This window comes from Conger conger, chromosome 6, assembly GCF_963514075.1.
Source record: "Conger conger chromosome 6, fConCon1.1, whole genome shotgun sequence".
In the NCBI taxonomy this organism is placed as follows: Eukaryota; Metazoa; Chordata; class Actinopteri; order Anguilliformes; family Congridae; genus Conger; species Conger conger.
In genome coordinates this window covers 43,740,548-43,801,495 of record NC_083765.1, presented here as the reverse complement: position 1 = coordinate 43,801,495, position 60,948 = coordinate 43,740,548, and the positions used below count along the sequence as shown (strand labels likewise).

At 45.5% G+C, this 60,948-nt stretch overlaps 2 protein-coding genes across 2 annotated transcripts in view; both read left to right on the top strand.

Moving 5' to 3' along the window:
• The first annotated feature begins 1,596 nt into the window (after positions 1-1,596).
• On the top strand, positions 1,597-40,889 carry cngb1a (cyclic nucleotide gated channel subunit beta 1a). Its single transcript, XM_061246937.1, has 37 exons — positions 1,597-1,726; positions 3,117-3,217; positions 3,397-3,433; positions 4,099-4,153; positions 4,326-4,416; positions 4,740-4,774; positions 6,297-6,329; positions 7,075-7,177; positions 8,667-8,691; positions 9,828-9,912; positions 11,371-11,486; positions 11,816-11,873; positions 13,270-13,342; positions 13,837-13,921; positions 16,999-18,157; positions 18,322-18,432; positions 23,136-23,262; positions 23,386-23,416; positions 25,086-25,497; positions 25,610-25,731; positions 26,504-26,663; positions 28,906-29,008; positions 29,688-29,832; positions 30,371-30,574; positions 31,436-31,644; positions 32,696-32,746; positions 33,412-33,498; positions 34,100-34,164; positions 34,584-34,706; positions 34,813-34,954; positions 35,724-35,883; positions 36,481-36,578; positions 36,940-37,023; positions 37,413-37,531; positions 38,192-38,338; positions 39,517-39,700; positions 40,680-40,889. The coding sequence occupies exons 2-37, from the start codon at positions 3,125-3,127 to the stop codon at positions 40,887-40,889; spliced, it is 5,142 nt and encodes a 1,713-aa protein (XP_061102921.1). The 5' UTR covers positions 1,597-1,726; positions 3,117-3,124.
• An 11,656-nt stretch (positions 40,890-52,545) lies between these two features.
• kifc3 (kinesin family member C3) overlaps positions 52,546-60,948 on the top strand; it is a 31,509-nt gene continuing 23,106 nt past the window's right edge. Inside the window, exon 1 of the mRNA XM_061246936.1 lies at positions 52,546-53,379. Within this exon, the coding sequence (XP_061102920.1) occupies positions 53,146-53,379 (234 nt within the window). The 5' untranslated portion in view covers positions 52,546-53,145. The remainder of the gene's footprint in view (positions 53,380-60,948) is intronic.

Genomic DNA, 60,948 nt, shown 5'->3' with positions numbered 1-60,948 from the left:
GGAGGGGAAGGTGAGAGCATGTTTTCTGTCCCAGAGCCTCCCACCAGGCCGCTCCTGGCACCTGTGACTCGAGCCGAGTCAAAGGTCACCGCACACACAGGGGGACTTCAAACGAGTCCCGTAACCACAACGACCCATGTTGCTTCCATGTGTCAGCACAGTGCTGTGTGGTTATCTACCTTAAAGTGTGTGTGAGACTCTGCATGGGAGCATTTAAGAGGTGTTTGTGACCCTCATAGGTCATAGCTCCACCTATGGGTCCATAGGGTTGGGTTGGGCTGGGCTGGATATCATCTGGACATGGGTTACTGGAAGAAAAAGATGAACTTGTTTTTTTCGTTTTCGCTATTTCACGGCTGAAACAGTGGGGAAGGAAGAAAATAGATTTGAGCTAGTTTCATTTCTGTTTTATGACTGTCATACTACAGATGTTCCTATGCAACACCATCAACACAGCGTTCCCAGAAAGCATAGAGACCAGTATGAAAAAAAGAGGAAATTCATTCAATGCAATTTATAGAAAGCTAGTATTCCTTTAAGGGGATCTTATTATAAAAATAAACAAATAAATAAGTCCATTAACTTACTTCTTTAAGAACCTTTAAGATATAAAGCTGCTATAGACCGCTCTAAATCTAGAGTCCCATTGTTTCATTGACTGGAGAGGCATGGATCATATCAGTAACTACATGGAATAGCCACCAACAGCTCATTATATTATTATTCAAACCCAGAGTGAATAGAACATACAGTAGCTTGAGCTGGTCAAACCATGTTGAACAGGGAACGGGTCACCCAGCTACCAGCTGTTTCAAAACCTAGCTGGAGGCCTGCATTATTTGCGGCCTGCACTTCAGATCTGAGCATCAGCTGGTCAGTATCAGAAAGGGCCCAGCCCTTGGAGCCAGGCTCACAGGAGAGTGAACCTGTCAGGTTAATCTGAGCCACTCCTCCCCAGTGCTGTCCTTCAGATGCTAATCCCGTTAGCCAGGATTTAGCGCTGTCTAATCTGTGCAGGTAGCTGCTTTTTCCACAGCGTGAATTGGGACCCTACCTCTGGAATGCCGAACTACTGCTGAGCGTGCAGGTAAACGCCAACAGATTTTCCATTTCCCACCCGTCAGAGCCAGCTTTACCCGTATAACCTTCGTAAAATTCTGTTAGACGTGTGGGCGTTTTATACCTCGGTGTACAGAAATATGACTGTGCTCGTTGAGAGGTAGAGACAGAGGAAACAAAATGACAGATGGGGATTGTGGTTTGGGACCGGGGGGGCGGATTGGTGCAGGTGGATTGAAGATGAGGTTTTGAGAGGTGACGGGTGCCTTAAAATGTTTCTGCCAAGGGTGAAAGTTAAAATGGCCTGGAGAATAGGTATTGGAATCTGTCCAAAAGGGGTTGAGAACCATCTTGCAATTAGAGAATGTGGAAAGTGTGCTGATACAGCTGTGTGAAAGGAGAGAGTGAGTGAGAGAAAGAGAGACAGAGAAAGCAGGAGAAGGAAAGACGGTGAAATCCTTCTGCGTATTGCCGTTATGTTTATTGCCATTCACTGCGTCAGAGTTCCTTGGTGAGGGGTCAGCGGCAGGGGAACTGCACTGTAAAATTTCTAGTTTTAAATCAACCTGGATAGAGTATATTTTACTCTGTCAGAAGGTACATCGTCGTTTCATTTTAGCTCTGTCGGTGCTTAAGCTTAACCCTGAACAGTTCACTGTGCGCGAAGGTGAGAATTCTGAATGCTGAGCCTGTTTTCTGTTCGATGCACTCCACTGTGGACTTAATCCCTTTAAAACATTCCTATTTTCTGTCTGAGGAACTGCCGGAGGAAGGGAGGCATACGCTCTAAATCCCACATGGTTTTTACAGCTTAATTTATCTTCATGTTGAATTATTTAAAAGGTTTTTTTGAAAAGTATATGAAGCAGCACCTTTTGGAAAGTTTTGAAAAATGTCTGTACTCGGTGCGTCGGCTTCTCGAGCCTGGCCCACACCACCTGACGCAGGTTGCCAGGGAGGATGTTTCCACGGTGACCATGGAAGTGTTTGTTTTGACCACAGGGCTGACACATTTGGCTTCGTCAAACTGCTAGCTGACCAGTTTCCAAGCCAGGACCAAAAGCCAGGGTGTGACCCTAATAATAACTTAACACAAATGCTAACGGCACTAAAGGCTCAAGTACTATTTTAATGGAGTTATAAAACACTGGTGCTAGACAGGGCCGCGGATTCTCTTTTGTCTGGTTTATGAATTTCGCCCACCGGTGTGTGGGCTGGGGGTTTTAGTGCTCTGACGTGCAGGTGACAGGAGGGGAGTTTCACTGGTTCTGGTTCTTTACTGCGAACAGCTCAAAAGCTTTTCAACAGCTCTCCCCTCTTCTGCTGTTCAGTTTTGCAATGAAATAATTTGGCTCTCTTGCCAAAAAGGTGCTGTGGGTGTTTTTTTTTTACTATTCTTGGCCTGTTTGTTTGTTCCCCCTGCCTGGCAGAATTACATGGGGATACTGGGGTGATGACCCATGTATTTTCAGCAAGCAAAACTGTTCTGGCAAGATTAAGGTCAAAGTCTTTAACCCACTAAATGCAAGGGATTGACTAGCAAGGATCAACCCCCCCCCCCACATTTTTTAAACAAAACACTTAATTTATGCTGCTGTCAAGTGCACCTTGTCTTAAGAAACAGGAAAAACACTTCATTAAATTCTGTCTGTATAAAATTAGGATTTGAAATGAACTAAATGAATATTCCAATTAGAACCTTTGAGACCTACATTTTGTTTGAATTTACACTGAAAACATGAAAACATGCACTGAGTGCTTTGGGCCAGAAATGGCCTTGTGGGGCAACGTGGATAAATGTGGCTTTCATATTGCTCCAAACCAGAAGATTTATTTCCTCCTGTTATCATCTCCCTTTCTGGCTTTCAACAGACAAGATACCCATCAGCCCACAGGAATGCAGCAGTGACGGGAGAGGTCAATCATTAAGAGCAGAGACACCTGTACTGCACTGGTTTTCTCAGTCTGGTGTTATTGTTTATGATATTCTGTGGTTAGCCTAGCTTCATCTGGTTGCCGTGGTGACCCCCCCCCCCCCCCCCCTCCTGTGCACCCAGCCTCGAGGATGTTTAGCTGGGTGGTGAAAGTGGTACCCCAGCCCCCTGAACCCCCAGCAAAACTCGGAGAGGAGAAACCCAACGCCCCACCTCCTGCACCAGTAAGTGTGTGCGTGTGTATGTGTATGTGTGTGTGTGCGTGTGTTCGTGCGTGTATGAATGTGAAAACGTACAGACATGCCATTGTGTGTGCGTATGCAATGTGATGTTACCATATTAATGCCTTAATTTTTTTTCTGCCATTAAACTCCAACTGCACCTTGTTTTTGCTCCTCTGCAGGTAACAGTGACAGTAAAACAGGAAGTTAAGAAAGAAGGTGAGGATTTTATGAACATAAAAATGTCCTCCATGGCAATACTTCACAGGCACTGCATTCCCAGCCAACACATAGCAGTAAAGCAGTTCTGTGCAGCTGTAGCGATGAGGCAATGCTGTTGTAATGTTCTGGTAATGTTACATGCCAGCTGGGAAGTGCATGCAGTGTAATATTAGAAGTTGACCAGTCTGGCCCTTCTCCTCTGACCAACAATGCATTTCTGCCCTGTTTTTTTGTTTTGTTTTTCGTACAATTCTCTAGAGACTGTTGTGCGTGAAAATCCCAGGAGATCAGCAGTTTCTGAGATACTCAATCCACCCTATCTGGCACTAACAATCATTCTACAGTCAAAGTCAAAGATCACATTTCTCATGTGGTCTGAGCAACAGCTGAACCTTTTGACCACATCTGCATGCTTTTATGCATTTAGTTGCCACATGATTGGCTTATTAAATATTTGCATTCACAAACTGGTATACAGGTCTACCTAATAAAGTGCTCAGTGTTTGTACATGATCATCAGTGGGCCACACAGTCACACTGCCACAAGGCTGAAGAGGGTTCTGTGCTGTTGGTGTGGGGAAATAGGGTGAGCGGGCGGTGAAGTAAGCCACTGATGATGTCATCACCTTGTTCCTTCCTGTTTTTGTGTTTCCTAATGACAGAACCCAAGGCCAATTTAGAGAAGCCAAAGAAAGATGAAAAAAACTCAGAAGCAGGGTAAGGGACTGTGTGTGTGTGTGTGTGTGTGTGTGTGTGTGTGTGTGTGTGTGTGTGTTTCCCTAGTTTCACCCTTTAATTCTGTCATTATTAAAAACTTTAAGCTTGGGGAGATTTTGAAATGTCACTGTTCTGACAGTTTCCTGCCTCCCCCCCTCAGGAACCAGACTAGCGTGCTCACCTGGATCTCCCATGGCTTCGTCAATGCCCTGCCCCAGCCAGTAGGCACCCCAAATCTCGAAAGGGCCAACCCTGAACCAGAGGTACTCACAGTGTGACGAATATCACAGAGACACCCTAATATTTTACAATCCAGCCCTAAAATGACAGCATTTTACTTAATTATATTTCCACGGATCATGTGCTCTTCCATTAGGAAAATGTTCAGTTTAACTATATTTAACAGACACTAAGATATTCAAATTATAATTTATAATTAGAAATTTATAATTTTTCATTCATGGTTATGCATCTGGTCAAAATGCAGTATCAGCAGGTGATTCCGCTCCTGAACAAACCTGAACTTTGACCTTTGTGTATCAGACATTCAGTGATTCTGTACAACTTCCTGTTTCCTTCCCCCTAGAAAACCCCACCGGAAGAGAATGCCGTGGACACCAGGTAGCGTCAACACCATAGACATAGATCCCCTAGGTCAGGCTCTGCCTTTCCCTCTGATTGGTAGATGCAGGTCTCCCCTTATGTGCTGTCCAATGGACAGACACCAATGGAACAACATGCTCTAAAATGACTCACTACATCAAAGCAGCTCTTTATTAAATAGTGAAAGAGAGAATTTTGTGTAATCCAACCATCTACCTGGCATAAAAGGGACAGTCAGCTTGAGTCACACTTGGGTCTAATAATTTATTTGAAATATTTGAACCGTTTAGACACCACAAATCCTTAAGTCTGCCGACCATTTTAAAATAAATGTCACATTTTTATCTTTAATATGGTTGTGTCTTTTCGTGAGTAATGCTTTGGGGAAAATTATTATGGATGCGAGGGAGTGTTTTTACAGGAATGTAAAGCGTTAAAGAACTTCAGATAGACATTTGACCCAGGTCAGCCGTGAGTGGGTTGTTCTGTCTATTAACTTTAAAATCTCCACAACCTGGTCATCATGATAACATAGATGACTTAATCTTCCTGAGTTCTTGTGCCTTGAACATATGGTGCATGCAGGATGGTCAACAACATCCTTCTAGCCCTAAATAGTGCTCAGAGCCAGTCTTTGTGTGGTTTGAATTTAAGGATGGTAGTGATGATCTCACAACAAAGACATGCACCACACAACAGCTTTGGGTTTTTTTCCCAAAATCCCCCTTTTTGCTGAGGGGGAGTAGCTACGCTCAGGGCAGCTGCACTTTTCATGTTGATTGACATTTCATGGGCTGGTAAAAGTCTGTGGACTGTCAAGCTCAGCAGCTTATCTTTAGATATACAGGTAGGCTCACCGGAAGCAGCTAAATTGGTCTTCAAGAGTGACTCTTTCACTCTAATGAACAAGCTACAATTAGTCAATGCATCTCAGCCCTGGATGTTTCAGTCATGATAAGGGTCAGACCCCTCTCGGAACATAAGGGTTCAGTAGTGGTCAAGGTCGTTTTGCCCTTGGTTTGACTTCAGGGATTGGTTAAGTTTAATGCACCCAGCCCCATGAATTCTAATGCTGATGTGACAGTCACTACTGCTGATTGAAAGTAATGACTTGGAATTAAAATTTTTTTTAAAGAAATTCGAAAAAGAACCTACTAATTGTGTTGAAACATTGTGTATATAGTTCAATCAATGTGAGCATTGAAGAATAGTGCGCAGGGTTTTCTTTCTTTTTACACTTGAATTTCCTGACAACTCCAGCACCTACAAAACGACTGGAACGTCCGTATGCTTTTTATACCTTGGCCCTGAACATTCTAATGTCTGATGTAACACTGTTGGTAATTGAAAGCAATTGAGTTCTGGAACACTGACTTGGAATTTTGTCAGAAACATTCCAGAAAGGCTACTCTTCAAAGGGTTGGTGTGTGTTGTGTTATTTGTGTGGAGGGGTGTCCTCTCGGTTGATAGATGTGTGTTGTGTTATTTGTGTGGAGGGGCGTGCTCTCGGCTGATAGATGTGCGTTGTGTTATTTCTCAGTCGTGTGACGGACAGCTGTACGCCCGTGGAAGAGTGAGTAGACACGTAGCACTCATAGGCTTTTTGGCTTATCCTTAAGCTCTTCTGGGCCAAAGAGGCACTTTGTAGTGCCAAACAAAGGCTGCAAGCTTCTCCAAATGCAGAGACAATAACTCCTAGTCACTGTTAGTAACACTTGCACTATTCTTATATGTGCTTTATAGGAATGCATTAGGGTATCGATAGGGTGCTCTTCATATAGTCCTTAAAGCAGAAACACAGGACAGGATTTGTGCTGGTACAACATATGATTTGCCTTTCAAAAGACATCAGGGCAAGATCATAACACTTGCTGACAATAGCTACAGTGATAACAACAATAATGTGAATATAATTATTTTTATCAAATCAAATGTGCACATTGGCACATTGGGCACTTGTAGAAAGAGGGGCAGGTGCTTGTCCACACCAGCCATTTTTTGGACATTGGTGACCCCAGGCCTCCACAAACATCCATCCACAAGGCCTTTGTACCACACTAACCATCCACCATGATTTTTCCTTGAAAAATATGTAAAGTTGGAAATTCTAATGAACAAAACAATGTTACATCCGACCTATTTACCAAGTAGAGCCTATCAACTATTGAAATTAGTGCTGCTTGCCGCTACTGACACTGCAAGAGGGTTTTTGCTTAGCTTTGCGTCTGCTGCCCTCTAGTGCTTTTAAAACTGAACTGAGTCTAGAAATGCGACAGGCCTGGCAGACTCTCGATTAATTTCATTGGTCGTCCCCTCAGGCAAGGACCGGGCGTCGTTGGCTGGATCGCGCAGGGATTGGCTAAGGTAGTTCCGCACCTTGAGTCCCCCAAGGATCCTCCTGATGTCGAAGAAACCACTGAGGTGAGAGATCGATGACATCACTCATGTCTTATGCAGTATAATGAAATTACATTATTTGTCATGCTGTGTGCGTGTTCATTTGTTCATTGGGCATGTTCTGCCCTTTTATGTTAGGTAGATGGTAAATGTATCCTAAGAATACACTTACATAAATTAATCTGCGGTGTGACTACTAGTCTTGCTTCTAGAACTTATTTGGTAGCTCGCCAAAGTTGCCTTAGCGTTACGTTTTTCATGATATTATACATTGCTATATTTATTTAAAGTAATAGAATTGAATGCTGAAAATAATTATTCTTAAATTAAAATCACAGCAGTCCAGTCTCCTGAAGTAAAATATTGAAGTCACTCATTCTAAAAGTTTGAATAACAACCTTTAGTTTTAAAGAAAACATCAGTGAGAAAGGTAGTTGTACAGGTTTGAAATAAGCTGTTTAGGGAATAAATAGAAACAGTAATAATCATCAGCGTAGCAGTAATTCTGAGCTATTGAGGCCATATCGGTGCTTTACATGAGCTGCAACTGCTCTGTAATTCTAGCTGGCTTTAGGACTTCTCCATCTGTCCCCATCTGCTCCCATCCATTGTCTGCTTACGCTAAAGCCTTCTCCACTATCACATTTTCTGCATGTGGCTATCTGAATTTTGCTTGCTTAATGCGTACCACGTTACCCGGCGCTTCCATTTAACGACAGCTAGTGCCTGCGGAATGAGTAGCCTATACGGCAATGCAAACTCATTCAGAAATAAATAAAGGTTATTTTAAAAAGACCTAATTTATTTCCTGATTTTTGTAATGCAGTTGGGAGTTTAATTCCATTCTCGTTTAGATTCCAGAGGTCCGCAAGGACACGGAGTCTAAGACTGAGGCCAGTGCACCTGTAAGTACGGAGGTGTTAAGCAAAAAGGCGCTAACGTTTACAGACACCGGGTCGGGAATTAACACCCCCCTTCCACCCTGTTCTGTTTGTTAGCGCCAGCCCCCTTACCAAAATACGTCCCGCAGGACAAGCAAATAAACGAACGCTGTCAGGACGTTTTTGTATGGGGGGGCCTTTTATTGTCATTAACCCTCAAAAAGGAGCCAAAAGTCAAACATTTTATGTGCACAGAAAATAACAAATGTTTCTCTTGAAAATAACAAACAATAATTAGGAATAAACAATAGATTGCTATCTGGAGAAGACGTAGTTTGAGATCAGATACCCCAAAGGTAATGGACCAGACGCCAGGGTAAGGAACAGTACATCAGAGAGAAAATCAACACTCAGTAATAGTTTTGTTCAGCATCAATCATGGACACAGACGATTAGCACTGTTTGTTTGCATGTTGAGCAATCAGGCTACAATGATGGTAACACAAGCCTGTAACTTAAAGGCGAACATTACTTTTAGCAGTATTAGCAGTACATTTAGCTGTCACTTAAAGCAGTTTATTCTGAAGAGCCACAGTTTGTTGACTTCCTGATATTTTGATTTGCTTCCCCAGGTATTTGAGGCAAAAGAAATACCAGGTAGGTTTTTCCTTTGCACATTGTGTACAAGTGCACCAAATTACACTGCATGACTGTTTTCCTGGGCAGTTTATAGCACCTATTGGTATTGTTCAACATCCTGGCACTGACTTACAATTGGTAAATTGGCTTTTAGTAGTTTCTGATTATTGCTAATTTTGATTATTGATTACTGAAAGTAGAACACTTGGCCATGGGCGTCACACAGGCAGTTGACACATGAAACACCCATGTGCTTGTGGACAGTATCCTCCTCAGAGCCAGCAAGTCATTTCTGTTCCCTGTAGGAGACATGAGTATCTGGTCTGGATATCAAGAACCATATATTTAACTACGCTGAAACCTGCACTAAAAGCGCTTTCAATAAAAATGAAATAAATAATATCATATATTATCAATGCAATTCGAGTCATTTCATTCAAGACACTTGTATTATGTAAAAATGATCTGTGTCCACAATATTCAGTTTTTTTCCCCCTCTTTTTAAATACCACTGAAATTGAATTGACTTGACCAATCAGAGACTGTAGTCTGTGTGGGTTCTCTGTGTTCTAAGCATGCCTGAGGCACACACAGTTATCATATCTAGTGTTACAGCATGCACACATAACTCAGAGTGTACTGTACTACCCTTAGAGTGGGGATACAGAAAGTTTTTCTGCATCAGGATTTCAAACTGACGTAATGTTCTGTGTGTCTGACTGTGTGTTATCGGTGGACATGAATCATTTGCACAGTGAATTCCCTGATGGCTACAGTGTGGCTCGGAACAGCAGACCAGATGTTCGTTCAACAAGAGGAACATTAGCTTGCATTGGTGACAGAGTGGCCTTTTTCAGATTTGAATCTGAATTGGAATCGCAGGATGTATAATCTAATTATTGACATTCAGGGGAATTATAGCTTACATTTTTAGAACGGGAATGCATCATTCATTTTGGCAAGTATGCGTTGGCCAATCCTTGGTGAAAATGCTCTCCTTTCAAAATTTGCTTCTCTCTTAATTAAATCGACGTCGTCGCAGAATAGAAAATGTAATTATAAATCTCTCAACAGTAACTGTTAGAGGGGAGGAAGCAGGAAGCACAGGCTGTCTGATTGGCCCTTCACTCACTGCCTTGCCTTGTGCCCCTCAGATGCAGAGCCCCTCCCCCACATCCCCGTGGTGGAGGTGGTGTCAGAGGTGGAGCCTCCAGCAGAGGACAGCAGCTTCCCCCCCAGGTATGCCCACACACACGCACGCACGCACGCACGCACACACACACACACACACACGGGGGTGGCCTGTAGCATGGTGGTTAAGGTAAATGACTGGGACACGCAAGGTTGGTGGTACACAATAAGATCCGCATAGCCGTTGGGCCCTTGAGCAAGGCCCTTAACTCTGCACTGCTCCCGGGGAGGATTGTCTCCTGCTTAGTCTACTCAACTGTACATCACTCTGGATAAGAGCGTCTGCCAAATGCCAATAATGTACTGTAATGTAACACACATACACTGCACTGCTTTTACGAAAACCTTCCTAAATAACCCAAAAAGTACCTTTCAGCACAGGTGCTACAATGCACCTTTCTGTCTTTGTATAAAGGGCCATCTGGCCCTCTGGCCCTCTATAAAATACATGGTTTTATTATGTGAAACTGTTATGTTTTAGTGTGTTGTTGTAAAGCACTTTGAACTTATGGCATGAACCTATGGCATGAAAACACAGTTTATCATTTTTATCGCTGTGAAGATAAGATTACACATACAATTACATAGTATTTTGCTATGATACATTTTGGAGTTAGTCACTGGCCATATATTTACTTAGGGTGTGTACTCTTGAGAAATCCTTTATCAAAGTATCTGTAGTCTGGTCTGTGTCTGCATATTATGAATGAAACTATATGTCACCCCACCCCCCCAACTCCACAGACTGTATCCTGTATCTGTGATACTAAACATCTGAGGAGTATCCATCTAGCTGTTTACCTGTATGTATGTGGAAATTGAGGGCGGTGTACAGTTTATTTATCTCAGGTTAGGGTGATAAGAGGATTGCTATCACCAGCGAAGAGGGAGAGATTTCAGAGGTACAAACACAAGATCCTGTCGGAGAGTAGTTGCCAACTATGGGAAAAAGTTAGATAGTTATAAAGTGAAACGTTTGTGTTGCAATGCAGACACTTTGCCAACTTTCCAGGCACCTTTGCCCAAAAGGTCTATAAATGAGGCTGGTGGTGGTCAGGAGGTTAAGGTTTTAAAGGTTTGCAGTGAGAAAGTGCCATTTTAATGAATTTAGGACAGTTCCAATAGACCCTCAGAAATATAACACCATAGGAGTAATCACTTTATACTCATCAGCTATTGAAATTGATATTAATAGAATATTATATTTTCCTGGGTCCACACCTGGACATACATATGTGTGCATAACGTACACCAGGGATCATTGGGGCCCTCAAGTCCAAATTCAGTCTTGGTTTTTGTTTCTCCCAGGTAATTAACTGAACAATTAGTGCAACTGATTGGCCAGACTGTCTTCACACCTGACTCCCAGGTAAAAGGAGGGTGTAAAACCAGCAGTTCTCTGTGATTTGATGATCCCTTGTGTATACACATATGTTATGCACGTATGTGAGTGGTTGCGTCTGTCTGTCTGTCCACCTCTCTGACCCTGTCTGTCTGGTTTTGCAGGGTGCTCAGTTGGCTGAAGCAGGGCTTAGAGAAGGTGGTGCCCCAGCCCCCAGAGGTCCCATCCCAGTCCAGCTCAGAGACCCCAGCCAACAAGCCCGAGCCCCCAGTGCAGAAAGGTCTGTAACTAACCCCTCCTCAAACCCCACACTCTGACCCAAACTTTAATCGTTGCCATGATCTTGGAAACTCCCCAAGATATAGATCAGGACTGGGGCACAAACTTGTGTCAGTTCCTAAGGTTAAATCTAGGTGCTCCCCACCCAGCTGGGCCTGTGTGTAGTTCTCTGGCTGAGGTGGTTCTAACTTTGTGTGGTTCTGCAGCTGAGTCCAACATGGATGCTCTTGTGTGTGTGTGTGTGTGTGTGTGTGTGTCTGTGTGTGTGTATGTGTGTGTGTGCTTTATCAGAGTATGTACATACAATATATGTGTCTCTGTCTTTCACAGTTGCCTCGCCTCCACCTGAACCACCAAAACCAGCAGAGACGGAACCCAAGGCCACACTGTAAGACTCGGCAACTTTGTGGGTGCACTTTGTGTTTTCACACCACGACAAAACCCCATGTGCATGTATCAACAATGTCCTCTTCTAAACACAAATATTTCCCCTTTTTTCTGTGAATTAATTCCTTAAGTCTTCAAACCTGCTTTCACTCAAAGCCAGGGGGTGCTGTTGGACATCTTCCTGAAACCTAGAAGAATTTTTTAACAGGCCAGCACTACACTTTACCAGTCAGAGGAACACAAATTAAACAATATCTATCTGAGCATCAAATGATATACGTGAATACCCTTTAACCTCATCTGATATGGAGGTGACACAGGTCAGGTTAAGTTAAGTGATCGTCTCTTTGGTTGTGTTTCGCATTGCCATCATAGCCTGGATGCACAGCCCAAGTACGTGCCGAAGTTCTGTGTAGAGCCTGAAAGCGCACGCTCCCTGTAGCGCTGTACCTGCCTGCCCGCTACTACTTCCTGTTTCATTTGCCCCTCACAATGAGGGCCACACGGCAGGAAGTGGGCCACATTAGGCTATATTTGAGCTTTGAATTTAGCTACACCCTGGCTCTGTTAACCTGCTTTACTATAGGCTAATTTAAGACAATGGAAATTGCCCAATAAAACCGGAAAAGCCTTTACGTTTTAGACTGGTTTATACTTTGGATTAGCATAGGTATGAACACCAGGTCTTGCTCCAGGTTCTTCCTGAACATGAGCCTGAACTAGCCCAGTAAGCTAATATATTGTGATTTGTCTGACAATGGTCTGACCGGCTTAGGTTGTTAGAAACTGAAGCTGTGATACTGATTGATAACACAAAGGCATGCTATTTCAAGTCATTCATCGCTGCTGTTAAGCTACAGTGCAAAAGCCTGGATTTAGAGCTAATGCATGCTCAAGTATAGCAGAACATGCATGGATTAGCACTGCTTAGTGAGAATGGATGAGGCTGGGGTTTGGGCAGGTGGGAACCTGTCATTCTTGGGGGAATTTGCTCTGTACTCTCATGACTTGACATGCTAACTGTTCATGAAGACTATGTGTAAAGGGTAGGTCTCCGTGCTGAAAAAAGCAGCTAAAGCTAGGTTTTGAAACCTCTGGTAGCTCGCTGACCACTTCAGACCTGCTCCCAGCTAGACATGGTTTCGCTGGTTGACCAGTTCAGACCAGCTCCCAGCTCAACATGGCTTTGCTGGTTGACCTGTTCAGACCAGCTCCCAGCTAGACATGGTTTCGCTGGTTGACCACCTCATACCCAGCTAGACCAGTTTAGGGCCAGCTGGACCAGCTCAATTTTGAAGCTATGGTCTAGCTGGCATAGCTGGATTTTACAGCAGGGTTGTGTATGAAGGCTCTGTTTGAATACTGTCTGAAGTGTCTCTCTCTGTGGTTCTGTGCAGCGTGGTGGGCTGGATTGTCCAGGGGCTGGGAAGAATGATGCCGCAGCCAGCCTCAAAGGCCAAAGAGGGCGGGGTAAGTGAAGCCAGATCCACACAGACGGGCTAATGTCGCTTCGCTAAGCCTCACGTGACTCAAGCTATTCAGTCCCTTTATATTTCACTACATTTCAAAATGAATGTTTTGGCTGCAATAGCTGCTACTGCATTCACAGATATCAGTGATACCCATTAGATATGACTTTAGTGCAATTACCATAAATGCTGTATAAATTTGTACTGGATATATTCAGTCACAGTCAGGGGCCTTGATTTTGGATAGTTTTTGCATGATATGGGGAATAACCATAATCATTTTTTGAGCAAGATTTTGTAAGGAATATAATGCATACAGTTAATATGCAGGTAGGATTATGCTATACTGATATATGCAAATATGCCACTCTAATATGCAAGTCTAAAAGTGCATTATTGAGCTGAATGGCCTGGTCTTGTCATTATGTTTTACTAAAGAACAGTAATGTTTATAAATATGTCTGATTTATCCCATTTCCGTTTACTGCTGACCAGGAGTGCGCTGTCCCTGTGCAAAATGGTAAGTTAGATACTCATTCTCCTCTGACATATTATCACTGTCACAAACAGAGACGGGGAAATAAATGAGCGGTAAGCTCTTACCGGGCACTGTGGCCCTCCGGTGTAATTTAAGTACAGTACAAAGTACAGTAACTAGCTCTCCAAACTACCGAGTGCCCAGAAACAGAACAGGGAAATCATAGACCTCTGGCTGCACACAAAGCAGTCATTGTGTGAATGAAAACTCCATCAGCTCCTAAAACCGACAAGCAGGATAAATCTGAGCCTTACATCCTGCCCCAACAGGAAGCCTGCTATGCTGTAAGTCAGCTGCGATTTTACATCCACGTGCACGCAAACCTGCAGTACATCACTCTTCCAGGGGGTGGTGCTGTAGGTCAGTGTCAGACCCTGGTTAAGGCAGACTTGTTCAGACTGTGACTAGCCTGTCCTGCACATGGGTTGGCACCACTGTGAGGCTGTGATGTTGACACTGGGCACACCCTGTCGCTGTGAAGCTAACTCAGCTCCTCTTCTCCTTCTGTTTCAGGGGGGAGGACAGTGCGAGCCCCTTAAACAAAAGGAGAATGAAGACTGAGGAAGATTCTCACACACACACACACACACACACACTCACACTCACACACTCGCTGACCGACAGAAAGACAGATGCCTACACAACTATGCAAGCAGACAGACTGACACAAACAGACAGACAAGCAAGAGGTTGGAGAACGACAGATAACAACAGGTGCATTCCGAAGAACTATATAGTTATTTAGCTGTGGCTTTTATCCAAAGTAACTTACAGTTAGACTAAGCAAAGGCCATTCCCCCCGGGAACATGGTGGGGTTAGGGCCTGTCTCCAGGGCCCAACAGAAACACTGATCTCATTGTGGCTGCACTGGGGCTTGAACTACCATCCTTCCAGTTCCCAGTCATGCACCTTAGCCACTATGATTGACAGGCATATAAACAGACAAGTGGTCATGAAAGGTGGTGGAGGAATATGAACAGTCTGGAAGACAGACAGGCAAGACAAACATATCTTTCAATCGACAGACAAACATACAGATATAGCAGTCAGGCTGCAGCTTTCTGCTTTCGCATACCCACAGTGCATCACAGTGTCCTCTCTGCGTGGACAGCTCACTTCCTGTAAGCTGTAGCTTTTAACATTATGAACCAGCAGTAATACCCAATGTAAAGGGACAGTGAGGTTGTTATTGGTAACAGTTCATTGGCTGGCTCTGTTACCCTCCCTCCCTGTTTTGCAGGAGCAAAAACGTGGTGATGGAGTTTTTTGTTTTTCTCAGTGCTTTTAACCTCTTAAGGTGCACAGTAAGAACACAAATTTGTGATTGGATTGTTCTGAACTGAACATTCTCATGCTGATGTGGCAGTTACTATTGATTACTACTGACAATATTTTTTTTCAAAACTCTTCAAAGGGTTAAAACCGGCCTTCTATGGTTTCACTCCAGACATTCTGTTTCTGATCTGTTTCTGACCACTCTTGAATCAAAGAGCTGCTCCAGAGCTTCAAACTGTAAATATGAGAATCAAGCAGATCTGGGTTAAATCATTAATCACTTTAATCGATTTGGAAGCTGTAAAATTGCCAGTGATTACTGACCATTTTAATTGGCTATTCAGTTTGGTGGGCAACAAGAGCCTGCCAGAATGCTATCAATTTTTACCAGCATTCAAAGAGTTAAATAATTAAGAATGCTTAACCCATGTTTGATTTGTAAACTTGCTTTTTTTTATTTGCCCTTGTGTTCATTGGATACACATTAATTCACCCTGCGTTCTGTCAGAGATACTCAATCTCATGCAGAAAGGGCCAGTGTGGGTACAGGCATTTGATTCCACTAATCAAGGTCCTTTGCAAAGACTGCAGCTAATGTGTAACTGCATGGAATGAAAGCCTGCACCCACATGGGCCATTTCTGGTAAGACTGAGTATCCCTGCTCTGTGTCGTGGATCATCAAATCTGGCCCTCAAATCCAAATCCTGCCCTGGTTTTCTTTTCTCTTGGCTAATTAACTGAACAAATTTTGCTACTGATTGGCCAGACTGTCGTCACACCTGACTCCCAGGTCAAGGGAGGGTGGAAAGCAGCAGTTTGGGGACCGTGATTTGATGATCCCTGCTCTATATATTATTGTTGTTTTTGTGCTCCAGGCTATTACTCGCACTGTCCAGACAGCTAACATATTAACAGACAGAATTAAATATATAATTCGGTGCAATATGATAAATAATAAAGAATTTAACCAAAAAGCTTGCTTCATTGTTATGTTGTGTGCTATGGGGACTCCTTACTGTTGTAATGTTTGATGGTGAGTTTAAGGACAAACTCACATTCATATTCCAGAACATTCTGAAAGTAAAAACAGACGTGAACGTGTAACTGCTGACGAGCAGGTCAATTATTATATTTCCAGCTCTGGCTTTTGTAATAATTCCTTTGTAATTACATATTTTCCATGTCTTAAAACTATCCATGATGATGATTGAATGAGCAAGAGGTTGATTTCTGCTGCGATTAAACCAATAGCCAATTAATTGAAAATGTAGGTCTCATATTTGAATTGAATTATCATAATTATCAAATTATCAAAGCCACATATTCTACACTCACAATCACTGAGCCTTAAAATATTACTTTGAAACAAAGCCCTTCAAACACATTAAAAATAAAAAAAGGATTCAGCACAATTGTGCATTTGCATACATATGCAGTCTGACTGAAAAATAAGCACATCATTTACATGATAACCTTTGATCTTTAGAAAATCCTGACAGCATTGTGGCTCACATACACACCAGGTACAGCAGTATTATTCGTGAGCAAACAGCACTCAAATTCTGCAGCCTCAGTCCAGCCTTGTGCTCCAGGGTTTCACATAAAGGCGTCCATCTTGGGTGTTGTCAGCCAGTCAGTCAAAGCTTTATTGTCATATGCACAGAGTACAATAACATTCTTACTTGCGCATTTTCCCACAGACTTAAATAGAAACAACAATAAAACAATGACAATAATACAATTGTAATAAAAATACAACAATAAAAAAAGATCTGGGTGTTGCGAGCCCGGAGTTGACCGTGTCGGATCTGAGCTGTGGACCCTGGCTGTCCCCCCTCCTAGTCTGTACCGTGCAGGAGCCTGTGGCCATGGTTCTGGAGGATGTGGACTCAGACTGGGAGAACGAGGATCGGCCGGAGGAGCCAGACCAGGTTGAGCAGCCAGAGCGCCTAGGGCAGGCAGAGCAACAGAGGCAGCCTGGACAGCCCGAGCAGCCCAAACAGCTAGAGAAAATCATAGAAGAAGAACAAGCAGAGCAGTCAGAAGAGCGAGAACAGCAAGAACAGTCAGAACAGTCTGAGCAGACAGAGGAACCAGAACAGGTAGAACAGCCAGAGAAATTAGAACAGCTAGAGGAACCGGAACAGTTAGAACAGCCAGAGCAGTTACAAAGGCCAGAGGAACCAGAACAGTTAGAACAGCCAGAGCAGTTAGAAAGGCCAGAGGAACCAGAACAGTTAGAACAGCCAGAACAGATAGAGCAAATCAAGGAAGAAGAACAGCGAGAGCAGCAAGAACAGTCGGTGCAGACAGAGCAGTTAGAAGAACCAGAGCAGCAAGAACAGTCAGTGCAGACAGAGCAGTTAGAACAGCCAGAGCAGCAAGAACAGTCAGTGCAGACAGAGCAGTTAGAACAGCCAGAGCAGCAAGAACAGTCGGTGCAGACAGAGCAGTTAGAACAAACCAAGGAAGAAGAACAGCCAGAGCAGCAAGAACAAACCAAAGAAGAAGAACAGCTAGAGCAGCAAGAACAGTCCATGCAGACAGAGCAGTTAGAACAGCCAGAGCAGCAAGAACAGTCGGTGCAGACAGAGCAGTTAGAACAAACCAAGGAAGAAGAACAGCCAGAGCAGCAAGAACAAACCAAAGAAGAAGAACAGCTAGAGCAGCAAGAACAGTCCATGCAGACAGAGCAGTTAGAACAACCAGAGGAGCAAGAACAGTCAGTACAACCAGAGCAGTCAGAACACACCAAGGAAGAACAGCCAGAGCAGCAAGAACAGCCGGCGCAGGCAGAGCAGCTGGAAACACTGAACGCGACACGTCAGGACCCGTCAGTGGTGTTGGAGGACAGAGAGACGCAGACTGAATCCCCAAACGGGGCCCGCTCCCTGCCCCAGGTGCTGGAGGATGCGGAGACGCAGACCGAGAGGCGCACACCACTGAGGGACAGGATGGAGAAGGAAGCTGGGGTGGTCACCTTAGAAACACTGGAAGAGATGTGAGCCAAAAGACGTCACTTTTGTTTACGTTATCCTTCTTTCGATGTTTGACTTCAGGGTGTGTTTGTGTACACAAATAAGGCCCTTACTTTTCTGTGTGACTCTCTGACTGGCAACTTGGTCACTCTTTTGACCTTTAACCTCTGAACCCCCCTCCCCCCAGACTCAGGGAGGAGCGGAAGGAGTCGGCGAAACTGGCGGAGGGGGTGGCGCTACAAGCCGCGGAGATGGCGATTCGGCAGTTGGGGCAGGACCAGGCAGCCTCCAGGGAACAGTGAGTCATCCCTCTCAGCCGCAGGAGTAATGACCACCTCCGTACCATACCTCCTTGCTCCCAAATGAACTCAACTGACACCACTCCTAAACACTCACATCATCACATCCTGTCCTTAGGTTTTATAGCAGAGTAGAATGCACGCAGTTCTATTCAAACCACTAATAGAGCGCTGTCAGTATCTGGTCCTGGAGGGCCACATTGTCTGCTGGTTTTTGGTTTGTTTCTGCACTTAAAGAGATTACATTTAGTCATTGATTAGCTAAAGAGTCCACACACCTTGCTTCCAGGGCTTTTAGTCGGTGCAGGTCGAAAAGGAAGCCCTGCAAAAAACTTTGTATAAACACTGCTGGCTCCAGCACTTGAGTTTGACAAACCTGCTTAATTTTTTCTGATTGCTCGACCAAACTGTGTTCACCAGAAACACAAACAAATTGGGAGTCAAAGTTAAGGACACATATTGATTGAATCCCAGTCATTGATTTCCTGGATAGGTTACAGTTATGCGCCTCACTGAAGTTAAAGGGTGGGGACCACGGTGGTCCTATGGGACTTGGGTTGATTGGTCCCAGAGCGATGATGAAATCCTGTCCAGGCCACAAATTCCTCTCTCTCACTGTTTACGTGGCGAACAGCTCTAAGTGGGATCCAGAGAGGCGAAAGCACAGCACATAAATACAGGTTGTGGAGGAGGGAGAGTATGGTGCCTCAGAGGTGCATTGTGGGTAACAACCTCCTACAACCAGCCTGTGAAAGTGACCTCCAGTAAACAGCTTGCAGTTTGTTCTGGTAAAGATTGCCCGGTATCCAGGAGGAGGAGAATAAATGAAGACCCAGTGTAACCCTGCTTTCTTGTGGTGTCAGATTTACGGTTTCCCATCGGAAAGGTCCACATGAACACTTTACTATATTGGATCATAATTTCGGGGGAAATTTCCATCAAAACAAGAAACACAAACACAATTGGGAAGTCCCGATTACAGAAGAAATATATAATAACAACAAAACAATAATACAAGTTACAAAAAAGAAAATAATAAATAAGTAACATAAAAAAGTACGGAAGTCAGGATTCTCGATGCAACACAAATTGGCCAAGTTGTGACTGTGATTCCCTGTGGTATATTTGGATTCTTAACCCCCTTAAATAGCCAAAAATTGCTTCCAATAACTAGTCAGTTGATTGCTAGAATGTAAACAGCCCAACGCTAATGCGCAGCCACACATAATCTCACTTTAAATTGTCCAACCCTAAAGCACATAAACACCAATGAGTCTGATGGCTGAGTTGTGATATATATTCGACTCAGAGAAAACTAACGGCCTGACATCACTCAAAAGCAGGGTAAGTCCTGTCCGCACCCTCACGTCCTGTTTTTCCTCCCCCTCCCAAAGGTTTTTCTGGGACTCTTCCGTTTTCTTTGCCAGCTCCATAAATTGCCAGATGTCCTGATTTAAATGCATTCCATTTGCAGGCCTGTCGTTTCACTGTGCTGTATTACATAATGCACACACAGCTGGATTTACAAAACCCACCACATACAGCACACACTGGCACAACCAGTGTAACAGGACAACCAAATGTTTATACCAATCTGGGGTGTGTCCAGAGGATTTGTACAACTCCCTGCTGTTAAATCAGACAGATACTAGTTCTGAAACTGCATGCATAGCAGGGAAGCCCTTGTTGGAGAAACATGTTGCTTACATTTATATTGGTGACATTTATTTTTCCACAAATGGTCTTAATCTACAAAAGTCTATGGGCCAGTTTCAGACAAAGATTAAACTTAGTCCTGTACTAATTTGAATTTTGTATAGAGAATGTGCCTTCAAAATGTAATCAAAATGAAGGCATGTTTCTTGTCTTCTTGTTCATTACGCTGGTTAGCGATGTTGGAGATCACTGGGAATAAGATGTAAGATTTAACATGGCATGCAAATGGCTGCCTGAATTCTCTGAGCTGTTTGGAATATCTGTCTGTTCTCAGTAGTCAGATCTTCACGTGAGTCCCTAGAAGGCGTTTAGCCTCACTGACTTTTCACCACAGAAATGATCACTGGGTTTAATGATCACAGCTGTATGACCAGCTTGGCTATGCTGGTTGACCAGCTCATACCCAGCTAGACCACCTTTATGGCCAGCTTGACCAGTTCAATTTCCAAGCTGGCATAGTTGGATTTTACAGCAGGGAATACTGTAAGTGTACACCAAAGGTCATTTGGAACAACTACAGAACACAGGTCAGATAAGGCACAGATAAGTATCAGCACATCAAGTCTAGTTCACATAGTAAGCATTAAAGTTATGGCAAGTAAAAAACTAGAAGTGTGGCACAATTACCAGAGATATGATGAAGTTGATAGAAGTGGAAATGCTGTTTCAACTACTGATCCATAATAGCCCATATACTGTATCCCACAGAGCTGATGTGGGCCCACCAAAATTCCAGTTCAATGGAGGCCTTCAAGGGGCCCAGAATTCATTGCTAAACTGTTGCCGGTGTCTGCCCCCACACCATTATGCGATCAAATGAATCCTTCACCGTTTGGAACACTGTTCAGTATTTATTTTTTTGTTTGCTAGCTGGAGGCTAGGACTTACGTGCACACGGTTAAATACTTGCCATAGTGTATATTATTTAGAGCCTTTGAGTCCCACAGCCAAACCGTTAATTCTTACCCTCCACAATTTATCCTTTGCAATAAAAATGTTTTTTCAAGAGGAAAACTAGGTTATGATAAACGACCTCTTGCCCATGCCTGCAAGCTTTTATGCATTTAGTTGCTGCCATATGATTGGCTGATTAAATATTTGCATTAACAAGCTGGTGTACAGGTCTACCTAATAAAGTGAATGTACACAAAAGCCTAATCGAAACAGAGCTGAGACGATAACAAAGTACGCTAATCCTGCTACAGATTCAGTCTAGATGTGCAACAATTTTTGGGGACTGTCTAGTAAATTACACTTTTAATATGGAACACGATAGATCTTAGAATTCCTGTTTATTATCTACCGATGTTATTTGCCGATGTTAATGAATTAATCCAGATGCTATAGCAACATGCTGATTCGTCATAGCAACTGCTTCCCTCTCCCTAGTCACGATGTGTCCCTCCTCGACCGTTGCCCTAGTAACTTCGCCTGGTTTTCAGGCTGCGCGCTGATCCGCGCTGACGCCGCAAAAGGATGGCGCAGGTTCCGTGGATTTCAAATGCGATTACTGAGGGAATATCTTTACTTTTACGACGAGTATAGATTAATATAGTCAAGCGTTTATTTATTGTTTTTGTTCTATTATATATTATGTGCGTTCATCAATTCATCTTGTTTATGTATAAACAATCCTTGTTTGAAATCACCAAGTTATCCTCATGTGGATATGATCTGAAGGCAATCATTAAACGCTTAATTCACTGAAGAAACTATCATACATTAAAGTAAGTGGCCTACATATTATTTATTCATTTAGATTCGTTTTTTTATCTGCATGAGGTGTTATGTAAATCGTCACTTGTATAATTGTTACAAGTTGTTTAGCTTGATGCGTTTTAAACATGATCGTATTAACACAATGTAGTGCATTCGCTGAATGTTTATCTTCCATTTTATAGACTGCGGAGTGATAAGCGTGATAAGAATTCCTAGCAGGAACAAAAAAATGCAAGAACAACACGGTGCTGGCGCTTAGGCTGGTGTGATTCAACAAGTACGTTTGTCTCACCTTTCAGGTGTAGCTTGCGAAATGCATTGTTTCAAATATCATCACGAACTGTCAAATAATTAATTTATTGGTGAATTGAGTGTCACAGGCTATAATTGTATGATTGCAATCACCTTGTTTATGCGGTTGTTAATTTCATAATCATTTGTAGTAACGTTTTCTACATCCGAAAATATAATAATTCACCTCATTATCTTTGTTCATGACTTTAATTTTTATTTTATTTTATGTATTACATTTTTAAAAAGATGTTTACAGTAGGCTATTTGAGTTTTTTGGTCAACTGTTGCACTGTTTTAACATGGACATTCAGGACCAATTGTTCCCGAGTGTCTTTGTGCACTAATCTGTAATAATATCATTATTTTAGTTTCCGCTCACAAATCTGACAAATATATTCCATGAAGGACGACACTGGAGTCTCGGATTTAAATATTTACCCAGGAGTTTACCATTACGCTCTGTAGGCAGCGTGTTGGGAACTTTTTCTCGAGAGACAGCTGTCTGTTTTCATGACACAGATCCCGAATTAAATAATAAGGGGCTGGCACACTCCTGTATACGTAAAAGCTTTGGGAAAAAGAACATTTGATTTTAAATGGACAATTATATATTTATTTATTACTGATGCAGTGCACAGGAGCGTTCCCCGGTGTAAAATCCAGCTATGCCAGCTTGACCAGCTCGAACAATTTAACAGGTCAAGCTGGTCATAAACTGGTCTAGCTGGGTATGAGCTGGTCAACCAGCATGACCAAACTGGTCATGAAGCTGGTCTAACTGGGCATGACCAAACTGGTCATGAAGCTGGTCTAACTGGGCATGAGCTGGTCAACCAGCTACCAGCTCTTTCAAAACCTGGTTTGAGCTGTTTTCTTTTCAGCAGGGTCATGTTTCGTTATTGCATGTGCCAGGTACCAGCGCATTCTTGCCTTCAAAAAAGAAGCGGCCACTGACCGACCCTTTCCTCCTCAGGTGCCTGGTGGATGTGGGCTCAACTGAAGCTTCGACCAAACCGGAAGAAGCACCAAAATCCAAGATCGTGGTGACCCAACAGCCAACGGCCACGCTTGGAGCCGCTCCTCCCCCGGCCACCGCCCAGGTAATGACGGTCCTGGAATCTATCGCCATCGCAGTGTCCTGGACTAATGACTGTGGGGGCAGGATCTCTGTCGATTTCTCCAGCCACTGATTAATTTCCTGTTTTCCTTCTGTGTCTCTTCAGGAGGAAGCGGTTGTTGAGCAGGAGTGTGGAGGTCAGTCTTCTGAGTGCTCTCTCAAGGCCCAATGTCAGAAGTGAAATGAAACATAGGATATAAAACACAGGCCGTAGGGAACATAGAAACACAATAGGTCTCAAATCTCAGTGATGCAGTGCAGATTATATATCTTTACGAACAGGGCCAGAGTATCAAATGCATATAGGCATATAGGGCCTCTCCCCCAACACACCACCCTTTTAGAAGATATAATAATAATAAGATATTGGAATGATCTCAAAGTATATCTGTTGACATGATGATATTGTTGGTACATTTTTGGTAAATAAAGCCATTGCAGGTACACTGCTTTCAAATGGTTCTATCATAGGACCTCTATCAGTTTTTCCATTGCATGTCTGTCTGATTGGGTGTGTGTATGTGTGTATATGTGTGTGTGTGTGTGTGTGTGTGTAATGGTGGTTAGATCTGCTGCAGCTTTTAAACCACAGAACTTGTGTGCTGTGCCACACAACAAGGGATACGGATAGCCTGCGGAGCTAAAGACTTATGTCCGTGTTACAGTTGTACGAGTGGTAAATATAGTATGACTGATGACCACTGGCGTAGCCAGGAATTCAGTTCTGGGGGTAGAGGCTAGGGTGGCCTGTAGGGTAGTGGTTAATGTAAATGACTGGGACACACAAGGTTGGGGGTTCTAATCCCGGTGTAGCCACAATAAGATCCGCACAGCTGTTGGGCTCTTGAGCAAGGCCCTTAACCCTGCATTGTTCCAGGGGAGGATTGTCTCCTGCTTAGTCTACTCAACTGTATGTCGCTCTGGATAAGAGTGTCTGCCAAATGCCATTAATGTAATGTAATGTAGAGGGAAACCCAAATTCTAAATCAATCAGAATAGAATAAATTGTCCTGGTTAAGACAGATTGTTTCCGCATTTTACCAGAACTGATCTTCTGTGGCTGTTTTGGATTTCTTGGGTGAGGGGGGGAGGACCACCCCCTCACTATCTCTCTGAGCATGACTGATGTCTCTGATTGGTTGAGGTTGCTGCAGGAGTTTAGACGGGCAGAACATTACAGAGATTTCCACTCAGGGCTGTTATGTAATCCCTGGAGAACCAATCAGAGCGCAATTAGGTGGCAGGTTGGAGAAGCGTGGTCGTTAGCTCTGGGGATAATCATATCTTGTATTGAGTGGAGTGGCTGGTGAGGGCTGTAGATTATTACCTGTGTAACCCCCACCCTAGCCCAGTGTGTCTGCGGGGGTTTGTACATGTGTGGCAGCCTGTTGCCTCGTGGCTAAGGTGCATGACTGGGACCCAGGGGTTGGTGGTTCAAGCCCCAGTGTAGCCTCAGTATGGTCAGTATAGCTGTTGGGCCTGTGAGGAAGGCCCTTAACCCTGCATAGCTCCAGGGGGATGGTCCCCTTACAGTCCAATCAACTGTAAGTCGCTGTAAGTCCAAAGACACTCAGGTTAGGGACTGCAGATGAAAATGAGCTCATTAGCTAACTAGCTGGCACATTTATATTGATGTGGAAACTGAAAATGTTCATTAATGTGCACTGTCCCTGATAAATAAAATAAATAATGCATGTCTTGGATAAAAGCGTCAGCGGAATAACTGTAATATGCTGTGTCTGTATGACACGTCTCTGTCTGCACTGCTCGCTGTGACAGCTCTCCTCTCTGCTCTCTCTGCCCCAGTCCCTGCCAGCTGCAGCAGGGTACAGCAGTGTTTTAGGCGCATCCCCTTCCTGCCCCAGTGCCTGGATCGCTTCAGCCTGCTGCTGCAAGAGAACAACCTCTCCCCGCCCAAACCCTGCCTCCCCGACCTGGCCCAGCTCAGCCAGCATTTACCCCAGCTCCCCAAACTGCCCCGGCTCGACCAGCTGCCCAAGCCAAAGCTGCCCCTGCAACTGCCCAAACTGCCCCAGAACCTGCCCAAACTGCCCCAGCAACTGCCCAAGCTGCCGCTTCAGCTACCCAAGCTGCCAGAGAAACTGCCCGGCCTGCCCCAGAAGCTGCCTCAGTTACCCCTGCAGCTAACCAAGCTGCCCCAGTTCACCAGGCAGTGCTTCGTCAACGTCCGAAACCGCCTCAACACCCTCACGCCTCAGCAGGAGCCTCAGGATGCCTAAGCAGCCCAAGCCAGACCTGGAGTTAAACCGACTCGTGCGGACTTCCCCCCTCCCGCCCAACCCCCGAACCCCCACTCCGTCCTCCCCCAGCAGTGTGCTGGACCTCCCCAATGTGCCCAGCTACCCTCGCTTGCCCCCCATCCGGCAGGGCTCAGGGCTCTCCAACCCCGGCTTCCAAGCTGACGAAGACCCTTCCTCTAACCGGCCCTCAGGTGAACCAGACGCTCTCGTAGGCATGCCGTCCCCCGCCTCTACCCTGTCCCGTTCCGTGGCTGTGCTGTGCTGTGCTGTGTTCCATACTGTGCTGCACCCTGTAGTTTCACGTTCTGTTCTCGTTGCAGTTCCACAGCCCTATTTCTGTTGTGGTTTCAAATTCCATGATTCGAGAATGTCTTCTTGTGTCTTGTGTCCCCGTGTGTTCTGGAACCGTATGTGCCTGTGCTTGTTTTTTCTTCTTCTGGGAGTCCCAGAGTTACCTGTCCCTGTGTGTTCTTCCTGGAGTTCTAGAAGCAGCCTGTCACTGAGAAAGTTCTAGGACCTTCTTTTGCCTCTAATGAATCTCATTGACTCTACAGTCTAGTTTTCCTGTGCTTTCCTCAGGAGTCCTAGAATCAAGTGTTTGTCCGTTTACCTGGAAGATCTGAGGTAAAAGGCACTCCTAGTGTCACGGTGGCACATGGCTAAAGTAATGGACCTTGATGCTGGAATCAGTTTGTTACAGTTGCACACCGAGGACTGGGGTTCGTGCCCCGGTCCTGCCAAAGCCAGTGTATACAGTAGAGCCCTGATTGCAATCGTCTCTGAGTCTCTTGCGGGAACTTGAGAGACGATGCAACTTGTAAAGGGAAAAGCCCGGCCCGCAACAGCAACATGGGTGATTGGAATAGATAGGGTACAATTGGCTACCAAATTGGGAGAAAATGAAAAAAAAAAAAAAATGGCACTCCTGAGCTCAGTAATTGAGGTCCCCTGTGTGTGTTTCAGAGAGCTCTAGGCTTAGCGTACACCCAGCCGTGAACGTGGAGGATGTAGACTCTGATGGAGACGCAGGAGGGGGTCCCCGCAATGTGCCCCGAATCCTCACCCCGCAGGACCAAAACCCCAAGACTCTGACCGTGCCTGGCGTCTCCATGGCAGCCCGGAGGTGAGCAGTGGTCACATGATCTTCATGTCCATTTTTCACCTTGTGGAATTTCCAGATTTCCAGAAAAGAGCCCGACCCATGCTTAAACACATTGGGCCAGTTTAAATAAAATCTTGAATGGAGATTCTCCATACAAAACTATGTTTAGTCCAGGACTAATCTTAATCTGTGAAACCGGCCCATACTCTCTTCTCAATTCCTCTGTTTATATATTTTTTCATTCTTTCTTTCTTTCTTTCTTTCTTTCTTACTCTCTCTCCTGCTGTCTCATTTTTGGACAAGTGCAGCACAGCTGTGGACAAACAGTAAGACTGCAGAGACTCTAGAATACCATAGCTGCCCCCACAGTAGATCACATTACCATGGTTACAGGCTTACATTGACCAACAAAATGCGAAAATCCCACAACCCCCGTGCTGCAGTCAGTCCCCAGCACACATTCGTGGTGCACCCTCTCTCTCACTTTCTCTCTCTCACCCTTTCTCTCTCTCTCTGTCTCTCTTTCTCTGTCTTGCTGTGTCTCACTCTCTCACTGTCTATCTCTCTTGCTGTCTTGCCGTCTCTCTCACTCTCTCATTTTCTTTCTCTCTTATCTGCGTTGTGTTGTTGAGCAGTTATAAAAGCGATAAACAGATGAGGACAGTCTCCAGTGTCTATTGCTTTTTGCTACGCAACTGTTTATCTGAGAGCCAACTGCTGTGATTCATCTAATTTCCCAGTAGAAATAACAGGATTTCAAAAGCAAAGATTTTTGATTACATTTCAAGAAGACCAGTTAGCTTTTTTTGTGTGAAATTTAATTAATGTCTTGGATTTAAAAAAAGTCTTACTGCGATGTTCTATTCAATTTGAAGAGCAGGATATGGGAATTACATACAATTTGCAATGCATTTCTTTGAATATTTTATGGTGCATTCTCAGAAAGACGGATATAGGACACCACAAAATGTTCAGTCATTAGTCAACCCCAGTAGAGTAGATGTCATCACTGCTGGACTCATTGACTGTCACAGTGGATTCAATGCTGACTCTCACTGTGCCAATGTCGTAGAAAGAATGTGTAAATGTATGAGAAGCTTAAACCGTGTACTGTATCCCCTTTCATTCCTGTGTGTGGAAGAGTTCAATTCCAATGGGAATTTCTGGGAAGTTGCCACAGGAATGCTGTGCATAATCATGGATGAGGGTGATGAAACTTCCTGTCAGAGCTGGATACAGGCTGATGACACAGCCATGAGCCCTGAGTCCTCCGTAGCTTTACTCCTGTCTTTCTCCTCTATATGCCCCCCTCCTTTCCCTTAACCCCCCCATCCCCAACATTGACACCCCTACATGGATTGATCCATGGGTGGACCCAGACCACGCAAACTGGAGAAATTCTGGACTACGATGTAAGACCCATCCAACCAAAACCACCCCAAAAACCCCTATTGCATCATCATCAATCCCAAATTCCCAAATCCCTGTCCCCCCCTTACCTTCCCCCTTGGCCCACCACCCCACCTCATAGTCATCCATAGTATGACCCAACCCAAAAGCATCGCCTCACGTCCTGCATGGAGACTGTGTCTGTCTGTATCACCGTGAGAAACTAAGCCCTCCTTGGTGTGTGGGATCCAAACTGCATGCTTTGGATAGAAGCCAAGAGGCGCCACATGTTTTGAACTGCCCTGCAAGATTGCATAATGCTTTACATGTGTTTTTTGTGGTTTCTCTCCACCACATGTCTGCCTTCTTCGTGTTCCACACACATCACCAGTGCATGAGATGTCCTGGCCTGTTAGCTGTCTGTCTGTTTCTCTGCTTCTGTTTGTTTCTTTGTCCCTGTCTGTTGTTTCTTCTCTGTCCTCTCTTCCCCTGTCTCTGTGTCTGTCTGTGTTTCTGTTTGTCCAAATTTTTATCTGCCTGTCTCTTTATCTCTGTTTCTCTGTCTGTCTGTTTCTTTCTGTCCATTTCTCTGCCTGTTCCTTTCTGTCTGTTTCTTGGTCTTTGTCTTGGTCTCTCTGTTTCTCTATCTGGTTTTCTCTCTGTCTGTCTGATGCTCTCTGTCTTTTTCTTGGTTTCTGTCTGTCTGTTTTTCTCTATCTCTGTCTGTTTCTTTCTATGTGTGTTTGTTTGTTTTTCTTACTCTGTCTGTTTCTCTGTATCAGCGCTGTCCTGCTGTCTGATTCCCCTGCACTGCTCTGTGACTCTGTGGCTCCATGCATGTCCTCACTGGGCCCCCTGCTCTCTGTCCAATCAGAAAGAAGCTGTACTCCCAAGGGGACGAAGAGGAGGAGGAGGAGGACACTGCCGTCAGAACGTGGCCCAGTCAGAGCAGCCTCCTCAGCGTTGACGATGGGTGTGTGACACTGGGACACAGGGGTGGGGTGGGCAGTCCAGGGGTCAGAAAGTAGAAGTCCTGTCTTGTGTTTCTTCCACCGTGAGCCAAACCAGCTCATTTGACCAATTCATTCTACCTTCTGCCAGAAAAATTCTGCTAAATAGCAAATCCACTTGACTGGAACCAAATACTTTACCTGAGCCTGGAAACCACTACTGGGTGGAAATACCGTGGACTTCTGAAATAGTCGTCTTTTCTTCTACTTAAAGTGTCCCTTAAGCCACCAGCTTTGATTTAGAAATTTAACATTTTGCAAATTCAAAGATTTCATCCATTCTTGTCAAAATGCGAGATCTGTTTCAAGCTCATTTCAGACTTACAGCCGACTAAATGGACGCACAACTGATTTTGTCATGACATGTCTGGACTTCTGAATCAGCCAAGTCCAACAGTAATACTAATCCCTCCTGTGGCTGTGGCATTTGCCTCAGTAGTCTGGTTGGTGGTGAAGGTGTAGCCATCTTGAGTAGGGGTTTGGTTTCCCGGTAATCCCTGGTGTATTGTCATGCAACCTGCCATTCCGTGATTGTGATGCAACCTGCCGTTCCGTGATTGTGATGCAACCTGCCGTTCCGTGATGCTATTTCCTGTGTTGGTGAGCGATGATGTCACAGTGGGTTCCCTGTGCCGATAGGCTGAAGGACCGGCCTGCCTCCGCGGCCAGCCAGACAAGCACTGTGGTGCAGGAGCGGCTGCAGGAGCTGGTGAAACTCTTCAAGGAGCGGACGGAGCGCGCCAAGGAGAAACTCATCGACCCAGACTCGGATGAGGACAGCCCCACGGCCTGTGAGCCCCTCGCTCTGTGCAGACTCACATGCACGGAAACACATGCTAAGATTACTGTCTTTGCAACAACCCTGGTTAGATGCAGTGCAGTTCAGACCAGTGGACTCACCTTCTGTTTGGATGTAAGAAAGAAACATAGGCTACACTCTCAGGGAAAAAGTGACAGTGGAGGTACATTTTTGTTTTTCAAGGATCCCAAATGTACCCTGAAAGCAATGTTCTCCTTGGGTAAACATGAGTACACTTCCCAAGCAGAAAAGAGACAAATTAATTCCTCCCACAGTCCAAAGACATGCAGGTTAGGCTGATTGGAGAGTCTAAATTGCCCATAGGTATGAGTGTGTGAGTGAATGGTGTGTGTGCCCTGCGATGGACTGGCGACCTGCCCAGGGTATATTCCTGCCTTTCGCCGAATGTATGCTGGGATAGGCTCCAGCCCCCCTGCGACCCTGTTCAGGATAAGCGGGTTAGGATAATGAATGAATGAATGAATGTAAATTTAACCTGTAACCTCTCACCTGTGACCTTTCACCCTCAGCCCCTACCAAGAAGGCCAGTGAAGCTCCTCCACCCCCGCCCCCTCCCGCCGAGGAGCAGAAGGAGCCGTCGGCTCCGGCCGAAAAGGAGGAGGAAGAGGGGGGCGGGGAGTGGTACCAGCAGCTGTGGCGCAGAGTGAAGGTCCCGGCCTGGATAATGAAAATTGTCAGCTATCGCTTTCCCTCCAGCATCGACCCCTACACCAGTGAGTCCCTGCCCATCCCCTCTCCCCACCTCTCCCCCTTTCCCTCCAGCATTGACCCCTACACCAGTGAGTCCCTGCCCATCCCCTCTCCCCACCTCTCCCCCTTTCCCTCCAGCATCGACCCCTACACCAGTGAGTCCCTGCCCATCCCCTCTCCCCACCTCTCCCCCTTTCCCTCCAGCATTGACCCCTACACCAGTGAGTCCCTGCCCATCCCCTCTCCCCACCTCTCCCCCTTTCCCTCCAGCATCGACCCCTACACCAGTGAGTCCCTGCCCATCCCCTCTCCCCACCTCTCCCCCTTTCCCTCCAGCATTGACCCCTACACCAGTGAGTCCCTGCCCATCCCCTCTCCCCACCTCTCCCCTCTTCCCCACAGCGCCCACCCAACTTTCCACACCCCCCTGCCTCCCCCACTCTATTCCATCTCTCCCTGCCCTCTCCCTCCACTGCCACCAGGATATACCTACTCAAGTTGTATGTGTTTTTATTTCAACACACAACAATATTAATTGTTAAAAACTCCTTAAAACATATATTTTGGTGCTAAGCAGTTAGCAGCAGTCAAAATAAAATCATTTTAGTGCAATAATCAATCTGTTCAGCTTATTATTTTCTTTCTACTTATCTCTGTGGAGATTCAACATGAAGGCATTTTTGATCTGTCTTTCTCTGTGACAATTGAATGCCATTCTGATACTTTCCGCATCTTTCCACACATACTGATGTTCCTAGGTGGCGTGTTCTATTTTGCAACAAAAACCATTTTAGTGCTCGTCCGTGCCATTTGACCCATGATGACCTATGACCCCCTCATCCCTGCCCTTTGACCCACGGTGACCTCTGACCTCTGTTGCGCAGACCTGATGTACGTGCTGTGGCTGTTCTTCGTCACCATGGCCTGGAACTGGAACCTGTGGCTGATCCCCGTGCGCTGGGCTTTCCCCTACCAGACCCCCAGCAACATCTACCTGTGGCTGCTGGCCGACTACCTGTGCGACACCATCTACATTCTGGACATCCTGGTCTTCCAGCCCCGCCTGGAGTTCGTCCGGGGCGGAGACATCGTGGTGAGAAACGCCGGGCGACCAGTCGCAAAACATTCAGTGTTAAAGGTACAATAGGTAAGACCAAAACATTGTATAGCTGTACAAAAATTCAAGCTCATTCGTTGAAAATTGGTTCTAATTGCAACAGCCAATGGTGTGGGGGGTTTCAATGCCTTCACGGAGAGGGTGCAGGGATAAACAGTTTTGCGGTATGAGGGTGTTTGTTGCTGCAATTCCTCTCTTGACCGTTAGGAGTCCTAAATTACCTATTGTGCCTTTAAATCAAATATTAATTTAATTTTAATAGAGTGCATGCAAACCCTGATAGACACACCATGTTAGACTTAAATTTACATGTAAATGCAGAAATCATAAAGTGTTCTGCGCCTGACACGTGACACATGCGGTGCCATATATTGATTCACAGACACACATTCCTGCCATCATAAAAAAGGCTAGTTTCCTGAACTGACTGAAAAAAACCTACATTTTTTCCATTTTTGATTTGCATCTTGAATGCATAAATAGCCTCATGGTTGTGTGTCTAATAACATTGATTCAAAATACCATGTAGCAAACACTGGTCTTAAGTAATGTCGTATAATGATGAAGCAGTCTTTCACACGCTGTACAAATACATGTTACACAGAAAAAATGCACATGCTGCACTTTTCACAGTGCAGACACCATAATATTTGAAGACTGGCGCAGTATACACAAAGACCACATATACAGAAACATAGATTCAACACAGAGACTAGATCACTGTCTCTCGCCTGTTACCATCTATCTCTGCTCACACACATGCACACTCATACACAAACACATGCACGCACACACACATATGCAAATACATACACATGCAGACACATACACACAAACACATGCACACACACACAGATGCAGAGACACACATGCACGCAGACACAGACACACACTCATACACACACACAGCCGCACACAAACACACAAACAAAGGCAGACGCACATACAAACACGCGCATGCACATTTGCGAGCTGGACTAAAAGCTGATGTGTGCTAATTCTTTTCATGGCTTTCTCTTTATCACAGTGTGACAAAAAGGACATGCGGGAGAACTACATGAAAACACTGCGCTTTAAGGTGACGCCTCACATTCTCTAAACATTATCTGGGCAGTGTTGTACTATAATGCGGGAGAACTACATCAAAACACTGCTTTAAGGTGACGATCACATTCCCTAACCATTATCTGGGCAGTGTTGTACTATAATGTGTAGGACACTGTCATTGTACCCTTGACCATGGTACTTAATCTGAATCACTTCAGTATATATCCAGCTGTAAAAATGTAGAGTATGTAAAAATAAATGCTAATGTCTGTAAGTAGAGCTGTGCACATCTGCTAAATGTACTGGTTATTTAATGGAGTGAATCCATTGCCATCGCCGTCCCTTAAGCCTGATTCGTGCTTGATCTGGCAGCCTCCGTACGGTGGTTACATTCATAGTCTCAACAGAGACAATAAAACAGCTTTGTTTGACGATACAGAGCACGCCGTGCGGTTAAAATGTTTTGGCAGCACACAGAGTCTCCATTTGTGCTCTGTACGGACCCTCCACCAGGACTGGAATCTCCAAAACCACTCCGTACGGAAGCTGACGGATGAAGCATGAATCATGCTTTCCTGTCCACACTCCTCTGGTTCAGATTACACCACCCGGCTGCTTAAACTATGACATATGTGATGCCGCGTGGAAAAGGGGGTAGCATCGCCCTGTCACACGTATATCATCCCTGTCCTACAGATGGACTTGATCAGCCTCGTACCCCTGGAGCTGCTTTACATCAAAACCGGCGTCAACTCTCTCCTCCGCTTCCCCCGACTGCTTAAGGTAATGCTTCCAGCTCCAGAGCTGAAGACTAATGCTCATGGGAACAGGCCCCAATCAGCACGACAGTAGGTTCATACCAGTCTGTGATGGCAGCGTATCCATGGTTACTCCCAAAGGGGTCGGCCCGTGAAATGGATTGTGACAGTCAAACAGTCTTAGAAGGCTAATATTAACCAAAGTTTGACATTTTTAAGGTGGTATAAAGGTGGCTGGATACTTATCCAAATTATACCGGAAGTAATGCATATGGGTTGCCCCTTTTAGCATTTCTGGCTTATTAAAATATTAGTATGGTTTCTTGTTTCTCTTGAGAAGATACTACTGGTGTCAGAGCTGGTTCTAAGGCCATGCCATTGTGTCCCTCAGTTGCTCCTTGTACATACAAATAAATAAATACATAAATATATTGTCAATAAATTATCCTTACATCTCGCTATTGTGACCAATCAAATGCTACATTTTATTTTATTTGGCTACAGTATATGAATGAAGCTCATTGAATTGAATTGAATATATAAACAGGAATTATGTAAACTATGTATGAGGGATTAAATTAGAAGCTGTGATTGTGTGCACTAAGGGAGTTTTCTCTGGTCCACAGTACATGGCCTTCTTCGAGTTTAATGACCGTCTGGAGGCCATCTTGAGCAAAGCCTACATCTACCGGTAAGATGGGGGAGAACAATGACGCAAGTGCCTGCTAACGTCTCGTTTGGGGAAATACTGTATTTACTGTAATTACTGTAATTATCTCCAATAGAGGTTGAGCATTTGTTAGCCACCTCTGCCAATTTCACTGTCTTCCCCCTTGAATAAGGTCCTGTAGCTCTTTTTTTCCCTCTCTCTCTCAATGAGAGGTTTATTTAATGGTAGGTTTTAAAATTTCCCTTTATCTTTCTCTCTGTCTCCCTTTCTCTCTCCCTCTCTTTCTTCCTTTCTCTCTCACTGATTATCTCCCTCATTCACTCACCCCCTCTTTCTCCCACTTTCCCTCTTTCTCTCTCCCTCTCACCCCTCCCCCATCCCCTACTCTCACTCCTTCTCCCTCTCCCCCTCCCCCCCGTCCCTTACTCACTCTCCCTCAGAGTTATCCGCACCACCACCTACCTGCTGTACTCCCTGCACTGCAACGCCTGCCTGTTTTACTGGGGCTCGGCCTACGAGGGTCTGGGCTCCACCAAGTGGGTCTACAACGGAGTGGGGAACAGGTGAGCAGGGCTTCACAGGGGTGGGCTTCAGCCTCTAACCAAAACCCCCCTCCACGTGATCCACTCTGACACGGCCCTTCTCACCCCTCTCACCCCCGATGCACAGTTACATCCGCTGTTACTACTTTGCGGTGAAAACCCTGATCACCATCGGGGGCCTGCCCGACCCCACCACGCTCTTCGAGATCATCTTCCAGTTGGTCAACTACTTTGTGGGAGTCTTCGCTTTCTCCATCATGATCGGTCAGGTGGGTAATGCTCATCCGGTTTAGCCCCTACAGTGAGCCAGACGTAGATGTCATCTCCCCTCCCCGTCCTCTGCAGGGTTGCTCAGGACATCCAGTGCTGGAGACCAAGGCATCGTCTCCGAATGGGAATCAGTTTTGGACTTTCTACTTTTCTTGCTAGTTTAATACCTGAACTGTTACCAGATTTCTCATTACATGTCTGTTATATCTACTTTCCACCTTGTTGGGCAGCGGAGGATGGGCTCCCCCTCTGTAGACGGGTTCCTCCTGAGAGGAGTCTTTTCCCCCCACTGAGGGTATTTCTCCCCTCATGTGCTGGCTATTCTGGGTTTAGGCCTGGTGTTTGACGTTTTTTCCTCCTTGGCTTCTCTGTAATGTGTCTTTGTGACAGTCTTATGTCAACAGCGCTGTAGAAGTAAACTTGACTTGGCTTGAGTTTTGCCTTTAACTCCTAGTGGAGAAAGCTTGGATGTGGACAGGGAATGCTGATAAGCGCTCCTCTTCCGATGAGCTTTATACGGACACTGGCTCTTAGTGGATCTGGGTCCCCTTGTTGTGTGTAATTGTGGGTTATGCAGTTATATATATCACTTGTTTTCACCCTGCTTTGGGGAAAGAAGCCCATGTACAGTATGTGCCATTTATGGATGGACTTGAATCGAAACATATTTTAATATTATGTGCTACTATAAACCCTGGCCTGTTCCTTGATGATGGAGGTCAAAGTTTGTTTTGACCATGTCCTCTCTGACCTCCGCTACCCCCCCAGATGAGAGACGTGGTCGGCGCGGCAACGGCAGGACAGACCTACTACCGGGCCTGCATGGACAACACCGTGAAATACATGACCTCCTACCGTATCCCCCGTGACGTCCAGAACCGGGTCAAAACCTGGTACGACTACACCTGGCAGTCCCAGGGCATGCTGGGTAAGTGTGTTTTTATGCATTGCAGGAGAAGAATGGAAAGCTCACTGTGGGCTGATGATTGACTGCGTTAATAAAGAGTGGTGGGTCTTTGGGTTTCCTGCCACCTCTCGGTGTCTCTCTGTTCAGTTCACTGGTGCTCCTTTAGGACAAACGCAGCAGTCCTGCGGGACTGTACTTTTATATACAAAACATGTATTGGATATGAAGACACTATATCTGTATTGTTTAAGACATAGCCAAGGGAAAATAACAAATATAATCATCCCCTCCTTTGCTCACTCCTTCTCTCTGTCCCCCTCCCATTTGCTCACACTTTCATCATCCCTCCATCTCATCTCCCCCCTTTATCCCTCGCCTTTTCCCTCCCTCGCTCTCTCCCTCTGTCTCACTCCCTCCCTCTCTCCCTCTGTCTCTCTCCCTCCCTCTCTCCCTCTCTCTCTCCCTCACTCTATCTCTCTCCCCCTCTCTCTCCCTCCCTCAATCTCTCTATCTCTGTATCTCTCTCTATCTCTCCCCCCTCCCTCTCTCCTTCCCTCTCTCCCTCTCTCTACTTCTCTCTCCCTCCCCCCCCCCCCTCTCTCTCTCTCCGTCTTTCAGATGAACAGGAGTTGCTGATCCAGCTCCCGGATAAGATGCGTCTGGACATCGCTGTGGATGTGAATTACTCCATTGTCAGTAAAGTCGCTCTCTTCCAGGTGAGTCCAGCCAGGGAACGTTCAGAGCCTGGGTCTGGTTAAGCCATTTAGAGCCTTCTTTCTCTCTTTCCTGGCTGTCTGTCCTTGGCCACAAAGACAAAACATGAAGTATTTTGTGTGTGGAAATTTGTTTTCATTTATTTTTTTTACTTCACTTCAAATGGATTGTCTCTTGCACTTTGGCAAATTAGAAGTTGTCACGAGAAGACAGGAGAGGACTGCTAATCTTATACACTTGAGTGTTTGTGTGTACAATCCAGTGCCCTAGCAATTGTGTGATCAACATGATCAACCCCCCCTCTCTCTTCCTCTCTCTCGCTCCCTCTCTCTTTCCCTCTCCTCCTCTCTTTTTTGTTCTCAGGGCTGTGACAGGCAGATGATTTTTGACATGTTGAAGAGGCTCAGGTCTGTGGTCTACCTCCCCGGGGACTATGTCTGCAAGAAGGTGAGGGGGCAGAGAGCGGACCCCTGTTCAATTATGGATTTTGTGCCCTTTATTCCAGCATGAGAATGATGAGTGATAAAATATTGAATTATGAATGATGCCCACACATATTACATTTCTGCTTTCCCTTTCAAAACCTATGGGTACACCTGCCAATCCCCTTTTCCTGGCTTTTCGCATAGTGATAGTTAGTCAAAGATCCCCTTCCAGAATGTAACCAAATGTGAAATGTAAACAGTTTTAAGCAACAATGACTTCTTAAAATATTATTCATGAGTTATGTGTTGGCACTGTAGATTTAGATTTAAAGTAAAACAGGGAGAATTGATTAATTTGATAGCATGTTTACTCTGTTATAACTGAATGTTACGCCCCCTCCTGTATTGCAGGGGGAGATTGGCCGGGAGATGTACATCATTAAGGCGGGGGAGGTGCAGGTGGTGGGCGGGCCTGATGGGAAGACGGTGTTCGTCACGCTGAGGGCGGGGTCTGTGTTCGGGGAAATCAGGTGGGCAGACCCAACATCTCCTTCCTTTCAAGGCCCTGTTTAATAAATAGTGTCCATTTTAAACCTTACATGAACTGACATACCATACCTACTGACTTGGCCTATATTTACCATGTGAACTAAATATGATGTCCAGGGCTGTAGACCACTCCTTCTTTGTGCAAATTGTACCTTATCCAACCGGTGTTCTGTAGTTGTCACGTTGAGCTTTGATATGCACTTAACGTTTGCCCCTTTGGATAAAAGCGGCCTATAGCGTAGTGGTTAAGGTAAATTACTGGGACAGGCAAGGTTGGTGGTTCTAATCCCGGTGTAGCCACAATAAGATCCGCACAGCTGTTGGGCCCTTGAGCACAGCCCTTAACCCTGCACTGCTCCAGGGGAGGATTGTCTCCTGCTTAGTCTAATCAACTGTACTTTGCTCTGGATTAGAGCGTCTGCCAAATGCCAATAATGTAAAAGTGTCTGCTAAATAATGTATACGGAGTGCTGAGTATATCAGTAGAAATAATGTATTTTTTACTTTTAGATACATTATGGGTATTTGCTTTCCCTTCCATATGAATTCAGTGACCTTCTTTGACCGTTTTATGTGGATTAGTTGTCCTTGGTGACACATTGGGCCCTTGTAACCACGGTTACCCTTGCGCCTGTGTGCAGCTTGCTGGCGGTGGGTGGCGGGAACCGGAGAACTGCCAACGTGGTGGCGCACGGGTTTGCCAACCTCTTCATCCTGGACAAGAAGGACCTGGCGGAGATCCTGGTGCACTACCCCGAGTCCCAGAAGCTGCTGCGCAAGAAGGCCAAGTGAGCGAGAGCCCACCGTCTGCATCCACCTATCACGGCTGCAGATTCCAGTCATGTGGTTCGGTCACCTGACCAATTCCAGACCTTTGAATTATATGGTTCTACTGACATTTATTGATGAAGAATGGCTCTGCATTTCAGTTTTGTTGCGTTGGACGTGAATGCTTTGAAGCTAAATATCTCAAAACTGCTCAGAATGCACATTGAACCTTATAATTCACAAGGTCAGGAGTGGTTGACACACCTCTCACCCCGCACCTCCTGGGAGGTGAGGTATCAACCCCCAGTGACTGAAGTGGGATTTAGCATCCCCCTCTGGCCTTAACCTTTTAAATTGCGAGGTCACAAATCTGTGATTGGAATGTTCTTAAGTGAACATTCTAATGCTAACAATCACTACTGGTACCCCGGAGCTCTAGAACCTAGAATAAAAAGTTGGAGAACTTTGACGAGCTCTAGAACAAAGCAATGGACTTTCCAAAATTCCAAAGAGTTTACTCTTCAAAGGGATTGGATTAGCTGGGATTAGGATTGTGTGTGGTTAAGGTGATCCGGGATCAGTGGTGCGGGTGAAATGTTCCCTGTGTGGTGGGGGAAGAGGGGAAACAGAGCAGTGGGCTTCATCTCAGCCTGAAATTCCTCAGCGGGAGCTGAGGAATTTATTTGGATGGAGTCCAAATGAGTGGGAGGGGGGAGGTCTTGAGTCCAACTGACTTTCACTGTCATGTCATATGACCAGTCATGGGTGAGGGGGGGGGGTCATGGTCAAACCAAACTATGACCTCCATCATCAGGGAATAGGTCAGGGTCTGTAGTAGCGCATAACATCACACTACTTCTCTGATTCAAGTCTGATTCATCCATAAATGGTGCATACATGTGCTTCCAATCCAGGGTGAAAACAAGTGACATTCATAACTGCGTAAGCCACAATTACACACAACAAGGAGAGCCAGATCCACCGAGTCTGTGTTCAGAAACCAGCCTTTCACCGCGTTATTAGGCTGAGCAAGAGGAGGCGGAGCGGAATACTATCTTATCCCGAGCGTGTTGTGATCTCCTGTACGCTGGGGATCAGGCAGATGTCCTGAGGGGCAGGAGAACTGGTCTGGAACTGAGGAAAACTGTTGTAACTGGTAGTCTGGGAGCCATGCTCACGCTCTTCCTGTTTCCCGCAGGAAAATGCTGACGAAGGATTCGAAACCGGCTGATAAGGATGCGAAGGAGAGCGCCCAGGTGATCCCCCCGCGGCCCGAGACCCCCAAGCTGTTCAAGGCGGCGCTGGAGGTGACCCAGAAATCCGGCATGAAGGGTACCTTCTCCAAGCTGAGCAAGTCCTACAAGTCCAGCACCAGCCTACGGGTACGTAGCCAGAGAACGGCACAGGGAGAACACACACTCCCATGCACTCAGATACACACATGCACACTCACACAGATTCACACACACTCACACAATTACACTCACACACACATGCGCACGCACTCAGATACAGACCCACATACAGACACACACACACTCACACAAATACATACACACACACACACAGATACACACATGCACACTCACACAGATACACACACTCGTACACACAGATATGCACACACACTCACACAATTACACACACACACTCGCATACATTCAGATACAGACCCACACACACACACACACACTCACACAGATACACACACACACAGATATACACACACTCTGACACACTCAGATACAGACACACACATGAACAGGCACTCAGTTCCACACACATGCGCACAAACACACGTGAACATGAAAGCACAAACTCATATACACACACACAAGCACACACACAATCACAAACACATGTGAACACTAATGCACATACACATACACACACACACACACACACACACAAACAGGCAAGCCTATACTGTAGCAAACAAACTGAGTCAAGCTGTTTTTGTCAGAAACAGGCTTGCATTTAACAGCATAAAAAAACATCTTGCCAAAAGCCTTAAAATGATCATTATGTGTTATGAGCCCATTAACTCACAGCCGTGTGCAAGTAAAGTAAGCTTCAGACATCCTGACACTCACAGCACACAGCAGGATTCTCTGTATGTAAAGGAAGATGTGTGTGTGTGCTGTGTACATTCCAGTTACCTAGCAGCTGTGTTTGTCCCACATGATTCCCCCCCCCCCTCTCTTTTTTCCTTTGCTTTGCTGTCTCACTCTCTCTTTCTCTCACTCTCCACTTCCCTCTTCACTTCTCTCTCTCTCCCTCTCGCTTTAACTCTCTCCCTCTCTCCCTCTCCTCCTCCTTCTCTAACCTTCCCTCTCTCTCTCTCCCTCTCTCCCCCCTCAGGCCTCCACCTCCACCCTCGGGCGGCCCGCGGAGGAGGGGGAAGATGAGGAGGACCTGGTGACCGAAAGCAGGGACGGCTCCATGCTGATCCGGCTCTCGCCCGCGCCCCACGGGGACGACGTCCTGTCCGTGGAGGGAGACGCAGGGGCGGGGGTGCAGGGCGAGGGAGGGGCGCCCAGGCCAGGGGAGGGGAAGAAGCCCAAGGAGTAGCCTCCAGGGTGGCTGGGTAAGATGGCGGGGGGAACCCAAAACGGCGAGAGAAACCGCCGCTCTTTCCTCTCTTCCTGGAACGGGACATTAGCTCGCTCGCTTGCGCTTAGGAGCCTGGAGAAAGGCCACACCCCAGTCCACGCCCTCGCCCCAGTCGCACACAGCCCTGGGAGCAACGCCCAGGCTGAGTCAGTCACGGAGTAACCACGGAGACCACACATCCGCCATCGCACACCCTCCTCTCCACTCTCTCTCTTTCTCTCGCCAGGAAACGATCGGTCCAAAGACGCACGTTGTGGAAAAGTCTGTTTTAGCCCTGTGGGACCCCATTAATCTCCTTGAAAGTTGTAATTTTGTTTTTTTCTTTTTCTATTTTTTTTGGTGTTTGAAACCCCAGCAGTGGTTTGTGTCCTTCCCGAGTTGTCACAGTGATTGACGACATCGTCTGCCAATAGCTGGGTCCTGGGGGAGGGCCCTTAAACCTGCATGGGAACGGGATATCTCCAGGTCTGCTCTTCTGAAACTGCTTTACACACAACAGTCCCAAGGACTGGTGTCTGCCAAACACAGCTTTCACCACCCCCACCCCCTCGACCCTTTACCCCACCTCCAGCCTCACATACCCCACATATGATCACTGTCCCTCTGCTTAATAACAGGCACACAGTACTCTGATTGGCTCTTGTAGAACCCAGGAGCCATGTAATAATCTTTGAGTAATCTCTGGAGGGGCTGTTGAGGTATTAGGGGACTGAGGGCTTTCCTAGTAACACAGACCTCTGTTTTTAGGCCAGATTCTGATGCAGTTTGCTATGGGAAAAATGCTTTAATGCATCGTTGGGCTCTTTTCTGAAGCTGTAGCATAGTTTTTTTTGTCATGTTGATGATAAACATTGTAAAAGAGTTTACAGCTTTTTGTAATAAAGAGCATGTGCTTTGAGTGCTGCCAGATAACAGCCCGCCAGTTGCCTTGCATTTTAAGACCCTTGGAGTAACCCCACAGAACTAGGAGAGTTTAGTTGTGGCACTGTGGATAATATGTTTTTTTTGTTTTGTTATTTTTTGTTTGCTTCCTGTCTTTAGTTGCTGGAGCTTTTTGTGATTTCCCACATCCAGGGATGAAAGCCAAGCTAATGTGTGCTCTCACCATTTAGCAATCACGGTAGAAATGTTTTATACCATCAGTGAAATGTTATGGAAACATTAACTGGATCAGCCCAACGACACCCGCAGTAAAATGACCACAAGGTTATATTGATTCTTCACTATGCAGCACATTGCTGGCTTTGGGATCGATTCCTGCTCAGTCCTCATTCAGCTCTGACCTATGATGTGGAAAAATCCTTTCCATCGATTTCCAGTGAATTAGGCAGCACGTCTGTGCCAACAGTACTGCACGACATTGGGAAGGTGGTGAAAAAAAAAAATTTTTTATAATTATTTTTTTTATTCAGATGCTGGGAGAGAAAACATAATACCTACATTATTCTTTCTTTATATGGCTGCTGAGTTTGCACTGAGAAAAATATAATGGTGGTGTTGGACACTGAGTTTACTCGTGTTTCTGTTCTAATGTCGATGTTCTAGTTGTGAATGTGAGCTGACCAAGGTTATGTGTACTCACAATAAGTCTGGGTTCCATGTGTGAACTTGCCAGCATTGCATCTTCTGTGTGTGTACTCTGCGGTGTTATGTGTAAACTCGCCTGCATTGTGTGGTCCAGGGGCGAATTGCTGGCACTGCATCCACCGCATCTGAACTCACCAGCCTTGTGTGGACCGTGTGTGTACTCACAGGTATTGTGTGGACCAGGTGTGAACTTGCTGGCATTGCATGTCCCGTGCCTGAACTCACCACTATTGTGTGTCCTGTTTGTCTCTGGGGCTGGGAGTGCATGTTCTGTGTGTGTGTGTGTGTGTGTGTGTGTAAGAACTGAACAGTGATAATCCCAATCCACATGACAGGAGGATGTTTAATTTAACGGCTTCTGATTTAAAATAACTTTTACAGCTGAGTATGGCGAAGAATAATGGAAAAGTCATATTTGCAGTGTGTCTGACATGGGTGAACTAGGCCATTTTAACTAAACAAGCTTTTCTAAAGAGATCTCAGTTTGAAATGTAATATAATTTGTCTGACGTGGGACTACTAGGCCTATTAAACAAAACAAGCTTTTCTATAAATATCTCTGTTCAAAAGTGATCTGAAGGCTTTGAAAATCAGCAGTCTAGTGGCAGAAATGCCTGGAAATGAGCGTATATGGCTCCTGCTCACAGAGGAAGGGGGAAGGAAGTCAGTGGAGATAGTCATTGTGTTTGCAACAGCCAGGCAAGAAGCTAAAAAAATATAAAACAATGCTGAGCAAGCCTGCATTTTCTTTTTTTCCTTTTTTTTTTTTTTTCCAGGGAACCTGGGCTAACACACTGTTAGGGTCTCTATCTCAGAACCAGGTTATGAGGTTATGTAGAAGCTTAGTGGTGTATTCCACTTACAAATATGCTGCACTGTTGTTAGTTGCAGTCAACTCCTAACATCAGATACTCAACATGAGATTCTGTGCTATTGCATAGCATACAGCTAGATCCATTTTGATACCATTGACTTTTAATACTCCTGTCAAGATGGCTGTACATGACTTATGTGAGCAGTAAATGCAAATACTCTCTGATTTATTTTTATCCAAAGCTGTTGCCAATTTTACCAGTATTAACAATGTACTGGTACATGCTGGTACTGATCACTTTCTCATTAATGGTTTGTCCATTAATTGCATCTGTTGAAGAATGAGCAAAATAAATAGCAAGGGGTTAATCATTAAACACCTATCTTTTTCGTGTTCATCATTTTTTTTCTTTTTTTTTTGATTGTTCTAAAATATTTTACGAGTGCTGAATTCCCAGTAGATAGATGTTTTATAATGAGGCTGCTGTATGATTTTATATCTAACATCACAGCTGACGGGAGACATCACCATTTTGTTTTTATTGCGCTGTACTCTTTGGTTTCCACAAATGCTGAGCTTATTTTTATAGCTGTATGGGACTTATGTACTTAATTTAGATCAAGAAAATGCAGTGTTACATTTTGCAAACCTGTTTTCTGTAGTCATCAACCAAGAGAAACCGTAAAACTGTGTTGTCCGACTGTCTCATTTTTCTTTCCGAAAACATTACTGGATGTTCTACTCTTTCTTCTGAAAGTAGGCGCGTATGGCAGAAGTCTAGGTTGCCGTGTGAAATCACCGTACAGCCTTGTGTAGACAAGATGCTCCTGCCCCATCACCGACTGTATGACTGACTTGTAAATATGTTTATTTATTTTAATTTATATCTAATATCAGATTTTTGATGCTGTGAGCCTACCAGACACGGAATATAGTTTATTACATTATATAGGCCTAATGCACTGTGTGTTTTATCTTCCATGTGGTAACACAGGCAGAACTGACTACTATTACTATATGTGATATAGACTGTTTTTACTATATGTGATATAGATAGATTGAGATAGATTTTTCTATGTTTTATAATAATTAAACATGGGTGTGTAGATGCTATTGCACTGAGAACCAGCTGCCGAAACTGCCAGCTAGAATGTAGATGCTCATACTTACTGTATACAACTGAACTTTACATGCTCATACTTACTGTATACAACTAAACTTTACATGCTCATACTTACTGTATACAACTAAACTTTACATGCTTATACTTACTGTATACAACTAAACTTTACATGCTTATACTTACTGTATACAACTAAACTTTACATGCTCATAGTTACTGTATACAACTAAACTTTACATGCTTATACTTACTGTATACAACTAAACTTTACATGCTTATACTTAGTGTATAGAACTTTATTACTGTTTGTGAAGCTTATTAGAGGCTTTTGATTATGAAACAGAGGAGGCTATAATGTATTTGTAATGTTCTTAACTGTTCTGAGCTTACTTTGTGTGACTGCTGTGTGCAGATTTACTGCAAATGAGGATCAACCATCGGCTGCTAATTTATGTTTATTCTTTGGTGTAGAATAAAAAAGTGTTAAGGGTTAGACCCATGTTTAATCCTTGTCCTGATGTGAAGTTAATTGTTGAGTATGAAAATTCACATATAGATAATGCTAACACACAAGATGCATTCAAGTTGAAAGGGACTTCATCTGCTTGTTTAGAATGGCTTATCATACTGAACGTCAGACACATTTAGCTCTATGTTCCTATAGTCTCCTTGATTTGTTGCTTATTTCCCTTGGTTGGATGTGCATGTTTGTATAGAATTAAAAAAATTTTGTACCCTGTTAGTTGTGTACATATGGGATTGTTTATCCTGCTTTTCTCTGCAGTAATGCTCTCAAATGAGATCATCTTTAATGTATTTGCTTATGCTTTTTAAAATGTGTGGCTTGTAAAAAAAAAAAAAGTATATATTAGTAAAAGTGTTTGACATTATTTTGTTTGTTTTATATGTTTTATTATTACAACTAATGGCAATAACATTATTATTATTATTATTATTATTATTATTATTATTATTATTATTATTATTATTATTATAGTAAGAAGTAGTAGTAGAAATTAGCAGATGTGGAGCCCGGGTGACACCAATCCCAAGGCAAGGAGTCCTTTCGACCTTATTGAAATGTAAAGCAGGTCAGTGATTCGGTATACGCATACGCCATTAAAGAATCATAAAATGCTGATTTACAATAATTTACAATAAAACAGGACCGGTGCAAACCTCTTCAAAATCGTGTTACAATCGCAGCTTCTTGCGCATAATCGGTCCTTTAGTTTGGAAGTTTACTGACAGCAGTAGGCTAGAGATCCACCAGTGAGAATAAGTTTTCTGTTTAGTTGGCCGCTTCTTGAGAGTAGGACACGTTGGCTGGGTAATTTAATTATGTCAAAATTTATTAAGAGTCAGTCAGAAATAAGTGAGCAGGTCTAAATGCATCACTGATAAAACTATCCAGCTGTGTGAGTCGACCCGCAAAGGCACGCTTTTTTTTGCGTTAAATCAAAGCGTAGAATTACGTCACTGCTTTTGTACAGAATCAGCTGGCTGGCTCTCTCTGCTCCAGCGAGTCTGGTTGGTTCGCAGCATCTGCAGACAAGAGGCGGTTTAAGGAAGGAACTTTCTCAAGTGTGGGTACCCTGTGCTAGTTACATTCCCGTGTTGCATACAAGAGGCACGTAGCGCTTTGTTGGAGGCGTTCGTTTTTTTATCTTCAAAGAACCCATAGGAGGAATCTAAAAGGAAATACGAGCGTCCTAGGAACTTCAACTTTGCCCGCTGGCCCGAGAGGTAAGAACATTAGGCTATTTGTATTTGGCGCTAGTTCTCGAGCCGTCTCGTCCACAGCTTTAGAACAACCGTCATTCACAGGTGTGGGGATTAACCCTCGTTTGTAAAGCATAAATGTGCTCACGTTGACAACTTGGAGCCTTGGTTCGAAAATGCTACGGTGGCTGCTACTCTCTTGGGACAACACAATTTCTACTGCAACACCCTTTACATTCTGAACAAAATGAGCAAAGTACAGAAACGTCATTCGACCCGCTTTACAATGCGTAAATTAATCCGTTTAATTTCAAAGATTGATACACATTTAACAATCTACGTTACATAAAAAATATATGTATAGTATTCCGCTTTTTACATTTTAATTCGCTTTGTTTTACAAATACACGTATTATAGCCTAAAAAGAGGATTGAACAAACAGTGGGTGTCGTTGACGGAGATTGTATGGGGTGTGCCAGGACTGGGCTGATCTAACCGACGGATGTTCTATAAATAGTGCTGCCAAGACATTCCTACATAAATCAAACATTAGTAAAACACAAAGCCAACAAATTGGGGACGCGACACGGGCTGGTTTGCTTACGTTCTGTGTGGGAACCGAGTGGCTGACACAGCTACAATAGGATATTTAAATGATAGCGGGCTGCGACTGAATAGGCTACAACGTGGATTGAGAATGACAGGTTTGGTAATGAAAACGTCTTTCGTGTCCTTGCGTTCTTGAATCATGAATGGGCAATGGACTAGGTCAGTGCTTTTCCACCCCGTGATCCAGCGTGGCGTGTTTTACGATTTCTGACAGGAGAGTTCAGAGCTGTTTTTAAAACGCACTGAATATTTCGCTCCGGATGAGAGAGCTTGTTTATGAACTCCATTCCCAGTGCATGCACACAGCCCCTAGGCCGTATGGGGCCCTGTTGTTCGCCCCCCGGACATTGATTATAGCCAAAGCTATCCGTGTTTCCTTTTACACTGGCGTGCCAGATTGCCGAAGCACGCACGGTCGCAAAGCTCGACGTCTCCTTTTCCATTTTTAGTGTTCCACTGTTTCGGTTCAGTTAATCTCATGTCACGTTTGTTGGTTATGTCACTGAGTTTCCAGTGCGAGTGAAAATCACATAGAGGTGGATGTTTGTGTAGCAGCTCACGGGACTGTCCGGGTAGAGCGCTGATGGAAAGATGCTTTTAACATCTGGCCTCATCTGCCGCTATTTAGACACAGGATAAGCAGGAAAAGGACACCACGCGAGTTTCGCCGTAAATTGACGGATGGTGACGAGAACTGGTTTCAAGACGACCGGGTTGATGAATCACTTTATGGAAAAATATCTGTTCAGTTGAAAGTTGACGATTGAACCGTATTCTTTAAAATAGGATTATGTTTCCAGTCCAAATAGCAGACAATAGGCTATCGCTAAGCTATAATAACATATTGCAATAAACGGATATTTCGCCTATTCAAAGAAAAAACCCCTAGCTTGCTCTGTTTTCATATGTTTCAAGCTTTTCTCAATTGAAAATGTTTAGTTTACTTCAAATGAACCTAACATTTTAAATGAGAACCTGAAAACACAAGTGTAACTAATGTAAGTACATTTTTAGGTTTATCAGATGAAGCATTTTTTCCATGTATTTAATGTGACCAATTTGAAAACCAGACTTATTTGGCGGCCTGCGTCATTTATTCCACGTGACCGCTCTGCGCTGTTGACTCTACTCGTGATCTTTCCGCATTCAGAAATCTTGCCATTCACTCACCAGGGCCAGGGGTATTGTGCCTGATGCCCCTGTGGCCTTCAATAGATCGATCAAATGTTTGTCTGTGAAGAATAGTACTTGCAAAACGATTTCGCGCAGTTCTGATTTTGTCTTTGGTTTCCAGATGCGAGTTGCATGTGCAATATGGTTAGTAAATTGTTTTGTCTCTTGATAGCCTATCGTACACACTGTCTGAAATGAACGAATGGATTATATATTTTTAAATGCTATTTTCACATTTATACCGCAGTTTAGGGTAATGCTGCCTGTTTTAACCATTTGGTAAAATCATTCTTGGTGACTGAGATTATTCCGGAAGTTTTGCAGGATATTGTGGCTAGGGAAAGAACTACGTGGATCCACCCTTTTTTCCAGTCCCTACTTCCAAAATCTCTGTCCGAAAGGTTGCAACTTCATATGGTCGTTATGTAAGAGCCTGATTCAGAACAGACCATTGTGACATTGCCATTGGCAAAGGACTAGGCTACTCCTGAAAACCAGCAGAGGGCGTACATATACTACTCGGGGGTCAGGACTAGTGCGACGCGTAAATCCAAGACTGTATTAATAACGCTGTAAAATCGCGTTTCTTAAAGCGGGTTTCTGTATTCATGGCCATAAGATTTCCGCAGAAAAAAGCCTTTAGTCTAATTAAAGATAATTGCATTTCACGGAATCCTGTTTTAGAACCGCTTTTATTGTTATAGTTCCCCGGGTCGCTGTCGCTTGTTAATGGATAAAATACGCAGTAGGGAAGGGATGCAAAACTTATGGCAGTCACGGCACATTAGCCGTGTGAACATTTTAACAAGAAAAAGCGTGTGCAGTTGCATATGCCGTAGCTGAAGGCGAGGAGTTAATTGGCTGTGCCACTGAGGAGAGGGAACAGGGAAACGTAAGAGATGTGGCTGCTTCACTTGCTGACTTCTTCACGTAGCTGTAGGCCTATAGCTGTGAATTCGTGAGACCACCTGCCAAGCAGAGCCGCAGTAGGAGTGGGTGCAGTCCTTGAGGAGTTGAAGTTGCTCTGGGAACAAACGTCACATTTTCTTATTCCCACTCCAGATGTGCATAATTTTTTTCGAGTAATCGTATAGGTTTGTGGTTTGTGATTTCATGGTGCTTGCAGCCATTGTGTAGGCTACTTTGTCCCGATTGTGTCCGGATTCATGTATAATCTCTTGTGAGTTTTACGGTTGAAGAGATTGCGTCGCCCCGTCGTGGCAAAGGCTGAATGTCGCGACGGTGTGCCGACATGTGTAACTGTTTTGAACAGACCGTTTTTTACTTCGACCTCTATGAGGTCGTCAACTTTTCCATTGTGGCGAGTCAGCGGCCCGAACAGTCTGTGTGAAAACATGTAGGCCTACTGTAATGGCAGAACAGGCTGAGCTGGCAGTGGAATATAGCTCTAAGGATATAAATAGCTTTATGGAAAGGAGGAGTTGGTAGTATTGTGACGGTTGGTATTGACACACACACACACACAAAGACATAGTAAGGCCTTCCTCTTAAAATTGGCATTGACTATCACCCACCCTCTCTCTTATTTGAGTGAGTAGTCATCATTTTGCAGGAGTGAATACCACACGTCCTGTTGGCCCTACACAGCCCTGCCACTAAGGCCACATCACTGCAGTTCTGCCCGGTCCTGCCCCACAATCCACACCCCAGCGGCGATGTGACCTACCCTGTGATTATGTGTTCATGCAGCGTTCCTACCCCCCATCCTGTTAAACTGTAATTTACTCTCAGAAATAGCTCCCGGTGGGGGGAGGGGAAGGGTCGGGGGAAAGACTCTTAAGGACAGTTTGGGTGAGATTATCTAAGCGTCTCTTTTCCTGATGCTGCACCATTGTTGTGGTAAATCTCCTGCATCCTCCACACATTAATGTTTTTTTGGGTGATTAAAAGTGGAGTGCTTATTCTACATGGGGCGACAATGGCTCAGGCGCTAAGAACAGTCGTGTGGCAGTCAGAGGGTTGCCGGTTCGATCCCGTCCTGGGTGTGTCGTAATTGTCCTTAAGCAAGACACCTGACCCCTGAAAGCTCCTGACGAGCTGGTTGGAGCCTTGCATGGCAGCAAATTGCCGTTGACGTGTGTGTGTGTGAATGGGTGAATGCGAAGCATCAATTGTAGAGCGCTGTGGATAAAGGCGCTATGTAAATGCCAACCATTTACCGTTTATTATTATTTTTCCTCAACCCTCACAAGAGCAAGTTTATCGTGCAACAGTGACAAGGAAATGCACCCTTTATTTTATCTATATAATACTTTATTGTTTGATATGTGGACTGCACTTCGATCCCAGATATTTGTGCTTGTATTTCTAAGTCATAGTCTAAGTATTTGTAAGTCAGTTCTGGCCAGGAACACTTTCCAAGTGGCTATATAAAGCAGCAATATAAAGGCAATTTAGTTTTGCACTTAGATCTGGTTTTTCCCTCTTGTGATTTATGTGCTTTAATTGAAGCCCCTCCAACCCAGGATAACCCTACATGACATGGCAGGCATTTAAATGAAAGAGCGACATGTGCATTTTTACATATTACAGTGGGGTGCAAACATTTTGGGCACCCCTGCTTTAAATGTCCGTTGCAATGACAGCCTCAAAGGTGAGGTGCAGCCCTGTACTGCATTCGAGGGTGAAACTGCCTCCACGACGTCACAACGGGACTCAAACCCCTGCTGCAGAGGGACGAGACCCCAGTTCCACTGGAGGGGCCACAGCGAGACCAGACCCTTGTATACAGTACTTGAGTTTTTTTTTGAGGACAGACGATTAAAATGCAAGCCCATCATTTTTGGGTCATTTGAGAAAGCCATAAACAGGTGAACAAAAGCGCACCTTTCACACCCCTTCACATGATCACAAGCTGACCAAATGCCCTCTAGCAACCCAACCAGCATGAAGGAGAAAGAGAGGCTGGTGGCCCGCTCAGCCTCCGATTTAAAAGTGCTGCAGCTTCACTCTGAGCGGCTTTGGTGGGGTGGTCTTAGACTCCTGTCATACCTGTCAAAGGGGATTACCTTCTCCACCTTCCTCATAGAGTCTGAGACATACCTTCCCCACCTCCCTCATCCTCTCTCAGCCAAGGCTGATGTATATGCATCTTCACCTTTCAGTGTTGGAGAATTTTTGCTTTATTTGTTTCTGTTTTTTGGTAATCCAGGCCTGGTTTTTGCCCAATTTTCCTTTCTGTTTCCCCTGTAACGCATCTTTGTGACGGTCTTTGCAAAACAAATCAAATTGAATTGCACTTTCACTTAAAGGGAAACGCCTGAGTATTTTTGTTTCTTTATCACCCTGATAAAGTATGCAGTATTCATGTGTAGTCAGATTGGAGGCTTATCACATTATAAGCTTTATTTCATGTTTAATTTCGAAATATTAACCAGCAATCAGTTAGACCTCTGTGGAATTCAGATAAGCGAGTTTGATGTGGTTGCCAGACGACTGTTTTTGTGTCTGTTTTTGGCTCAAGTGGAGTCTGTTTACTTTCTGTAACCTATTTTACACTGGAGGCCCTGTTTTTCCCCCTTTTGAAACGTGAGGGTATAGAGTATCACAACTCAAGCGGTTGATTGAGGATGTCAGCTCCCCCATTGACCTCAATGGCTGCCACAACTCTCCCAGGCCTCCTCACGCGCGTAATACACGGGGACCCCACCAGGAACGAGGTCGGAGGTCATCTCATCAGGCCCTGGCCAATCACGGCCTGAGCCTTCGCTACGATGGCAGAGGAGCGGTTTTACTCCATTTCGCTCCTCCCTGCGACAGAACATCCTGCGACTGCACACACAACCACCGGCAAATACTGTATTAGGTCACCAGCGCTCTGTCCGCCCTGCACTTATCCCTGTCACTGTGGTGACAGATGGACAGGGCGAAGAGAGCGAGCGAGCGAGAGAGGGAGGGAGGGAGAGAGAGAGGGAGGGAGGGAGCGATCAGATACTTTCACTCTTTCGTTCTGAGTGATGCTGCTCCTGGACCTGCCAACTGTCAGTGGAAGCGAGAGAGTGAGAGAGGGACGGAGAACAGCAGAGAGTACTGTTGAAGCTGCAGATCTTTCTTAAAACCGTTTTTACTGCACAGGAGTGCAGTCACTGACCCGGCCTGTTAGCCAGGGAAGAACAGAACAGACCTGTTGCTTTCGCCGAGAATCCACAGCTAGAAAGACTTGCGAGACTTGACAGGGCGTTCCTGTGTGTTTAAGCTTTGATTGCCGTTTACAGCTTTGGTTTGTTGCCGCGTTAAAGCGGTCCTCTGGCAGCAGAAACGTCAGTCATAAAAGAGCTGGAACTCAGCCAGGTGCAGGTGCAGCTGCAGGTAAAGGTCGTCCTGTGACGCTCGCGATTTGACTGACGGTGTGCCGCTTTAGGGCGGTCCCAGGTCAGGTTACCTCCTCGCCGGCTGAGAGCCTCACAACCCGAATCTTATCAGCGGAGTCGCTCTTGATGGCATTCCGATGGACGGCAGGGTCGGGCCCTCCTCGTTTTCGCCCCCGCGCTGACTGCTGAGGCCAAGGGTGTGGCCAGGTGATATAAGGCACCGGTGAGGTGGATCAGACCAGCCGGCACAGAGGCTGCCAAAAGGCACGGACCAGCGAGACGCAGCCGCATACCCAGACCACAGGGATTATCTCCGCTCCAATGACCGCCGCTGGACTGGAGGACGTCTCGCAGTGGGCTCAGCAGCCTGTCCTCCACCCCTCAGATTACTCCCTCCCCATGGGTGTCTGTCACGGATTTGCTAACAGTGGATTCACTGGATCCGCTCCTTCCCTTCCTAACCTGAGCGGAGAGAGGAACGCTACCATCGACGCTAGCAGAGGAGAGGACCAAGGCAGGTGCTTGTGGGGGAGCGGATACACATGAACAGACATTGACCTGTTTGGACTTTGGTTGTTTGCGCAGTAGCCAGGCAAAGGTACAGTACTCGGGGATGTGTCGGGAGGGACGCTCCTGAATGCAGGCAGGACTGGACACCAGGACCGTCTGTGGGTTTCACTCCTCAACCAGAACCAGAACCGGTGCAAGTCCACCTTCCTCTGGTTCTGCCAGCTCTCGGGGGTGGCGTGTGGACTCTGGAACCCTTGCCTGAGATTTCGCTGTGAGCGGGGAGTCGCAGGTCGTCCGAGCTGGGGCGCCTTATCCCGGGCCCGCTGTGGGTCTCCGTGGGAACCATGTACGTCCTGTGCACCCTAGCGGTGCTGTCCCTGCACAGCCTGTTCAAGGGTAGATGGCGCAGCCTGGAGCCCGAGGACCAGGAGGAGGAAGAGAAGCCTGAGGCACCATCGCCCAGCTGCGGCAGCTGTGCAGCCAGGCTCAGCCCTGCAGATGGTCTGCGTGGGCAGGGGGACCAGGAGAGTCCCAGAGTCAGGTCAGGGAAGGTTCCGGAAAGGACAAGGAGGACGAAGGTGAGGGCATACACACTCTGCCCCCTCTCCCTCTCCCCCCAACAGCTGTACCTATGGGTGGGCAACATGTGGTGTAGTGGCTAGAAGTAATAATAATAACAATAGGTCATTGCCTTAGACCTCATCAGGCAGGGTGACCTGATCAATTGAAATGTGCATTACCTGATTGATACTGATGCAAAAGGAATTTGGTTAACTACCATGGCTTGGAGTGTGTAAGGGTAGCATCGTTGTCAGCGACTGATCTCTGGATCTCCTCTGATGGTACTGCATCCACTGTGAGTGGAGTCTGGCTCCTGGTTTCTACTGCCTAGCTTTCTGACGTCCCTGCCAGGGTCATATATAAAGCATTAGGCCTTTTATTATTTATTAGGATGAATAATTTGCTATGCGTTAGCAGGTGAGTGTTCAAGGAATGGATGGAAGGAGTGAGCTAAAGCAGTTTTACAGTGCTGAAAGGCCAGGCTTTTACATGTCTGTGGTCATTTGCTGAAGAGGTGTACTGCTGTCTGGAGAATGGAGACATGGTGTTGACACTTGTGTGTATGCCTGTGTGTGCAGGTTGTGTGTATGCGTATATGCACTAGTGTTTCCGTAATAGAGAGAGGATGTTCAAGCGCAGTAATGTTCAAGCTCAGACCCTGAAAGGTAATGCTGGGGCTCAAGTGTTGCGCAATGAGCATGGTTTTTAATCTGCAGATCCACCATTTCATTTAGATGTATTTTAATCCCAGTAATGCAATCTTGTGATCATAATACAGACATGAGAGATGTGCTGTGAAATTAATTTCATATTCAGATATTGTACCTACTCTAGTCGTCCATGTTAAAATAATGCAACACTGCTTTTTTTTTTCATTTTTGAAATAGTGTATGAAATCAGGACATGCTACCTAGATGTTTCCATCCCTCTTGTTTAGGCAGAATGAGTAACAGTATATTTATATAAAACAAAAAAAATGATTGACTCTAATGCAACCCACAATTTTAATGATCGATTTACGATCGATGTACAAAAAATGCTCATGTCTGCCCCCTGCTGGTGATTTGGGAGAGTGACACTCAGCTGCTGCTTTTCACATGCAGTCATAAGCCACGCATTCGCAGAGTGGGGGTGGAGGAGACCCAATCATACGCATGTGCGAGTCACAGGCGCCCAGACGGCCAACAGGAGTCGCTCGAGCGATGTGTCCCTCAGTGCTGTCCCCGCCTCATGCCCTGATGGACGGGACTGAAGCTGCAGGTCTGATCTGAGACAGTATGTTTCTGAGTGCCGTCTCATCTTTTAATTAAACCATGTTAGATCACACTTCAAAGGAATGGGTTGGCTGCGTTGTGGATAAGATATTCACTTATTTCAAGTCCTTTTCTTTTATGTCAGATAATCCAAGCTGCAGAATCCTAGCTAGTTTGTCGCTTGATCTGACATTTTGGAAATGAAATGGTCAGACGAGAGCAGAGGAGGAGCTCTTTTACTTAAATATTTAATTCCACAGCCCCCCCTCCCCGCCCTGTCTGACAGCCTGATCTAGTAACTGAAACTGATGGCGCCATATTTAGGTCATTCTGTTCCCCTCATCTCCTGCCCCCCTGTCCTTCTCCTGTTACCCAATGACTTTGTAGCAGTTGGGGGGTCTTGGTGGGGGGAGGATTGTGTTGTCTACCCAACGAAGTCTGCACTTCCTGTTTGGCTGCCTCAGAATAACTGCACCCGATCCATCAGTTCCACCCATGTATAATTCACTGGCACGTGGACTACCTGAAAACATGACCGACACACTTGTGAGGAAATGGGGGTGTTCCTGATGAAAACGGTGTTCCTGATGACCCAGTTTCCCCCCCGCCCATTCCCATCTGGAAGGGGAACATTTTTTTCCCGTTTTTTTTTTTTTTTTTTTTTGCTAGCTTCATATACGGTGCAGAGTTAGGGTTTTCAAAGCTGGTATTTGATTATAAGAGCATCATCACTGGAGCATGCCGTAGCATGTTGTGAACCGAAAGAACAGGGTGTGCAAAACCAGATTCCTCTCCTCAAGCTTCCCCCTTATCCCACACTTAGCCCACACTTCTCTACGAGCTCGGCCACCCAGTTCCAGGGCCTGGCCTCGGGACTTTCGTGCGGCTGCTGATGAGAGGTTTGAAGAGCTCACCTTCTCCAGTACTGTGGGGCCGTACAGGATGTGGGGAGAAGGGTTTAGTGTGATGGATGTCCACATCCTGTCACTCCCCTGAAACCAAAGCTCCGCCCTGCCCCCCTCCTCTGATAAATATTTCAGGAGGAGGGAGGAGAGACAGCCCCGTCTTGGTTGATATCATTTATTTATTGGGGGGTGTGGCGTGCGGAGGGGCGGGTCTAAAGAAGAGTGGGGGAGGGGGCTGTGTTAGCTCCCGAGGAGACCTGCGATTGTGGCTCAGATTCCTCCGTTGCTAGGAGACGGGAAGAAAGCAGACCAGACAGGGGAACGGAGAGAGGGAGGGAGGGAGGGAGAGAGAGAGAGAGGGAGAGAGAGGGAGAGAGAGAGAGGGAGAGGCGCTGGTTGCCACCAGTCGCGTGACGGGATCGGCGTGCGGGTTCGTGCGTGTAGGCTTTGACGAGGCGCTGGCTTTAACGAGGGGAGGCTGGCTGATGTGGCGATGATCGGGCAGCGAGAACCGCCGGGCGGGAGGTGAGTACGACCAGCGGCCACCTTTACCTGCTCTGAGAGAGGGAGAGGGAGGAAGGGAGAGAGAGAGGAGGATGATGAGGGAGAGAGGGACAGGACAAAAGAGGACAAAGACAGGACTTTGTCGCTGATAGAGGTTCATGTTCAGGTTTTAGCGTTATTAGCATTTTTTCCTGACTCCATTTTATTAACTGCCCAAATGAAAGTCTTGGTCATACAGGAGACGAGTCTGTGTTTCTGCTGTTAAAGCAGTGCCCTAATCCCAGCATGGAGCATGCATGGTGCTGCACCAGCGCAGGGCGTGCTGAGACGCATGCACAAAGCGCTGACGCGTACACGCGCATCTCCTGCCTGGCCCACAATTCATTGTTCCTGGTCTGAGGGACGTCTGACAGGACGGCCAGTGATGGGGACCTCCTGCTGGTCTGCACCGTCACCCCTCTGCTTGTAGATGTTCTGCTGCCTGTGCCCCTCAAATTCCACTGCATTGCCTCTTTCATCTTCTCTAATTATCATTGCGCTGTTTCGCTTTGATGGGGAATCTATGCCAGAATCATGCACGTTTTTTAATTATTTAACCCCCCTCCAGGGGTGAAGGTGTTCCAGTTTATCGTAAGATGAATGTTTAATGTGACTGTTTCAGAAAAGGAGAAAAAAAACATTTTGTTCCCCTTTGTGCATTCTGTTTGATGCATTGTTTGACAGTACACGTGTTTTGAGTGTGAAGCTGGGAGTCAGACCTGGAACAGACTTATCTAATGTGTTACTACCACACGGCCACTGTGTGTGTGTGTGTGTGTGTGTGTGTGTGTGTGTGTGTGTGTGTGTGTGTGTGTGTGTGTGTGAGGTGAGAGAGATGTACTTTATAGTGTGTGTATGTGTGTTGATGCACTGTATAGTGTGTGTGTGTATGTACTGATTTACTGTGTTGGCGCGCGTGTCTTGATGTAGTGTGTGTATGCATATGTGTTGATGTACTGTACTGTACTGTACTGTGTGTGTGTGTGTGTGTGTGTGTGTGTGTGTGTGTGTGTGTGTGTGTGTGTGTGTGTGTGTGTGTGTGTGTGTGTGTGTGTGTGTGTGTGTGTGTGTGTGTGTGTGTGTGTGTGTGCCCACACTCTGTAACCCAGAGCTCAGCTACAGACCCAGCAGATGGGTGCAGCTAGCAGTGAGAGCTCCAGCATGGCTTTAATGGAGAATACAGCAGAGTGCTCTTAACACCCCGCAGTGTGGGTAATGAGTTTGATGTGGGTTTGGGGGATTGGGTCTCTAATGTGTGTCGCGTTCTGAAGGCAGAGACTCAGTCCTGATGAAACCAGTCAGTTAACCCCCTCCTCCCCTCTCGGCACTGCTGCTGGCGGGGGGGTTGGGAGGCGGGGGTGTTGATGGAAGAGTCTCCACACAGCCCTGTGTGTGAATAATTGATGGTAAGGCCACTGATGAAGTACTGTCTGAGTGTTAGAAACAGGCCCAGTACCTGACTAAGTGTCCCTCTCTGTCTGGATGAGTCCTTTTCAGCAGACGAAATGGAAAAAGCCACTTGTTTAGGGCCCAGCCTGAAACATGTTTGTTTATATTCTCTGGCATGTCGTCTAGGGATACAGTAACAGGGAGTGTTCAGCGTTATCAGAAACACAGGTTATGAATCGGCTTGAAAATATTTACTCACTGATGGGGAGTGTCTCGCCATTCCTGTGCACCAGCTCACACTACTGAACACCTGAACAACATCACCTGCCAAAAATACTACTGAGCAACTGAACGTCAGCACCTGCTAAAAATACTACTGAACACCTGACAACATCACCTGCTAAAAATACTACTGTACACCTGAACAACATCACCTGCGCACACTTGCACACACACATATACACACACGCACAGTCTGCCAGCCCCAGTAGAGCAGCTGCAGTCTCAATAGAGGCAGTTTGGTTTCCGTGTCAGCATCTTCTGTCCCAACCTCCCGTAGTCCCCCTCCCTTTAGTTTCCTAAGATATGGATTCAAAACAGTCTGCCAGCAAGGATGTGCAATACACTGGGGATGAGATCTGTGTTTTCAGTATGTGTGCATGTGTGCACGCACATGTGTTTTGTGTATGTGCGTATGTTTACGCATATGTGTGTGTGTGTATTAAGTGGAAACGGCAGTGATTTATATAGGCAGGATAGCAACCCGTAACTAAGCGCGTGAAATCTCCAGTGAGCTGTGGGATAGCTTATAGGGGTAAATGGGCCAATGAGATTCTCCCATAGCGAAGCAGGGGGGTGGGGGCACTGCTGAAGGAGGAGCTGGGGGTAGCTTCAGAATCATCGGAATCACTGTAACAGTGATTGACTGTAGCAATACTGAGCCATATTGGTTCTAATACCCTCCTCTGTGTGGGATTAGAATAATACCCTCACCCCACTGGAGACGTCGACCGGAGGGGAGAGTATAACGAGATGCTAATAAGTCATCCGATCCTTCCAGGAGTATGACAGCCGGAGATGATCCCCTGCAGAAAGAGACTGTGCGGAATATTTTATGTCTTAGCAGAGGAATGCATTTCCTTCCTTTTGCATTTTAATAAGAGCAGCTTGAGCTGTGTTAACCTGCTGTATTTTTTATGTTTTCAGATTTTTTGAGTTTGGCTGAAGCTGTGAGTCTTGCTGCTGCTTACTTTTTTCGAACAAAAGAATAATATTATTCACTCTGCAGGACAGCAATCACACTGGTGGATTTATGGTGTGTGGTTTTTATTTTTATGCCACTGGCGAGAGGTCCCTTTAGTGCAGACCACTGTAAAGCTCCATTCAGTTTTACAGCTCAATTCATCACTCAGGACCAGGGCAGGGGGAACTGAAATGTTGTTAGATCTTGTGTCAAGGGGGGGGGCATAGGAGAAGACGCACAATATTTCAGACATATTAAATGGCATGACACCCATTGTGTGCGTTTTCATGACCTATGGACTACATTTCCCATCAGCCCCTTTGTGGTCAGTTTAGATGACCCCCGCCAAAAGCCAGGATATCTCACTTTCTGTCCCCTTCCCCCTGCTTAGCTAATGGGTGCTGGGAGCACTGTGGAATATGAAACTATGAAACTTACCCACATTCCCCTGTGTTTTCAATGGATACGTCCGCCACGGTAACCAGTTAGAGGACTAGTGAGGTGATAGAGCCTGTTGCTCTAGTCAGTATGGCAACCTCTGGTGCTTAGATCTGCAAACAAGCAATAGCCCGTGTCTGTTTCTCAACAAAAAGAGATACATTTCCTCACCAGCAGTCCCTCTATCATTTAACATGGAATCAAAGAGGGAGAGAGGAATTCCAAGAATGACAACATTCCCACCCTGATTAGAAAAATAATACCATGATATTCCAGTCTCGGAGCAAAAGATGCAGTTCTCAACTGGCACAGCCTAAGTAAAATATGTGTTTTATGAATTCCTTTCATTTATAAAAATATTTTGTATGTATTTATATATTTTTAAGCTATTGATTTAATTTTTGTTGTCCGAGATCTGTTCAGCGTAATTGATGGCTCCCATTGAGAAAGTAGAGATAAACATCTTGTTCACCCCAGGCACTTATCTTTGAATGGGTCACAGGGGTCACTCGGGCAAAAATAAAGGGGAACGGAGTCAGGGTGGAGCAGAGGAGCATCTGCTTAAAGGATTAAAGGATTATGGGTAAATGAGTTCTCTGGCTGGACGTCTTAAGTGTTGGTGGGCGGGGTGTGCTGGGGGGGTAGGTAGCTGACCTGGTTGTGTTGTCCGGTAGCGTTGTCCCATACGGAAGCGGGGCGTACCTGTGTTTGGACACTCAGGTGCGGGTTATTTCGGCAAGGTGCGGGCCCTGGAGGGGTGGGGGTCGCTCAGAATGCTGGGGTGGATGGGCTCCCTCTTTAATGGGGGCAGGCTGGATCGGGACCAGTACCTCCCCAGGTGGAACTCCCTGTTCAAGGTACGGTAATAGAAAGGGGGCGGAGAGGTGTGTGGAGGGGGGTGGGGGGGTTTTGAATGCTGGATTCGGGAGGCTGTCCCGCGTTGGGTCGGCCATCGCCACTGTTCTCTACTGGCCGAAAACCTCCAGACCACGTTCAGTCAACGTTTCCTTAATGTTTCCTCAATGTTGTGGAGATGCTAGCAGCCGCTGGAAGGGCCCAGGTTGTGTTGTGTTGTTGTTGGGTCGGGCTGGTGGTAAACGCGTTGGGGGATTATAGTTTTATGGCGGTAATAATGGTGGGGAGCTCGGAGCGCGTGTTAATGCATGTGGGACTGCTTGACGACTGGAGGTGCGTCACCATGGAATCGGATTATTTACCCATAAGTCTCTGCCCGCTTCATTGAGTCTCCGTGTGTGTGCGCGCGCGCGGCACTCCGCTGGTCCCAGAGCAACCAAGCGCGCATGTGCGCTGTCCTTGAAGTGTTTACTGTCTGTAAGAGCGATAAGGGAGATTAATCCAGGAATTTGTTGACACCAGTACAAATGGCTACTCACAGACTATAAGGGGGTCACACGTGTGGGGGTTTGGGGGGGCAGTGGATTGAAGGCTAAACCTGATCGTCCAGAGTCCCCCCCCACCCCCTACTCTTCCACATTTCATGGTTTGGCCACTGAGAAGCTCATACAGTGCTTTGGTCCATGTGGTGTCTCAAACCTATTACCCATTACACAGGTATTGTAGTGTTTCTTTGAATGTGTTTTCTTGTGAATTTCTAATGTTCCTCCAATGTACTGACAGGGATACTGTAATTCTGGAGTCAGTTAAATAATCAATCCCTGCAATGGCGCCCTCTTCTGGAAAATGCATTTTACCTCAGACTGGTACTTAAGCCTTCGGCAGCAATGCCTTCAATGGAGGAGACATGTCCTGAAAAGGAAAAACTTATCAAGGAAAAAAAAAATATATATATTGTGT

Excerpts from the sequence above, each read along its gene's own strand:
- cngb1a (XM_061246937.1), top strand. The coding sequence starts at position 3,125 with ATGTTTAGCTGGGTGGTGAAAGTGGTACCCCAGCCCCCTGAACCCCCA. Across the intron at positions 4,154-4,325 it reads GAAAAAAACTCAGAAGCAGG|CGTGCTCACCTGGATCTCCC; the intron begins GTAAGGGACTGT and ends GAACCAGACTAG. Across the intron at positions 8,692-9,827 it reads TGAGGCAAAAGAAATACCAG|ATGCAGAGCCCCTCCCCCAC; the intron begins GTAGGTTTTTCC and ends TGTGCCCCTCAG.